Raw genomic sequence first — 65,031 nt, forward strand, 5'->3', positions numbered from 1 at the left:
GCACTTTGGGTGTATTGAAAAGTGCTTTATAAGTCTACGTGTAGCAAAGTTAATAAAAGCTACAGACAATTCATAACAGAAGCTGATCAGATTTCAGAGTTAGCCCCTAGAGGACAGTTTGCTCACGTTGGTCACATTGAATTGTCTACTTGTAATAATGAGACACACACAGAGGCTAGACCACACATACCCCACTAAGGTCAGTGCCATAATAGTTCATTAAGGGTTTGTAGATGGGAGCATTATGCCAACCAGAGCAGCATAATGAAGCCGAAAAGGAGCAGGATGACATCAGGAAATGTCAACCTACACACCCACCAACTTGAAGAATCACAGTATAAGAGAGAGGGAAATTCTGTGTGTGTGTGTGGGGGGGGGGGGGGGTGAAGGGTTTGGGATGATTCAGAATCTGTCTGGATTCTCTGGAGCAATCCCCAGCGGAAGATTCATAAAATAAATATTAAATGTTGTAATGCACTGGATCATTTGACCTCATCCTTCTATTCCAGACACAGGCGGTGACCACAAAATCCACTGACTGATTAAAATATTCAGAAGAAAAAGACGGCTGATAATGGGATTGTTTCTCTGAACCAACACTTAATTTGCTGGATAAATACTTCCTGTGCTTGTAGGGAAGCTAATGTCACAGGGAACTATATACACTGGTACCCAACCCAGCTGAAGCTACATCACTGCACAACCCTACACATTTGGAGAAGAGCGCTAAATGCCAATTACTAACATCAGCTTACAGATGACCGTGCTGGCTAACTTAACAGAACTGGGCAGTTAGCGTTCTCTGAGCTAGCGTGCCCCATCTCTATCTTCCCCGGTCTCTTCTGCTGACCAGTACATGAGAACGATGAGGAAGGTGAACATTCACATCACAAATGCACTGTAAAAACATGACTATATCTAGCATTGATCATCTAAACGTAGTCACGAGACAATGTTTGTCAGTGGTGACGAGAGCCAGGCTGTTTCCATGGCGATGGGGACAGGACCTGAGTCCCAGTTTAAGAAACGTGTCCTGGGGTGGACTTCTTGCTTCGGTTCTCTGCTCCGGCCGGGCTCAGATGGAGGAGAAGTGTTCATGGGAGGTGGATGGCCAGTGCGTGCTGGGGCTACTCTTGATCAGCATGCTGATCTGAGTGCTGGAATGGTTCCCGTTACTGGCCAGACACGGCTGCTGATACTTCGTATCAGAGCCAAGAAACCTCTGCATGTGCCACCGCCGCCATTTACGCTTAATTTCAGACTGCACCTGGATGTAAGAGAGAGTGGGGGGCGGGGGTATGATATGATACGAGAAATGTAAGAGACAATGAAAGCAAGAAACATAAAAGAACATAAAGGGGAAAGGAAGAAAATGGGGGGGGAGAAGGGGAAGGAAGAAGAGAGAGAGAGAGCGAGGCATATGCCATAGATAAACAGGATAGGGAAGAGAACAATAAAGATGAAGGTAGAAAATGAACAATCGCTCTCTCAGGAGTTATTTCATTCACTTTCATGTATTATCTGTTTAAAACAGTTTCCTAAATGATAGATTGATTACACAAAATGTGCTGAACTTGGGGTTTTCAAACAAAACAGCATCAAAACATCCACACGATAGCAGCCTAATGGGAAATCCAGGTGCTGTAAAGCTGAGTGCAAAATAAGCTAAAATGTTCAAGGGTTACTCCAGCTTAAACCATCAGATCTGTTCAGAGACAGCCAATCAATGTAATCTCAGGGGAGAGTCTAATATAAATATATACTGTTTGGTAGTGTGGTAGTAAAGATGACTTCATCCTATTTTAAATAACTGGCTAACACAACAACAGTAGGGTAAACTCCAGAATGCTGTGTGTATTACCTCTCCATTTAGGAAGCAGTATAGGACGGCAACACAGAAGCCCTGCAGAAATAAACAGCAGACAGCATTGATTATAAACCCGGATCAGACATCCAGACATGTGCAACACCGGCATGACCTCTCGACCTGAAGGCAGGAAACCTTTCAGTCTAATGGACAAAAGAGAAGTGGGAGACACATTTGCAGCTGCTACTGAATAACCTTTTTCTCCGTGGAATGACCACAGCGAAGTCCATTAGGAGTGTAAAAATGTATTGTGATATACTACTGGGCAATATATATCATTTATATCTGTATGCTGGTGTTGGTGAGTAAAACACCACCCTGGCCACTAGGGCCATTACACAATGAAACTGAACCCCCTGTCATTGTAGTGTGGGAGGTTTCATGGCTAAACTGGAGCAGCCTGGTGGCCAATCTTCATTAATTCCACATTGCACCAGTAAGACCATGTGCATCCAATGGTTCAAACACTGTGTCCTGAAGGCGGTGCCGTGTATCAGGACGACAATGCACCAATACACACAGCAAGACTGGTGAAGGATTGGTTTGATGAACATGAAAGTGAAGTTGAACATCTCCCATGGCCTGCACAGTCACCAGATCTAAATATTATTGAGCCACTTTGGGGTGTTTTGGAGGAGCGAGTCAGGAAACGTTTTCCTCCACCAGCATCACGTAGTGACCTGGCCACTATCCTGCAAGAAGAATGGCTTCAAATCCCTCTGACCACTGTGCAGGACTTGTGTATGTCATTCCCAAGACGAACTGACGCTGTATCGGCCGCAAAAGGGGGCCCTACACCACACTAATAAATTACTGTGGTCTAAAACCAGGTGTTTCACTTTCATTGTCCAACCCCTGTAAAGTTAGGTTATTTTCTGAATAACTGTAATAAAACTGTAGCAAATACAGAGGTATGGAAACTCCCTAGAACCCAGTAGTTGTGGCAACATGGCTAAAATACATGACTCATTTCCCAATACCCATTAATAAAACACATGGATACAAAATGCTAATAACGCCATATTTAAAACCAACCAATGATTGTTCCTGAATTTTATACACACTGTGTAACATTCAGACCAGATAAACTGGGCTTATTATGTTCACCCAGAGATGGATCATGCAGTGTTCTTTACGTTCTAACATTATCTACAATATGTGGTGTATGAAATATGTTTCTTTTTAAACATAACACCATAAAGATATCATCACATCAATCGATTCTAGGATCCAGTTTCAAACAGCTGGAATAATTCTCCTAATCAAAGCACACTGACCTTTAAGTTGCAATGCTTTAGGGGATTTTCAGTGACTTTTACCAGCCTAAGAGGTTACATACAACTATATTTATACCTTATGACACTGTCATATTTCACTGTCTCTCTCTCTTTCTATATATATGTATATATTTTATTGGATCCTAGAGGCCAAAAAGGATTGTTTGGGGATATGAGGCCATGCTTCTATCCTTTTATAACCTTTTCTGGCTCAAAAACAAACACGTACTGATGTGTGTGTGTGTGTGGGGGGGGGGGGGGATGTAGAGGTGGGAGGGGTGGTTGTGATGGTAGGCGTGGTGGTGGTGGTGGTAGGGGTGGGGGTGGTTGGTGGGGGTTAAGGGCAGACGCATTCATCACTGCGCCAGACATTTTCTCTACTCTCCTGGCCTTTAGAAAATCCAAAGCGGATAAACAATGATCAGAGAGGAATAAGAAGAGAGTTTGTGTGTTTGTGAGAGAGTTACGTTTTACCGATTCATACCTGAAAAGATCCCAAAATTAGGTCAAACACCAGCCGCACATAAGACTGAACATGAGTAGGCATGAAGACAAAGATGATGTAGTTTATTCCAAACAGAGGAATCAGCAGGAGAGTGGATTTTGCCAGTCTCCTAAAAAGCAAAAAGAAAAGGAGTACATGAGTAATTGAGCTTACAATTTCCTATCCACAGAGAGTCTCCACTCATAACATTGTGCAATCGAGGGTTAGGCTCAAGGACTAGGACTAGACTAAGGATCTATGACAACAAGAGGTCTTCAGTCTAGACCATAAACAAAAAGTAACGTTCATGGAACAACACGTGGTTGATAAAAACTCACGAGTACTGGTTTGATTCATTTCTGCCAATATCTCTGCAGTTGATTTTCTGCCGGAGAATCCGAATGATGCAGATGAAGAGAATGAAGTTCATCTGGAAAGACAAAGGAAATCCAGGATTGGTTAAAAACCACAGGGCTTGCATTTCATAGTAAAAGAGGATTCAAACAGGACAGAGTCAAACTCACCAGGTTTATAATCAGAATGGGAGTCTTTATGATCCACCAGAGATCATCCTCTATCATTTCCCAGCAACTGCGCAAAGAAAAAAGAACACACAGTAATGTGTTGATTAAAGGTATATGTTCAAAGATAATATGGAGCCGGAGAAAGGCGATTTAATCTAGTTTAATACTGCGGTACACCTTGATGACTCTGTGTGTGATTGGTGAGACCACTCTAGCTCTAAACGTTTAATCACTAAAGACTCTGTCAGTGTGAGTCACAAACTGAAACCTGGATCTGATACAATTTCTCTGCACGGAGCTATAAATTCTGCCTTCATTATCTCTGCAGTTATTTATAAGAATATGAAATGTTTCAAACTTATCACGTACCAAATGGAAGAGGAAACTTCAGGTCACTTGGTTGCAGTTAGATTTAACCCTTGTGTTTCAACCAAGCCCCAAAAGGAAACCACAAGAGAAGTCTATATAAAATGACTGTTGGAACAATTCCTTGCATCTGCATTTTTTTTTGACCTGTTCTTTGATGCGATTTGCTCTGAATTGTGTCAACGTTTCACGACAAACAGAGCAACAGAAACTGTCCAAATTGTCGAAGTTAAACACTGGAACACTGAAATTTTTAAAAGTTTTAAGAAAATGCAAGGTTTCTGTTCAGTAAAATTGACTTCTACGTCATTTCTTTGGAAGTTTTTATGCCCAAATTCATCAATGATATACTATAGTTGTATATAAAATATTTTAGAAAGTCATTGCAATGTGCCGTTGAGCCTGAAGTGTTTAAACTTAATTTAAATTTAATTATGTATTATCAATAAAGTGTATTAAAAAGATTGACATATTAGATAACACATGATGCCAAATGTTTAAAAGATAATGCCCAGACATTTGCTTTCAGCCTAAAAAAGTTCAGTTTAGTTTTAGGTGCATCTATAAAAACAGACATTTCTGAAGTCCATCCAATGGATCTATACCGTGTTCTATAAATAGACTATATCCTGACCTCTGTGGTGACACCTCATTTATTTTCCCTGTAAGAAAAGCCTTGAGATCTGTGGTAACAGCAGATCTGGTCAGTCGTGTCGGTCGGCCTCATGGGGTTTTCATGGTGAAAGAAAATAATCAATAGGAAACTGGTTTGTCACTGGATGTCACAACCACAAATGGAGACCCTGTGATATCAGAGTCCTCTAATTCATAAACATGCAAAAAAGCATTAGGTGGTGATTTGACAAAACGTGACTTTGTTTTGTTTATACTTAACTAATGAAAAAGCCCTCAGAGCGTATCAAAACAGGGCAAAATGGATAAATCCCCCTGGGATGTGCTTTCTAGAATAAATGTTTGCATACAATAAAGCAGATGTAAACAAGCTTGGTTTATAAGTAAACGTGACTGAGAAACAAACTTCACAAACACAGCCGTGACTCACCCAACGTCGTGTAAGTAAGCTTTTGTGATGGCCCATGTGATGATGAAGATTGCAGGGACTCCTGTTTTCATTGTAGACAAACACACACAAGCGAAAGTGTTATGGCTGCTGTTAATGGACAGAAAAATAAACCATCTCTGAGCTGTGTCATGACTCTAGAACTGCTAACAGTTTTTCTGTTAATTAGTGTGGGATCAATGGCGGCATGGTGGTGCAGCAGGTAGGTGTCGCAGTCACACGGCTCCAGGGACCTGGAGGTTGTGGGTTTGATTCCCGCGGTGACTGTCTGTGAGGAGTGTGGTGTGTTCTCCCTGTGTCTGTGTGGGTTTCCTCTGGGTGACTGTCTGTGAGGAGTGTGGTGTGTTCTCCCTGTGTCTGCGTGGGTTTCCTCCGGGTGACTGTCTGTGAGGAGTGTGGTGTGTTCTCTCTGTGTCTGCGTGGGTTTCCTCCGGGTGACTGTCTGTGAGGAGTGTGGTGTGTTCTCCCTGTGTCTGCGTGGGTTTCCTCCGGGTGACTGTCTGTGAGGAGTGTGGTGTGTTCTCCCTGTGTCTGCGTGGGTTTCCTCCGGGTGCTCCAGTTTCCTTCCACAGTCCAAAAACACACGTTGGTAGGTGGATTGGCGACTCAATAGTGTCCATAAGGTGTGAGTGTGTGAGTGAATGTGTGAGTTTGTGTGTTGTCCTGTGAAGGACTGGCCCAATGATTCCATGTAGGCTCTGGACCCACCACGACCCTGAACTGGATAAGGGTTACAGATAATGGATGGATGGATGGGTGGATAGTGTGTAATCAGTCTGACATAATTCATCATTTTATTTAAATTTCATAGTTTTATTGTTGTATTAATTTAACATAACAGAAAGAGTGGAAATCCCTGGAATATCAACCAATCCCAAATCACCAAACCAACTCAAGTTCCTGTCTTCATGATGCATCAGAAAGTGTGTTTATGTAGTCTTTAAAATTGAAATTCTCACTAGAAGATGGTGATGAAGATGTAGTGGATGTAAAATTTACAGTTTTGGCCAGTGTCCTTTTGTAAAGTTAAAAATAAAAAAAATACTTTAAGGACACTTGTAGTTCCATGTGTACTTCAGACACATAATACATTTTTTATCAATGTCCATAAAAACTCAGTTACATTTTACGGCAGATATAAACCTGTTAGACAGGTGTCACTCTGGCTGAGGTAAAAACCACTTTGACATCAGTTAGGAGTTTCTATGCCTGTTGAAATAAGCCTTTATAAAATTTTATTTGGGTTTACATTACCTATCACAAAAAGCAAATGTAGGTCACAGCCTTATAATTGCTGGCCTTCAATTAAGTCTTGCCCTAGATACTGAATAAACAATCTATCATCACATTTATGACATAATATTGATGAGAAATATGGCCTGTTTTTCCTGTTACTGTTCCAGTTCCACTGATCTTTTTGCTAAGCTTTGTTGATGGTTGATTTGTAGTCCTCAGTAATAGGACCGGGCCTCAGGAAAACATTATTCAATCAATATAGTTGGCTATTTAAATGATTAAGTGCACATTTCCTGAAGTTGAAAAGTCTCTGAAGCAGCCAGAACTCCCCCAAATGCCTTGGACATGCCACCATTTTAAAAACATTGTTGATGTTGACACCACATCAAGCATAAATCAGACATTTTATTGCGCCATGAGCTGTCACTTACCCCAGCCAATCAGAAGGAAGCACCAGAAGTACTTCCTGTGGGAAAAGAAGGAGACCGCAAGAAGAGCATGGAGGTATAGGCCTTCCACCAGGAGCCAGAAGAAACTGGCCATGACTCCGTACTGAAAGAACACCACCACCGCCTTACAGCCCACCTGGAATAAACACAAATAAAGTTTAGGGGTCAGCAGTGTTTACTGGCCGGCCTGACATGTGTACACAGCCACAACCGAGACTGTTCGCCTGTTTCCTGCGTGTTTACAGAGGGAAAGTCTTTAGAACGTACTGCTTCACTCGATCACTGTATATCCAGCACTGGAAGAAGGAAAGAACCTTACACAATTCTAGTGAAGATTCAAAGAAGAGGAAATGAAAGTCCTGTTACAGCAACCAACCTTGGCTTGGCTTTACTCAACATTTACTTTCTCGTTGGCCAAAATACAATCTTAAATCCAGCACAATAGGTTGTTGATTCATTGTGGCATAACTCTGATAACAGACATGCAAATGAGCCCCAAACAATCCACTAATACGTCAATGAAAATAAAAAATAAATAAATAAATAAAACGGTCTGACCATGGAAACAGTCACAAAAGGGCTGTCACACATCCAAAACATACAACACAATGTCGTGCATTTCATTTTTTTCAATATATGAGATAAAATAATATTTAAATATTCATTAAAATATCATTAAAACATTTATGTTACAAATGTACTTCCCCTTAATTACTTTATTTCCACATATATATATTTTTTTCTTCATTTGCATTTGAGCAATAGCGGTTATTTCAAAAGACTCTAACTTGGTGATAATCAGATTTGCATATCACAATGACCTCTACAAGGCCCTTGTTTTATAAGGAACTTTGTGTAGATATCTTTAATCAGTCCTGCCGTGTTGACCAGTCGCTGGAGTGTTTGCTCACAGTGACCGATGTGATGTGTTCTTCTAACCAGCAGCTGTGTCCAGATGACACCACAGCCACAAAATGTGTGTTTATACGGCAGAGTAACAACTAAAACAACTTAGAGGCCCTTCAAAGCATTATCCCATTTGTGCCAGAAGAGAGTTGCTCTTGTTGATGAACGGACAGCAGGGCAAACACTAGCAAGTTTATGCTTTGTTTGCTCCAACCTTTAGCGGAGGGAACCATTAGCTAGCTCTCCAAAGCTTCTGGAGGACTTGATGAACACAGTCTTGCCTAGCCACGGCCGCAGAGACCAATGATCAATTGATTAAGCAGCTTTTAAAGAGCAATGCTAGCTCTAACATAACTACATATGAATGGTTTAAATGGAAAGGAGTAGAAAGTAGCTTTAAACTTGAATAAGCTTTAATACAAGTGAAAGCACTGTACATCTACCAAGAAAGATGTTAAATCAGACACTGTGTAACCACACTTCCAAGCACGTGGTGGTCACTGACCAAAGGCTAGCTCTGTTCAGACGGATCAGCAGAAATTTTCCTTCCTTGTTGCACCATCCAGCTCTCACTGGAGTCTTTCATCTGCCACAAATCCGAGTAACGTTTGAACCTCTTCAAAAGACCACTGGGTCATTTTACAAGCAGCGGTTTTGAGTCAGATCAAAACAAATGTGACAGTTAGTTTGTGCTGAATGTCTCTGGCCAATCAGCACTCTGCTGCCTTTACACGGCACATATAGTTCCTGCTCAGCTCACTTGGAACCAGGAGTGAGCTGTGGAACCAGGTACCAAATGTGCCTAATGGAAAAGCAATATTTATATATCAGTCGGGTCGAGTAGAGCAGGGACCATGTAGTGGAAAAGCGGCATGAGTCTTTTTAAGTCATACTAGAGACAGGAGTCACAGGAGGCATAAAACAACATTGAGCAGCCACAAACACATTGAGCAGTGCATATATACAACACATAACACCAAAATAGCCTTATACACATCAAAACCCACTAAATAAACAAGAGAAAGGGAAGCTGTGTATCATGGAAGCCATAACATTAGCTATTTCCTTCTTCTTGTAAATATACAGGGCTCGGCACAAGCCGCTCAACATCCACGGTGAAGGATGCCACGTTACTACAACCACACCTCAGTGTCCTTAAACCAACATTAAATAAGTATCACTAACCAAACCGGGTACTGCTTTCTAGCAAAGGGCAAACAGGCAAATTTGTGCCATGTTTGCTCTACACCTCAGCAAAGAAAACCATTAGCAACCTCTTCAAAGGTTCTGGAGGATGTGATAAAAATGGTTTTGCTTAGCCATGGCCCCAGGATCAAGGATCATTTGATTAAGCAGCTCTCAAATAGCAAAAGCCAGCAGTAAAGCATTAAAACAACAGTGTCCCAGCAGGTGATTTAATACTGTTTGTTTCAGAGAACGAGAAAGAACACTTGAGCCAAACAGTCGTCAGTGATGACCTCAGTCAGTGCACTCACAGGTGATCTGGGGTTAGTGGAGTAACAGGTGGAAAAATACATTTTATGTCCAAAAATGTTAGGGATCTTTTTTACATGAGACTGCAGGTGCCATGGTCAATGCCAAGTGTCAGTTACTGTGGTATAAACTCTTTATTGTTCTCAATGATGATATTCAATGGCAAACTGGGACATCTCTGAGACACTAATCTCTATCCATCCATTCATTATCTGTAACCCTTATCCAATTCAGGGTCGCGGTGTGTCCAGAGTCTACCTGGAATCATTGGGCACAAGGCGGAATACACCCTGGAGGGGGCGCCAGTCCTTCACAGGGCAACACGCACACTCACACATTCACTCACACACTCACACCTACAGACAATTTTGAGTCGTCAATCCACCTACCAACGTGTGTTTCTCATTAATCAAAATTAATAGCCTAATATCATATTGTTGGTGGAATTAAAATTACTTTTAAAGTCACTATGAGGGTTTCCAGCAGAGGGATATTAACAGGGCTATGCTGTTTCTGGAGGTGTTCATGGGCACATAAGTATTTCAAAGAATGCACTATATATTTAATATGTTTTGGAATTACTACTACATATTACACTCCTATACTAATATCTTATTGCATTCACTACACCTAAATCCAGAACAAGATGCACTTAGTTTACTGAATCAAGGCCACAACTAGAAGCTGTAGCCAGCTAATAATAGCAAAGATGAGGTTTCCAGGAAAAAAAAGGGAATAACATGTCAGACGAACCAGACAAAGATTTACAACCACTTGGCATGTATTCAGCAACTCAAACACATAGACAGGCTCTCCATATAACTCTACCACATCACTATACACTCCATTTATATCTGAGGATCTGTCAGTAAATCAGATATGACGCAAAACAGAGTGCACACTGTGACTGCAAATCTTGTAGATAAAACAAGCAAGTGTGCAGTTTGTGGATCTACTGACACAGGGTAAGGTTAATACACAGCAATGTCAATTAGATTTCAGAGCAGAGATGAGAGCAGTCCAGCTTCTGACAGTGAGAGCTCCAAACAAACAAATAAATAAAGCTCAAACCCTGGGGACGGCTGCCCTCCGCCTCTGGGTGTGTGTTCACAGCCCCTAGTGCACTAGTGTGTGTGCGTGTGTTCACTGCTAAAGATTGGTTAAATGCGGAAGACACATTTTGTTGTACGTTGTACAATGACAAATAATCGCACATTGTTACATTATTAGTATTATTAAATGTTCAATGTTTGCCTCTAATACGAAGCAGTGCTTGCCCAGAGGATGTGTGCTAATCACACACACAGTATGTCCAAAAATATCTATACACCTGCACATTCATTTCCTCAATAATCAAAGTGTATTAATTGTCAGGTTGTCTCCACTCTACTGCAGCCTCTTCAGGGAAGTCTTTACACTAGTAATTTTCTTGAACAGCTCTGTAAGTACTTGATGGCATTCAGCCACTAGAATATTAATGAGGTGAGGAGTGGATGATTAAATCTGGATAACAAACTCCACGATTCAAAAGTGTCCATTGGTGTGAGTGTGTGAGTGAATGTGTGTGTGTGTGTTGCTCTGTGAAGGACTGGCGTCCCCTCCAGGGTGTATTCCCGCCTTGCGCCCAATGATTCCAGGTAGGCTCTGGACCCACCGCAACCCTGAACTGGATAAGGGTTACAGATAATGAATGAATGAATGAACAAACTCCACTCCAGCTAATCCCAAAGGGCCTGGATGGAGCGCTGTTGATCCAGAGAATGCATGTCCATGTCTCCGCAGTCCAGAACAACAGAATGTAACAGAAAACACAGAATTCAGGACGATTAAATATGAAAAAAAAATAATTTCCAGTTTTCATGAAGCTAGCACGAGGAGGAGGAGGCACTTACGGATTCTTGATTGCAGGAATGCTCCTCCACGTCCAGCAACACGTCCTTCATAATAATGGCCACAGCCTTCACAATGAAGGACAGGAACAGGTGAATGTGGATGTAGTTCCTTGTACAGTGAAGTTTCCTGGGCACAGAATAAAAGGCATGGATGTACAATAATATGCAAAAACCAAATATAAATAATTTCCAATATAGTTGGAGGTGACACTAGTGTAAACACCGTACACTAATTAGCAGCGGAAGGTGAGTAGTGATTATCAGTAGCTCTTCGTAGTGTCTACAAACATTTGTAATAATGAGAATGTTCTGTGGTTATGATAAAGACACAGCTTACAAATGCAGTGGGATATCAAGAGTGCGTATAGGCAGAGTGAGGCTAGCACATTTTGTTTGTACTTCAATCGATAGAGAATGCTTGGGGGGTGTTTTCCTGTTGTTTGAGTGAATGATGCATTAAAAGCCACAAAAGGAAGTCACATAAGATGGAGTGGGTTAAACACGAGCTTCTGCATGTCCGTACTTTCACTGTGTTGTTAATGATGATATAAGGCGATCAGCCATAACATTATTAACATAGCACATTTCCCAGTACTGCAGTGACACTGACGTGAAGTGGTGTGTTAGTGTGTGTTGTTCTGATGTGAGTGGATCATTGTTCATATTTTCATGTCAAATATAATTAATTTTGTTTTTGAATTTTAATGTAAAATATTAATTTAATATTGCTTTATTAAATAAAATGTAAAAAAAATAATAATAATACGGCGGCACGTTGGTGCAGCAGGTAGGTGTCGCAGTCACACAGCTCCAGGGGCCTGGAGGTTGTGGGTGCGATTCCCGCTCCGGGTGACTGTCTGTGAGGAGTGTGGTGTGTTCTCTCTGTATCTGCGTGGGTTTTCTCAGGGTGACTGTCTGTGAGGAGTTGGTGTGTTCTCCCTGTGTCTGCGTGGGTTTTCTCAGGGTGACTGTCTGTGAGGAGTTGGTGTGTTCTCCCTGTGTCTGCGTGGGTTTCCTCCGGGTGACTGTCTGTGAGGAGTTGGTGTGTTCTCCCTGTGTCTGCGTGGGTTTTCTCAGGGTGACTGTCTGTGAGGAGTTGGTGTGTTCTCCCTGTGTCTGCGTGGGTTTCCTCCGGGTGACTGTCTGTGAGGAGTTGGCGTGTTCTCCCTGTGTCTGCGTGGGTTTCCTCCGGGTGACTGTCTGTGAGGAGTTGGCGTGTTCTCCCTGTGTCTGCGTGGGTTTCCTCCGGGTGACTGTCTGTGAGGAGTATTGTGTGTTCTCCCTGTGTCTGCGTGGGTTTCCTCCGGGTGACTGTCTGTGAGGAGTGTGGTGTGTTCTCTCTGTGTCTGCGTGGGTTTCCTCCAGGTGACTGTCTGTGAGGAGTGTGGTGTGTTCTCCCTGAGTCTGCGTGGGTTTCACTGTGTTGTTAATGATGATATAAGGCGATCAGCCATAACATTATTAACATAGCACATTTCCCAGTACTGCAGTGACACTGACGTGAAGTGGTGTGTTAGTGTGTGTTGTTCTGATGTGAGTGGATCATTGTTCATATTTTCATGTCAAATATAATTAATTTTGTTTTTGAATTTTAATGTAAAATATTAATTTAATATTGCTTTATTAAATAAAATGTAAAAAAAATAATAATAATACGGCGGCACGTTGGTGCAGCAGGTAGGTGTCGCAGTCACACAGCTCCAGGGGCCTGGAGGTTGTGGGTGCGATTCCCGCTCCGGGTGACTGTCTGTGAGGAGTTGGTATGTTCTCCCTGTGTCTGCGTGGGTTTCCTCCGGGTGACTGTCTGTGAGGAGTGTGGTGTGTTCTCTCTGTGTCTGCGTGGGTTTTCTCCGGGTGACTGTCTGTGAGGAGTGTGGTGTGTTCTCTCTGTATCTGCGTGGGTTTTCTCAGGGTGACTGTCTGTGAGGAGTTGGTGTGTTCTCCCTGTGTCTGCGTGGGTTTTCTCAGGGTGACTGTCTGTGAGGAGTTGGTGTGTTCTCCCTGTGTCTGCGTGGGTTTCCTCCGGGTGACTGTCTGTGAGGAGTTGGCGTGTTCTCCCTGTGTCTGCGTGGGTTTCCTCCGGGTGACTGTCTGTGAGGAGTTGGCGTGTTCTCCCTGTGTCTGCGTGGGTTTCCTCCGGGTGACTGTCTGTGAGGAGTATTGTGTGTTCTCCCTGTGTCTGCGTGGGTTTCCTCCGGGTGACTGTCTGTGAGGAGTGTGGTGTGTTCTCTCTGTGTCTGCGTGGGTTTCCTCCAGGTGACTGTCTGTGAGGAGTGTGGTGTGTTCTCCCTGAGTCTGCGTGGGTTTCCTCCGGGTGACTGTCTGTGAGGAGTGTGGTGTGTTCTCTCTGTATCTGCGTGGGTTTCCTCCGGGTGACTGTCTGTGAGGAATTGGCGTGTTCTCCCTGTGTCTGCGTGGGTTTCCTCCGGGTGACTGTCTGTGAGGAGTGTGGTGTGTTCTCCCTGTGTCTGCGTGGGTTTCCTCCGGGTGACTGTCTGTGAGGAATTGGCGTGTTCTCCCTGTGTCTGCGTGGGTTTCCTCCGGGTGACTGTCTGTGAGGAGTGTGGTGTGTTCTCCCTGTGTCTGCGTGGGTTTCCTCCGGGTGACTGTCTGTGAGGAGTGTGGTGTGTTCTCTCTGTGTCTGCATGGGTTTCCTCCGGGTGACTGTCTGTGAGGAGTGTGGTGTGTTCTCTCTGTGTCTGCATGGGTTTCCTCCGGGTGACTGTCTGTGAGGAGTGTGGTGTGTTCTCCCCGTATCCGAGTGGGTTTCCTCTGGGTGCTCCGGTTTCCTCCCACAGTCCAAAAACTTGCCGACTCAAAAGTGTCCGTAGGTGTGAGTGTGTGAGTGAATGTGTGTGTGTGTGTGTCTGTGTTGCCCTGTGAAGGACTGGCGCCCCCTCCAGGGTGTATTCCCGCCTTGCGTCCAATGATTCCAGGTAGGCTCTGGACACAACGTGACCCTGAACTGGATACGGGTTACAGATAATGAATGAATAATAATAATAATAATAAAATGCTTAACCAGATTCTGCCATTATGATATGAACACTAAAAATATCCACTTGCACATCATTGTTGTCCAAATGAAAACATGTATCTTCAAAACTTTACAGAGATGGAAAAAACCTTCTTTCAATGGAAGTCAGATAAAACAATACTTTTCCCAGTCATTTGAAAGCATTTCCACTGGTACATTCATCATGGAGTTTTCACACAATGTGTATAAAGCTGCTGTGTACAAATCATGTAGTAAACTTAAAATCAACACAAATAGAGATACATGTTTTTTTCTGGACAGCCACAACATCTTTACAGAGCTCTGATGCACAGTGTGCCCTTACTGAAAGACATAACAATAAAAAAAAGAGACAGATAAAACAGCAATTACACAGAGAACAATAAAACATCCATGCGGCCATAACTGCTACTACCCCCATGGCATAATCAAATCCAGTTTCTGTAAAACATGATACTGTGGCTTACCTGAAAAAGCACAAAATAAAGATGGCAATTATGAGTGAGGTCAGAGACACAGTGTGGCCAATGGTGTAGCCGATCCTCACTGAATGTAGGAAGTCCATCTGAGAACAAACAACACCCCCGCAAATGCACACACACACACACAGACACACATAAAGAGTGAAGTTAAGAACCCAATATCAACATGTCTACAATACACATCCACTTTATTTACAGTCCACAACCCTCTACACATGTCCTCTAAGTATATAGTTTAATGGTAGTAATTGTACAAGTGGCAGTTAATCTGAAACACTTGTTTATGAGGATTCATTCGTGACAGTGACTGAATTATTTGTTTGTTTCATTTTATTGGACCAATTCTCAAGCAGGCCTCCAAGCAAACATCAGTGAGTGTGGACCTATATAGACTTAAGTATTGTTGCGTTACCTCAGATAACCGCAGACAGGGCTGGACGATACGGACAAAATTTATATTACGATATATTTCGTAATTTTGGCCGATACAATATAATTCCGGTATCGATATGAACAGTGTAAAAACGTTCAAGAACAAACAAGAAACATGACGTCATCATCAAACAAACCTCTGCGCTTTGTCAAAATTAATATTTTTAAACTAAATTTTAAACTGAAAATACACTAGGGCCAGGTGTGTGGTGTCTATAGTGTTTACTGATAGGAGACCCTCTCCTTTTATGAAATCCATTGCTCAGGTACTTGCATCAGCAACACACAGCAGCCATTTAACCTCCAATAACTACCCACAGTTGTACTAGTATAGTTGTTAATTATGTAATTTTCGTGCAGATGCAGATGGATAGGTTTCAACTTCCTTGCCAGGTAACCACACCAAGCTACACCAATAACATCCCATAATCAAACCTCCTTCCTTTAGAGTCATCGACCAGTAACATGATAAGAAATGTGAGTAATTCTGGATAAGATTGAGTGCCAAATGTCATAAATGTATGTGCAATTGTTAAAACCAGCTCTAGACTGAGAAGAATTAAAGCCACATTAAAACAACTTTTTGTCTTACCTGCTCTTCTTCTTCTGTTAAATTGACGTTATAACCACAGTTCTGGGCAAAAGAGGGAGGGTCTGTTTTTGCCCAGCCGTCCTTAGTGCATGCCCTAGATATGTTACCTGCAGAGAGAAGAGAATACGTTACAGCACTTTTCATACTTCTGCTACAAGTTTGTTTGATTCAGTAACATCTGTGTAAAAAGAAAAGTTTGAATATCCCTCAACAAACTATTCATCACTGGTTTTTCTAAGTAAAAAATAAACTAGATACTGTTTTTCACTTTATTTTTGTTTGTTGGGCCTAATGTATTGCAACCCACCCCCCCCCACACACACACACACACAAAATGTCACACACTTTTCCATTCAGGAACATGAATTTCTCACTTTCCTGAAGTAGAATAGAGTTTCTACACTTTATGGGACATTTCTTTTGATTTAATTTAATTTAGACATAAAAACTACAAAGAATATTAAGATGCTGCAGTGCTTTATACTCTTCTGTTTGATGCTTGGCATTGAAGGTTTTTGCACACCATGTGTATGCAGCAGAAACATACAGCTTGTATCCTTTGACTGAGCAAAACATAAAATGCTGTACAGAATGGCCTTAAGCCTTCAGTGACTCATTCCTCCAGCAGCCACAGCCACAAAGGTACAAATCACAGCCAGATGATAAGGGCCTTAATTAAATGTTAAATAAGCCACACGATTAATAAATAAAGCCCCACATGGGTCTGTCTCCCTTCAGACAGACATATATCTCCACTGTTAATGACAGCAGACAGATTCGGAGCATCTCTGCCTTGCCGTTATGCACTTCTTCTTCTCCTAAAGTTGTGAAACAAAACATCAGTATTCACCTTTGGCTTTACACATCTGAGTGAGTTATGTCTGTTTGGATGAGGTTTCGCAGGCGCTGCTGGGTTCAGATTCAGCAAAATGTTTGAGTGTTTTTAACTGTGGTTCCCAAGAGCAATCAGAGCTAGATAAAGGATTGTTAATGGTTCTGCGATCACAAATGCCGTCCAATTCCTCTCAGAGGTCAGTTCAGCTGATCCACATAGTGACCTTACGCTCATGTGCAGCTGCTCCAGATCAGCCCATCTCACTCATGCTTTTCCATGGAGATTATAAAAACGTCTGTGTCCATAATACATGCAACTTAAAGTCATAATAAGGGGTGTCCGAGTGTATTCTCAGTTAGACTCAGTTAAATGTGGGTCCTGTGTTTTAAATGCGATTCCCATGAGCAATCAGAGCTAGATAGAAACAGAGTGTGGCTGATTGAATTGGGACTGATTTACCGTCTCCATCTGTGGAGTAGCTCATCATCTCCACGGTAATCTTCTTCATTGCTGAGACCACACCCCCGTGACAGAGGAGTATAAAGAGTGGCTCTATTTTCTCTGGATTGACAGAACGCCTTTGGTTTTGTGATGTAGTAAGGTATGGGCTCCAGAATTTATCATTCAATATTGGTACCTGACATCAGTAACATTCCCATGGCTGAATGCCATCAAATTCTTACAGAAAGGTTCCAAAGCCCTCGCAAAAGAAAAGAGGATGTTACTGAAGAAAACTTACTAAATATCATTGATTTCAGAAGAAATGTCAGATATTAATATAGAGTGTGGTAATAAGGAAATGAGGCACATTAAAATAATGAAAATTGATGTGTTATTAAATTGTATTGCTATACTTTTTCTTCTTTTTCTTTCACAGCACATCACCGCAATCTGCATATTTGATTTGGCACAGATTTTAGGCCGGATGCACTTCCTGACACAACACTCCCATTTGTCCAGGTTAAGCATTGACTCTACAAACACACCAGCTCATGCTCCCCCAGTGGCTGGGGCACACACACACACACACACACACACACACACACAGAGAGGCAAAAAACCTGTCACTTATATATTCAGTACCTTAGATAGGGAATATAACTATCATATTTTATAAAAATTATTGATTTTTAAGTTTATTTCATACGCCACATTTCATCCCCAGGACTTGTATCCTGACTTATTTATTTATTTATTTATTTACACAGTTGCACAGTTCTATAACGATGTCTAACAAAAATTCACCTCTCGTTCTGGAGATTTGTACCTTAAATGACAGTAAGGTACCTGTATCATATCTTTTCTTGTGAGAGTGGACACACACACACACACACACACACTTGGCATAGGCTATAAATTGTTTATCAAAGGTGTAAATGGTTAGCATATCAATTCATCATTCTACTGGCACAGAGGTAGGATGTAAAATAATACTCCTTTCATGGGATTTGTCATGGGAACTACCTGTAACTTTAGAAGATTTCTATTGCAAAAATATAATGGCTTTAATTTTCCCCATGTGGCCCACAGTTCCAGCTTTATCTTATGTAGGTCTCCTAACTATGTAGTTACATTTTAATAACATGTTTTCTGCACATGAATAACTGCACAAATTAAGTTAATTATGAAAAATAATTTAATAAGCTGAATAATGAAACAGTAATGTAACCACTGCTGATGTACTGACGGTTACAGATGGATGACAGTAGTTCAGCGATTGTAAAATTACATGTTAACATACTTAAATTATTTTAACATACTTAATATTAGATAATATTAAACTCTACTGGGTTGGCACGGTGGCGCAGCAGGTAATGTCGCAGTCACACAGCTCCAGGGGCCTGGGGGTTGTGGGTTCAATTCCCGCTCCGGGTGACTGTCTTTGAGGAGTGTGGTGTGTTCTCCCTGTGTCTGCGTGGGTTACCTCCGGGTGACTGTCTGTGAGCAGTGTGGTGTGTTCTTCCTGTGTTCACGTGGGTGTCTTTCGGGTGACTGTCTGTGAGGAGTGTGATGTGTTCTCTCTGTGTCTGCGTGGATTTTCTCCAGGTGACTGTGTGTGAGGAGTGTGGTGTGTTCTCCCTGTGTCTGCATGGGTTTCCTCCGGGTAACTGTCTGTGAGGAGTGTGGTGTGTTCTCCCTGTGTCTGCGTGGGTTTCCTCCGGGTAACTGTCTGTGAGGAGTGTGGTGTGTTCTCCCTGTGTCCACGTGGGTTTCCTCCGGGTGACTGTCTGTGAGGAGTGTGGTGTGTTCTCCGTGTCCACATGGGTTTCCTCCAGGTGACTGTCTGTGAGGAGTGTGGTGTGTTCTCCCTGTGTCCACGTGGGTTTCCTCCGGGTGACTGTCTGTGAGGAGTGTGGTGTGTTCTCCCTGTGTCCACGTGGGTTTCCTCCAGGTGACTGTCTGTGAGGAGTGTGGTGTGTTCTCTCTGTGTCTGCGTGGGTTTCCTCCGGGTGACTGTCTGTGAGGAGTGTGGTGTGTTCTCCCTGTGTCCACATGGGTTTCCTCCGGGTGACTGTCTGTGAGGAGTGTGGTGTGTTCTCCCTGTGTCCACGTGGGTTTCCTCCGGGTGCTCTGGTTGCCTCCCACAGTCCAAAAACACACGTTGGTAGGTGGGTTGGCGACTCAAGAGTGTCCGTAGGTGTGAGTGTCTGAGTGAATGTGTGTGTGTGTGTCGGTGTTGCCCTGTGAGGACTGGCTTTAACCATTAATGTGGAAGTACGTGGTCAAAATTGGCAAAATTAAATATTTTTCGAAGGTATATTTGAAAGACAACTTTCAGGGCCGAAACAACTATAATTACAGAGCTCCAAAGAGGAAACATTTTGAAGTCCATTCAAGGAATCATATGTTCTTTTAATGTGTTACTTTTCTTTTTGAGATTCTTTATTGTTTTGAGTTACTGGTTTTAGCCCAAGATGAAATCCCCTGGGGTTAGGGGCAGCTGGGGAGGGAGCAGTGATTGCTCTGTACTCAGTTAGTTGTGGTGGTCGTTAGATGCTACAATTACAGAGAGGAACCATGAATAAAACATCTCCTTCTCCACCTCAGAAAAAATACTCCTTTAATTTGTAGAGCTCTCATTAGCCCTGAGGAACATGCTGCCGTTAATGAAAGAGAAGTGAGAGAAACGACATCACAGGGGAAAAAAAATCTACAGCTTTATGTACAGAAATTTACATTTATACATATATATTTTATGAAATGACGTGAAAGAAAATCACAGTTGCGCAATGCTTATGTAAAAAAACAGCTTAAGAATGTAGGGGGATATCTGTGGAGGTGAAGTAAGCTCTCAGACATGCAAAACAGCTCGTAACCTTTCACAGAAAGTCGTATGAATATATATGAGAGCAGTGTGGTGGCTTAGTGTAAGGTTTTTGAGAACATTTCTTGTGGTAATTGTCATTTCCGTACACACATAGAGGTAGCTCAGTAACTCGATAGGGAGTGTGTAAACAGAATAGGACTGAATTTCTTTAAAGACTGCTTAAAAAAGACAATTCCACTCTTCTAAATCAACCAAGTGGATGTTACTCCCATTGTGTTTGACCCTTTAAGAATGAGGCAAAAACAGGCTTATTACTCAGTGGAAACAATGCTAACAGAATGACGGTATCAGTGTTACTGATATATTTAGCTGTAAGAGTGGGTGAGCGTGAGAAATGCAAGCTTAGCTGCACCAAAATATCCTCAGTATTTAAGGGGTTAATAACATGCTTTCACAGTAATGTCATATAAGGGACATTATAAAAAATCATGGGCTTTTATTTTGTTTTTAAACTACCATTTTGTAGTCATGCATAAGGCTGTTGTGTTGAGAACCAAAATCCTTCACAACATACCACTAATATCCACATTTCTGTGAAATCGTAACCCTCCTGTTCTGCTAAATGATTGCAAAATTCTTTGATCACATTCAGGGAGAGCAATCATTCCACGAAAACATCACAGACTGGAGCAGCCGGTCTACTCGCTCAGATATGTGTGCATTACCGATGGACAAGACATTGTCTCCTTAATCTCCAGCAGCAGGGACTAGACAGGAGAAGATAAGCCACTGCTGCTGGGGTCCGCTCTGTGGATGGGGTTTGTTTTGAAACTGCGGCTCCACCAGAGGAATGCTTTCATCAGGACGAACAACCAGGGGGCAGAGGATTTTTGGTGTGGCGCACCAAGACACTCGCGGGAGCTAATCGGCCCAGAGCTGTGTAGTTTCAGAGCTTTTCACAATCTAGACACCCCTCCCCTGTCCAATCACAGAGGCACAGGCTGAGGGTTTCTTCTTTAGACTCACACTGGAGCTACGAGTCCAATAATGTAATGTGGCTGAGGAGAAGTGAAATATTATGTACTCAAATTGGCAGGGAGTCCATTTCAAATTACATCATTAAACAAATGGGCTTTTAAGTTTCTAAACAGACAGTTCTGAGCACAGTACTGTGCTGCACACTGTTTTCTATGAATAAGAAAATCATTATAAATCTACCTCTGTCTATTTTATATGAATGCCTTAAGGTGACCATGACCAATGCCAAGCATTGGCTGGAGTGGTTTGGAACCCCAAGGCATTCAAGTGGCATTCTACAATGTGTTGGAGTGCTGTTTGCAATACAGTATGAACAGGAAAGCCGGACTATTTGCACTCTCTCCTCCTACAATGTACACCTCAGCAACTGTAGAAAAAAATCATCTACAATATGAAAGTCAACAGTCTGAGTCCCAAAACAGATTCCTTTACTCTTAACAGAACGTGCTAATGGAAACGGCAGTGAGGTATGGGACCTCTGGTATGTTTTTACCACTTTATTAAGACTTATGAGCAAAACCCAGCCATAGTGACTGGGGAGATGAACAGCTTCTTGTCTGCTGTAAAGCTCCTGGGTAAAAAGTTCAGATCTGTCGGGCCCCTAAGGCCCCACCCTCACTGGATTTATGACATGTTCCTGGATCCGTGTGGCCACACATTTCGTAATGCTTGTTTACCTCTGTTCTCTCTTATAAAACCGGCAGTTCTCAGACTGGACGTGTCAAAACGTACGGTATCTCTCAATCCGATATGAAAATGAACAGTTTTAGCCTTGGAAGCTTACATCATGTGGAGAATATTCAATGTTTACTAGATTCTAGATTCACGAGACAGCAACTTTCAAAATGCATTTACTGTAATCATCAACAACAAAAATTGGCTTAACAAGATAGAATTAAACAACACACAACTAGATGAGTTCGACCATTGAGAAGCAGCCAAAACCGTGTGCTGTGACATCACAACATTCCCAACTTAAAAAGAAAAGGTAAAAAAAATATCCCCAAAATCTTCAAGCCACACCTTTCCAAATGGATAGTTTCTACATTTTTAATAAAAGCAATTCACCCATTTTGTTTAACACACACTAGTGAGACTGCCGTGTCTTCTGTTGTAAATCTATTTATCCCCAGCATCAGTAAAAGGAAACCAGAGGTCAAAATGTTTCCACACATACTTCTGGCTCTTCAGTTACCCCCGTTTCTTACGAGCAGACGTTGTAAATTAACAATAAAAGCCTCTATGTCAAGGAAATGTATTAGAGCTTATTATGCAATGTGCAGGTGCCAGGGCATCAATAACGTTGGGATTCTGGGAAAGACATTCCTGGCTGGTCAAAAAGACAAGCTCCGAGGAAAATAAGCCCATCAATACGATCACAGCAGAAATTCCCAATCTGTTTGTCGTAAATTCAGCCCGACTTTTTTATCTGCAAGGATCTACGCTTTCCCTTTGTTCCTCTCCTCCGATGACACACAGATCGTCATTAGTGTCCGGTAAAATACAGCTCTGTCTTCTGCAGAATGTAACACTGGGCACCGCTTCAAGTCTTTATCTGTGTTTCCCATCAAAATCCCAGAGGTGCAAATAGTCAGAAGTTCAGGAAGCTTAGCCATATGAGAAAACAATAACATAATGATTCCTTAAGGCATTTTAAAGATCAACAAAATGTATTGTCATATTTAGGTTCCCAAGCAAGGCTATATAGAACACACTGACCCACAAAATAGCAGTGACTAATCCAGGTATAGTCAAAAGAAATGCTGTTTAACTGAAGTCAAAATTTGTTTTACAAGATATAGAGGGAATGGGACTCCTACAACCACACAATATCATTTAGAACAACAACATTCATTTGCTCTGTGAGAATTCAAAAGACAGCTCAGCACCCTGGGTCTGAAAAGATATGGAGATGTAGGTGAAGTTGTACCTCGCTCTAAAGGTTCCATGACATATACAATATTTAAGTGTGAACAAACGTTTATTTACGTTTATATAATGACAGTCATGTTTGAGACCACTCCCTTCACCCCTTCAGTTTACTTCCACGCCATTAGCGCCCACACAGACCTTCTCCTCCAGTCACATCTGGCCAGTATCACCAGTCTCCACCATCTTTCCTCCACTGTGAATCCCACAGTGAAACAAGGCTGATAAATCTTTGACGCTTCACCCTCAATCACCTAAATCCCTCACTTCTTGTTTTGAATGCTCTCCAAGAAGAACTCTCTCAAGGGCTCAGGGGGCTTTTCCCGGGAAAGCTTGTCCCTTCCATCAACATGGAGCGATGTCTTGGAAGCCATTAGACAGATCTCCGAAGGGTTCGCCAGGTTGCTACCAAAGCTGTACATCATAGCTGTTATTTTGACAGAGGAAGGAAATCTGCTCCACTGTAAGAGTCACACTAACAAACCTAAAAATAATACTTGCACGGTATCTGAAGAGGCATTTGAATTCTACTCACGTAAAGAGTAAATACTCAATCAACACCATTTACATCACTTCACCAGGATGTAAACTTTTTCAGGAGGATATTATCCTAAAGAGATCCTTTATTTATTTGTACATTTAGGGCTGGACAAGAATTCAATATCAATATGTACTGCCGAACAATTATATTATTTTTAAATACATTTTTAATGTTATTTTTACAAATATTTATATTGATAAAGAGGTTTATGTTTGACGGTGATGTCAGGTTTCTTGCTTGTTCTTGGCCATTTTTCTGAGGCTTTCATATTGTTCAAATCAATATCAGAATCATATTTTATCACCCCAAATTAAGAAATATATCGTGATATAATTATTTCCCAGCCTTAATCATCCAGCCTTACATTTATTCATAGTTTGTGATTCTGATTAGGGTTGTGGTGAGTCTAGAGCCCATCCAGAATGATCAGGAACACACTATAAACCAGAACTGATTATATAAATGTAATATAACATATTCCTTAAGAAAGTATTAATCAAAGGAACATGAGCAAACAACATCAGAATTTCAAAAAACTGAGGTGGAAACTTATTCTGAACTATAAATAAAGTATAGGGTTTTGTGCAGGGGACTAAATTTAGATTCCCAGACCTGCCAACCAAATCGCCAGATTTGCGATGCCAATAAAAGTCCTTTGGTAAGACTCTTAACAGTTTTATCTTCCAAATAATTTAAATGTAAACAGCACAGGTCAATTCAGAGTCAACAAGATAAAATGATTTTCCGTGAACTCTTGATCTTTAAGAAAAGGAAACCTTGCACACCCCGTGAATTGTCAGATGTGTGATAACTGACAGTAATCTCCCTCTTATGATAATGAAATAGGTCTAATATCAAATGCGCTTCTGGAGTGAAGCCATTTAAAAATAGCTTAGTGCTGAAATGCCTTATGATTACAGCCTGATGACTCACCATATTTGCACACACATCACTCCACACCACAATTTATTAACTCTGAAGAAATCTTGTGTGAATCCCTGTAACTAACAGAGAAAGAATAAACGTACGCCAACACATGAAGGCTATAACTTTGATCCAACACAAGCGTCTGTAACCAATGCGTCTACAACACAAGCGTCTGGAACTGTGCTAATGGAGACACTTTACCAAAACCCACCACAGTTTAATGTTCCTAAATATGTGCCGCACTGTGTAAAAGTTAGAGATTGCTTTTCAAACTTTGCTTGGATATTAGGAATGACATCATCAATTGCATAAGGATATGCAAAGGAGGCAATGAGAGCACCAAAACGACCAATGAAAAAATACTTACGTTTTTATCTTTAAGTGTCAGAATTTAATTTAAAGTTCAGCTCAACCCCTTGGGTCTCAAAGGATATGGACTGGTCAATAAGTCCTTACTCAGAAAAGCATATAGACCAAAAAAACTGTATCTGAAAGGCAAAGAACTTGCGGTTGATCATTTAACTTTTAAAATCCTGTAATATTTACATCTGCAAACTGTGTTAGATCTTACTTTTATGGCTCTGGGTAAAAGAGCATCAAAGAAACTGTCCATCTGCCGATCTGGCGATAAAGAATTTGGAATTACGATTGGCCGTTAACATTAATGACCTTAACATTTTTGTTTTTTATATCATATTAATTATTAGTATTAATCAATTTATTATTACCCTTACATTTATGTCCTATAAAGGTAAAGCAATCCAATTCCAAGAGAGATCATTTTAACCTCTTACACATCTGCATTCCTGCACAAAGTCCTTCTAACATGAGGATAATGATAGGAAATTAACTGGAAATATAAAATGCAGTTAAAAGACACCGACATATACCCATACCCACACACACAAGCTGGCCCTCGGTCCAAATTTTAATGCATCTAACCTCACAGTAACAAACACATAATCTCATGCAAAACTCTCAGCCACTCAAACTATTCCACGTTACTACACCTTTGCATGACAAAGTGTATTTTTATATATGTGCATTTTGTCCAAACACACAAACACCTTTTTTCGAACGGAAGGGATTAGCATCAAATGAGAAATCTAAGCATACACCAAAAAGAAAGTGTCTTTCAACACACTCAAAAGAAAACCGATAAGCTCTAGCCTGTTTTTCTGTGAGTTGCTGTTTATTTTTCTTGTTATATCTGGGGTCTCCTGAGTAAGAAAAAAATGAAATGTGTCCTTCATTCACCTCTATTCAACCCTTAACTCCCTATAGTCAATCTTGTCGCACCAGGGTGTCTCCAGAGACGAACGCATCACTAAAAGACCAAGCTAGACCTCTGACAGCAGAGATATAGATCCCAAGAGTCTCATTCTGACTCCGGTCATCAATGCTCCTCTCATCCAGCTTTTCAAAGGATAATGTTGTTTTTAATGGAATTCATCTTTGTACTGAGCTACCTGTTACAAACAAACTAATTACACCACTGCCTCAGACAGCACTTGTTATTTACTGTTATTATTTACTGGAAATATTCTTCAACATCTTCTTCTGGGAAAATCTAATTAGTTACATTGAAACAGAAGCTCTTTAAACTAACGCTAATGTTACCTCTCTGGTGACTGATGTGGCTGAAGTATTTGGGGCAGGGGATGGTGACCAGCTGTCCAACTTTCGCTGACGGCCAACAAGCGACATTCCATTCACCACTGCATTCTGTAAAATAGGAGTTAGTTGCATGAATAAAAATGAAGGGATAAGAAGGTCAGCATAATCTTATTTACATGCTTCAGTGTTTTCTTCTCGTTATTCACCATAACAGCCAAAGTACATTATATTTACATAAACTAAAATTTAAAAAAATGGTTTGACAAGATGAAATATTGGTTTGAATTTCTGATATAATCCTTGTAGATCTTGGACACATATTATCTTTCTGAGAATCAACAATAAAAGGGAACCTAAGTGTTCACAAACCACTGTGGCATTTTGAAGGGTTATCACCACCTTTAAGTGATTAGAGACAAAACCAAGCAGAACAACCCTTTGTGGATTTACTGTAATTTTCTTCAGGTTTCTTTGTAGCAGCAGACAAAACAGTCAAGATCAAGAAGACATTGCATACCTAATAGTACAAGAAAAAACTCTGCATATTGCTCTAAGGCAGATTACTCTGGGGGACTATCTGTCAATTTGTTTTCTTTGAACTCAGTGTATGTTCGTGAAACACACACACACAAATAAATGCTTAAATTTCAAAACCGCCAACACCTGCCGTTGCTTTGACTATTATAAACATAATCAATAGAAGATTAGTTTTGTCTGGATTAGGGAATAGACAGCACTTCACTCTGATTAGCTGCCTGTGTGGAGGTAAGGTAGAACAACTCTTATTAATGTCAACAAACACAGATGCTCACTTTATTCACACACAGCCTTTTTCTGTCTACTTTATATTAGAAACACAAAGCCTATTCTAATGAATTAAGTCTTATCTAATATCTGTACAGGTGTATAAACATTTGAATACTATTTTTGTTGTTTCTGAGCTCAGTTTGATTCTAGATTCATTCATTCATTATCTGCAGCTCTGATCCAGTTCAGGGTCACGGTGGATCCAGAGTCTACCTGGAATCATTGGGCGCAAGGTGGGAATACACCCTGGAGGGGGCACCAGTCCTTCACAGGGAAACACACACTCACACATTCACTCACACAAACACACACCTATGGTCACTTTTGAGTCGCCAATCCACCTACCAACGTGTGTTTTTGGAGCATGGGAGGAAACCGGAGCACCAATGCAGACACAGGGAGAACACACCAAACTCCTCACAGACAGTCACCTGGGGGAAACCCACGCAGACACAGAGAGAACACACCACACTCCTCACAGACAGTCACCCGGAGGAAACCCACGCAGACACAGGGAGAACACACCACACTCCTCACAGTCACCCGGAGGAAACCCACACAGACACAGAGAGAACACACCAAACTCCTCACAGACAGTCACCCGGAGAGCGAATTGAACTCACAACCTCCAGGTCCCTGGAGCTGTGTGACATAAGTGTAATAGTTCCCTTGAGATCTGACTATATACACAAACTTCTCGGGTTAACAAAAAACGGAATTGGCAATGACAAGCCTGTTGTGTCAAATGTAACACAGATTAATGATTAGAGGCGTAAAAAAACATTCAGAGTGCTTTGGTGTGAAGTCACTCTTTGTAGAGAAGCTCACACACTAGGATTTCTTTATAGCGGTGGTGACAAAATCCAGACGTCACAATATTTACAACACCAATATATCTCATTTAACACAGAGGTTGGCCCCCTTTCTCTCCCATCATTCAGCACAATGCTAGCCAACATCAGCTAGCATACCACTATCAGTTAGTGTTCTCCTCCAAGCATGCAGTGCTGTATAATTATGTTTTCTGTTGTTGTGTGTGTTGGTTTAGTTTAGTTTTTATGGTGGCATTAAATCCTGTTTGCTACTTAAATAACTTCTTTCTCTTTAGACAATGCTGTTCAGCAGATTATACATCATGCTGGTTTAAGGGAATAGAGAAGCATTCATTAACAATCCGTGGAGGCATATGGGGGTTAAAGTCTGTATTTTTCTAATGATTTTTGTTGCTACAAATTATTAGAACACTGGATATTTGGGCTTAACGTAATATCTTTTCAAAGGCCCAAAATCCCATGTATGTCTGTTAATAACATGCATTCAACTTCAGTATAGACAACAAAACCATTAGTCATAGAGCCCATATATTCTAATGGTGAATGTGCTGTACATGTATGCAAGTGCCACTCATTCTAATTAACAAGCATAGTCTCTTGTCTTATCCCAAAGGCCAATATAAACAAGCACAAATCATCAGATTATAAAAACGCCCTTAGAAATCTCTTCCATCAGCAGATAAGAGGGGCTACCTCTGACCTCTGTTCGAGTCCATTCCAGAGGAGCTGAAATTTCTGTCTTTGATTGTAATGTCTGCAAAACCACAATGAGTTTTAACCACTTTTGATGAATCTGATTCAAATTCTAGTAAATAAAAAAAATGCCATGGCCCAAAAATATAAAAACATGACGATATATTAATGCAGGAATATTGCATTTTAAGTTCGACAAATGTAATAAGCTCATAATCTTCAGGGTTCTACCTTCCACTCTGGAGCGTGAACTCAGCACAGCGTGTGTTGATGAGGATTGCAGTGACTCATCATTGACATTAAAGTAGATTCTTGCTGATTAAAAAAAATGTTTTCATGAAGTTTCTTCAAACACGTTTGGTACTTTGAACTAGCTGCCTGTTATTTTAAAGCACTTTCGGTGCAGCTATTCTTCTTTTCTTTGAAAACACAATAGCGCAAGCACATCCTGTCGAGGGCAGCTGGCACATTTGAAATGAATAACAGAAATTAAAGGTGGTTTGAACAATTATAATAAGCCTATAATTATATACTCCCCAAAACCTGGTCATAACATCTCTATTATCAGCATGGCCCTTTTTTTTAGGTTTGAACCACACTCCTCACAGTCACCCGGAGGAAACCCATGCAGACACAGGGAGAACACACCACACTCCTCACAGACAGTTACCCGGAGGAAACCCATGCAGACACAGGGCGAACACACCACACTCCTCACAGACAGTCACCCAGAGGAAACCCACGCAGACACAGAGAGAACACACCACACTCCTCACAGACAGTCACCCGGAGGAAACCCATGCAAAAACAGGGAGAACACACCACACTCCTCACAGACAGTCACCCGGAGGAAACCCACGCAGACACAGGGAGAACACACCACACTCCTCACAGACAGTTACCCGGAGGAACCCCACGCAGACACAGGGAGAACACACCACACTCCTCACAGACAGTCACCCGGAGGAAACCCACACAGACACAGGAAGAACACACCACACTCCTCACAGACAGTCACCCGGAGGAAACCCACACAGACACAGGGAGAACACACCACACTCCTCACAGACAGTCACCTGGAGGAAACCCACGCAGACACAGGGAGAACACACCACACTCCTCATAGACAGTCACCGCGGGAATCAAACCCACAACTTCCAGGTCTAACAATGGCAGGCAAACACAGCAATCACAGCCCATTTTCCCAGTGGCTATTATTATGTGCATAAAAAGATAAACAGACCTGATGTGACATTTTCCAACTTGGCCAAACACTCATCCTTCTCCATCTCCAGGTCATTCATAATGTCACATATCTGGGCCGATAACTGTTGGTGGAACAGACAATTCAAGTTAGATTTTTTATTTATTTTTGTGCATTCACTGAAGCAAACTGGACATTTCCTCTTCTTTCACAGCATTTTTATTGACATTCACAAATAAAGGTTACAGACAACACCTTTGTGAGTGACGGAGGAAAGAATTCCCTGATGAACGCTGAATGGAAAAAAACATTCAGTTCCTTTATAACAAGCAAAGAACTGCACACTGCTGCTGCTTGGGGCCTGTTGAATACCCTTTTTCTTGGATGTCAAATAGCCTTTTGACGCTCTGAAACACATTGTACCCTATATGTCCAACCGTATGTGAACATACTGCTAACTGGTGAGCTACTTTAAGGGGCACTCTTTGCTAACACAGATATTCAGGATGTAGAAGCACCACAGAAAATGACAGACACACTGGAGCAGCTGTGCATGAGCCTTGGGTCCCTATGGTCAATGCCAAGTGTCGGCTAAAGGGGTATAAAGTCCCCAGCACTGACCATGGAACAGTGGGTTTGCATTCTCTGGGGTGGCCTAGCATCACATTCTCACAGCAATTTTCTGTATCTAGTGCCTTTTTTAGTAAATAAGAGGCTGTCACACATGAAACCCCTCCTGAAACCCTTAAATTCAGTGTATTAAAAAACGTTAAATGAGCAGGTGTCCATAAATTTTTGCCAATATTGTGTCTCTGTCAGGACACAGAGGGGGGAAAGTATTTGAAAATGCATGTGATGTAAAGAGGTTAAATTCTCAAAAAGTTGTAACCGAAAAAACTGGAGTTATGGGCTCTTTTTATGACAACGCTACACATAGATTCTACATCATGACCCTTTTGTTTCATTAAAATTCCCATTTTATTACATCTCAGGGACTAAGTATGACTCCTGACACTTTGTATTAAAAATATAAAAATACTGGACATCTGTGCATTGTTTAAAAACCTCCCAATGACATGTGACAGTGCAATTCATCTCCTCCCCACCTCCTTCCTTCTGAGGCTGAGGGTCCAATTTTCCTTAAGGCGTAATCTCCATTATTAGACTATGTGCTCTTATAGAAACCTCCAAAGAGCTCTAGAGGACGAGGGAATTTATGGCCGTTACTTTGGCAGATGGAGGTGTTCAGCAGCGGAATAAATCTCTTGCTCCAGCTGTGATTGTTAGCCTCAAACTAGACCCATGTGGCTAGAGAAGTGAGCTCCTACTGGTCTAGACTTTGGATATCAGGTGCAGGTTGGGTCACTGAGATACAAGTTTCAGGTACAGCCCTTAAGAGAAATGTGCAATTACAGTGGCGTTGCCTAAGACTGTATGCCTTCATTTAGATTAGATATGAATATAGCATGTCAACATCTGTGCTCATTTGGGAGAAAAAGGCAAAGATACTGCCATTATCAAGCTTTAACGCTTCTCAGACAGACATCGATGAACAAGAAATGGGCAAAATGTCCTTCAACACGTACCGAAGCGCTAATGAAAGCTATAGGAGCCATTTATAAAAAATGTCTCATGCGTCACAGTGTTTTGGAACAGCACTGTGATCAAGGACAACCCTGACTCTGGACTTAACCAACCAACAATGAAAGTGGTTGCTATGGTGTCTCATCCACAGTTGGGAATTAATGCATCACTGCTTTGAACAGAGCTCAAGATAACAGCGAGTTTATCCCGTACGTGGAAGGAACCCCTGCATGGTAACACCGCAGCACCAGTGCTCAGCAATGTTGGACGCTTACATGCAACACGAAAGATGCTACTGAGGTCTCTAGAGTTGTTTCTTATGTAACTGACTCAAGACAGGAAGTGATGATGATGCAGAGAGATAAATGATACAGGAATGTAGCATAAGATTCAACAGAAACAAACTACATAATAGGTGAAATAACAGGAAGTACACAATTACATCACTCAGACCCTCACTAAAATCCTCAGGTCTGACTTTAATCTATAAAGCATTGAATTCACTTCTGAGGATGTTAAATCTCTCCTGAATTGAACATTATTTGCAGTGGTATTGATATTTAAGGTATCGATTATAGGTCTATGCTTGACTTGTGGGGATATTTAATAGATATTTAATCCTATGTCTGCCATTTATCACCTATAGTGTTGATTAAACACCTTCAGAATGGAATTAATCTTGACAGTATTAATGAACACCTACTAGTAGCACATCATATTAATATTTAATATTGAATTAACATATGTCATGTTTGAATTTACATCTTTAAGGTCTCTATTGGTTTGGACAGAGATGTAAAAACAAGTGTTCATTCAGCGCTGAGGTTTCTAATGCTCAAACACTTAATGTGTTAATCTGTTATACTTTAAATATAATATAAATACACAGTTCAGCATGAGTCGATGATATCTGAGACAAACCTCAAGGCTGAGCAACCACATAGTGTTTCATATGTATCTAAATAGACTTTAAAAGAAGGTCGTGAGCACTGTAATGACACTGTAGCCTTTAGATGGGATTAATAATAATTTTTCATTTTATACTTATTATGAGTTTGTTTTTCCTTAAGAAACAAGCTTTCAGACAACTATCAACAGCTGCTGTTGAACGTTCTTCAGCACATTTGCAAATAATATGAAATACTCTATATACAATAAAGTATTAAATTAAATCAATAAATAATAATTATTGCTTCTGTAATTAATTGCAGTTAAGCTGCAAAGATGTTTCCAACTTTCATATTGAGTTAGGTGTGCATTTAAAATGCTATTACGTTGGAATTTATGAGGTTAGACACTAAATGAATCACTCTGAACCTTTACAGCAGTCCAGTTACTTTTTAAAATCATACCTTCAGGACAAAATATTTAGCAAGAGATGTCTCATGAAGTCAAAGCAAGTTCAGGTGGTTTCACTGAAGATAAACCAAAGACCTTCTAATGCATTCAGTTGTACCCTTTCCAAAGAAAAGCACTGTAAGAATGAAAATGCCACACATGAGCATGAGGGGGGGAGCCCTCAGAATTGGGCTTCTGGTTCAGTCTGCATTCTCTGGAATGATGAAACACCTTTCAATACTGTAGGGATGAGTCTGAGTGACAGAACTAATGATCCAACCAGAGTGCATAACCTCTAATGCTCTAAAGCTAATGCTCTCTTGTGACTGGGTGGTATTGAAACCACCACTCACTGCCCCGAAAGCCTTGCTCAGCAAAGGGTGACTCTGTATTCAAACGTTTCATATCAGAAGAGTTTCGTTCATAGACTAAAGTTTCAGTAGCAGGCTACGCAAAATTTAAGTGCCTGTTTTTCATTGTTATTTAATGCACGTCCATTATATTTTACACGTTTTAAATGTGCACTCTTTATCTGTTAAATTGCAAATATTGGACAGAAATCTGAATACAAAATGTGTGCAAAGGTTATGGCATTTTTAATTTTCCATTTAATACAGATATCACAGGGAATACATAGGAAAACAATGAAATCTGCAGGAAAAATATAAACAATCCCAGTAAACAATTAGCCGTTGATTCAACGTTGAAATAACGTAATGACTGCCGTCTAATCAACGTTCTCTTAAGGTTGAAAATGAAAGTTGAAAAGACGTCCAAACACAGACATTGAAAAGACGACTGTTAGACGTATTTTGGACGTCCATTGACGTTATTAATTGGTCCCGAAATAAATTACTTGTATAAAACGCGTTTTGGACGTCCACTGACGTTATAGATTGGTCACCACTTAACTAACTTATTAAGATGGAATTTGGACGTCCACTGACGTTTAAAATATGTCCTTGACGGACAGACTACTTTTAGACCTATTTTGAACGTCCAGGGACGTTCCTTGTTTACTGGGATGTCTCTTAACACCGCCAAAACAACGTTCCGGAAAAGTACAAATAGTTAATATAACTTCAAAGTGCTTTTGAAATCCAGTTGTGTTCCCTAAGTGTACTCTACATTTTCTTTTCTAAATGTGGAACATTTTTCATATGAGAACTGCCTGGAGTGGATAAGAGGTTTATAAAATCATTAAAACTTAAACATCTATCATTTAAAAAGAATGGGGTACAATGGTATTCTCTCATTAAATGTGCTAAGTCACTCCTGTGAGGACACCACCACAAACACAGTGAAAGATACCAAGAGTGACAGTCAAACGAGTGAATGAGCCGAGCATGTCTGTACCCGGGGGTGTCCCGGCTGCAAGAACGAACACAGGTGCCGAGAGATGTCTGTAAACGTGCACAGGAGTGAACAATCATTAACTGTTGCCTAATAAAGTCTCAGTCTGAAGAGTGTGTGGATGGAACTCACAGGTCTGAGAGAAGTCAAAAACACGAGGAAGATCCGTTGGAACGCGTTCATTTCTTTCGGTTTCTGCCTCTTTCCCAATTCTCTTCTGTGCTTCTTTTGTTCTTTCTTCTTCTTGCCTTATCCCAAGTGAAACGCTGTCACCACTGAACAGGAGGAAACTTGACTACAGCCTAAAACGTAAACGCGAGGTTATTTCCAAAGAGTGGTTTTCCCTCGGAACTGGAGTCCACGCTCAGTCAGAACGGTAGAACGCGAGATAAAGGCACGCGATCTCTTTACGCTTATCTACTAGAGATCCCTCAGAAATGACGCTTGGTGAAATCGCCCCTCGAGCGTAACGCCCACAGCTTCCACGCCGTTCACACGCAAAGAGCTCGAGGCTCCAGAGAGCAGCCAATGAGAGTCAGGTGAGTAAACAGGTGAATGGAATAGACATAAGAGCCATAAGATTTAGAGTAACCGTTTCCGACGCACTGTAGCTATTACACGTTTTTCAGAGGCTTAAAGTTGCTCCAGGTAACTTTTGTAAATCTGCGTTTGTGCCGACCCCTCTGGTGGATATATGTCATTGATCAAACTGTGAAACATGGGTTGTGCTCTCTCCCCCACCCAAACTATCTGATGATTGCAAGTGCATTCACGTTCGAGGAGCATTCACTGAGGAATTATTGCCCAGCTGAACATTTCTGAGCCTGATGTCATCCAAAGAACTCCCACCAAATGTGATTCAGAGTCTCTCAAGAAAGAATGGGTTCAAAGCACAAGCACAACCATGGATAATTTAACACAGGTGGTGGATTTTTATTTTGTATTTTTTTGGTAATGGGAGACAACAAGAACACCTGGAGAAACCACACAAACACAGGGAGAACATACCCAACTCCTCACAAACATTGACCTGAGGAGATGATTGAGCTTTTTGAGACTTTTCGAAATGGTTAAGAGGACTTCCTTCCATTCTCTTGCATTAGCATTTACATTGATTGGACTATGTCAACTGATATTTGTCCAATCGTATCCATGGATACACTGATCAAGTATAAACCTAGTTCCAAAAATATTGGGACAGAAGGTAAAGGGCAAATAAAAACATTCATTCATTCATTCATTCATTATCTGTAACCGCTTATCCAGTTCAGGGTCGCGGTGGGTCCAGAGCCTACCTGGAATCATTGGGCGCAAGGCGGGAATACACCCTGGAGGGGGCGCCAGTACTTCACAGGGGAACACAGACACACACATTCACTCACACCTACGGACACTTTGGAGTCGCCAATCCACCTACCAACGTGTGTTTTTGGACTGTGGGAGGAAACCGGAGCACCCAGAGGAAACCCACACAGACACAGGGAGAATACCAAATAAAAACAAACAAACAGAAAAAGAGTTTGTAAATCCACCTCGGTGTATATTGAAAGGAAAAGCAAGGCAAGTACCAAGGCAAAATATTTCATATTTCTCCTTATGATTATTAAATGCTGAAAAGTGAGTTGATACAGCAGTAAACATGCTCTTGTTCCAAGTTTCTGAAAACGGTTGTAACCAATATATTTGTAATGAGAGTTTAAAAAAATACTTTTTGAATAATTAACAAGAATTTATTCATCACTGAATTCTTATTACTAGCATTTCATACACGGTCCCAACTTTTTGTACACACTGCTTGAAAACATAGATACCGGACAAGTACATGCCTCAAAAATGATGGGAAATATTGATAGATATCATGCCAAAGAAAAACAGTATGCAAACCAACACACCAAAGCAAACATTCCATTCCAAAAGCGCCCGATTCGTTGGTGTCAACAGTAACCAACAGTGGGCGGAGCCTTGTGTGAAAAAAACGTTTCCAATGCAGGGTTTTTGCATTATCTTAGGCCCTGCTTCAGGTGCCTTGGTACCATTGTGTCCAGAGTGATAACACTCTGAATGGTTGTTATCTTGTAAAGTAGGAATACTCAAGAATGTTTTAAGATATTTGAGTATTCCTGAGTATTCTTGTTTGACAAGTAAACAAACTCTCAAGAGCTTCAAAAACACTATTAAATGTTTATACATGTTTACATTACATGCCCCAATGACGATGTGTTTGCAGGATAAATTCCAAAGATAATAGTCAACAAACCGATTGTCATTGGAACATGTAACACAGATATGCACCATTAAGTAACATAATGTAATCAGAATTTATCATAATATGACTCTGATTCAAATAGATAGTCATTGGGTTATTAAATATTTAAAGGGTTTTCATTAAAAGCAGCTAAAAACAGATATAGTAAGTAACAAGTACAATTTTTAAAAACATTTAGCTGTTTTTGCTGTGAATAACTGTATTGTTTAAATGTTATTAGTTTTAATTTCTTTGGTATTGATTTTTCATTAAATAATAATCATTTTCAAATATTTATTAATAAATTCCAATAACTGCTCAGTATTTACTAAGTCTGTGTTATGTCAATATGTATTCTGCTCCGGTAAACACATTACAATGGTAAGAGACGTCACCAAATACTCATTAATTCATCTTCTCTAACCGCTCCATCCTGAGCAAAGCAGAAACTCACCCTGGACAGGGCACCACTCCAAGTATCCTTCCCAGGACCCCAGGATGGTATAGCTGTGGGGAAGGTACACTATGTGTTTTGTGCCACCATACACATGATTATAAATAGATATTAAGTTGGAAATGCTGTCTGCCTTTCTTCTCTTGCATCAATGCACAGCAAAAAAAAAATAACTCATAAAATCTAGAGTAACTCTAATATAAAGTAGCATTCAAATGCAACATGCCACATGACGTCACGTATGAAAGCAATAAAATATAAGAAATGTAAGTATTCATAACTTTCCTGCCTTGAAGGATGAATTTGCATTAAAATGAATCTACGGCAATAATATGAAAGAAAATCAATCTGCATACCTTTACACTTGTGTTATTAGAGCTCTGAGCAGATCATACGACAGTCCACGCTGCATTAGTGAAGGAAATCACATTTCTTTCTGTAAAGTAGTACTGTTGGGGACATTTCTTGAGAAGACTTTGATAGTGTGTTTTCCTTCACCGTTGAAGCCTTTCGTGGGAAACATCACACAGGTTCATGGGTAATATGAGAGTTATATGGCATATATCTTGACTACATTTTTAATTTTCTAGATTGAGATGAAGTTTGCCCACAGAATAAAACATGAGGATTTTAAAAATGTGTTTTAATCCTTCCTACAGAGGTCACACTTAATCGTTCAGACTTTCAAACACCATTTCTTTAAAAGGAAGTCATGAACAGTAGCTAACAACATAAGGGCATGTGATTTTCCTGGTTCTACAATGTTTTCCATTAAACTCAGAATCCAGAATCCAAAGAGAGGTCACTGCACATATGTACTTTCCTTTCGAACTTGACCTTTGGCTGTTCACGTCCACCAAAACATTCACATTTGTCCATGTTTACTTAGGTTAAGTAAACCCCCCAAACACACACAAACAAACACATAGATTTAGTCAGTAATTCATCCATTATCTGTAACCGCTTATCCAATTTAGGGTCGCGGGGGGTCCAGAGCCTACCTGGAATCATCGGGCGCAAGGCGGGAATACACCCTGGAGGGTGTATTCACAGGGCAACACAGACACACACACACACACACACATTCACACCTACGGACACTTTCAAGTCGCCAATCCACCTGCAACATGTGTTTTTGGACTGTGGGAGGAAACTGGAGCACCCGGAGGAAACCCACGCGGACACGGGGAGAACACACCAACTCCTCACAGACAGTCACCCGGAGCTGGAATCGAACCCACAACCTCCAGGTCCCTGGAGCTGTGTGACTGCGACACTACCTGCTGCACCACCGTGCCGCCCAGTCAGTAATCTATAATGTTAATATGAAATCCTCAAATATGCAATCCCTCTGGAGCCCCTCTCTAATATTACATACCCAGCCTGGTGTTGTCTGTTAACTCGATTGAATTCAATTCAATTCAAAACAAAGACAACAAAGAGACATCTAACTATTAAAAAGTAGAAACTTGAGATGATATTGCTCTATTTCTGCTCCATAGATGGGGATTTATTTATTTTTGCTGTACATTTAACTGATTGTAAATTTGTAAGAGCACTAACGCATGAAAGTAAACGCAAACCTAAAGTGCTACAAAACTAAACAACTCAAGCTACAAACAAGATTCTGTGGTAATTCAAAGAATGAATGAACATTTACAGACATGTTAAGCCCCCTCTAACCAACCATTCCACCTTAAAAGACACATGTTATGAAAAACTGATCATACAGAACTCTAGTGGCATGTATGTTTTATGGCCACTCCCCCTCTACCATTTGTTGTTCATTTCATGTGAGGTGCACTTTCTACTACTACTACTACTAGTATTAATAGTACTATCACTACTTCTACTGATAATATTAATAATAACATATTTTACTCACAATACAATTCATAACTTTGATTTATTTCTTATTTTATCATTCCTATAGCAGTCCTTTTAATTCAACCAAAGCACAGATTCCCTGAAAGTCATTTAGATGTAAAATGGCCAGTCTAATCCTCTCACACTGATTATAACCTTAATGGATCTTGAGAATTCACTTCATGTGCCACTGGTTTTATTGACTTTTCAGTAACTCTGAGAGAATCCTGCTCTATGTATGTGCATGTGTATTAAGCCTATATATATATATATATATATATATATATATATATATATATATATATATATAGCCCTCCAAAACCTTCAGAACAAAGGTGAGACTTCCTGCTTCACAGCAATCTCAGTTGATTAAAGCTGATGCTGTGCTTTGAAAGAAAGCTCAATCCGCACTGTGTGGTTACAGACAGCGAAACTAATTCCTGCCACAAATCTGTCAACAACAAAGTACAGGGATGTTCTGAACTGAGTGTATGGTGCAAACAACAACCTGCATCAAACCTCAACCATTTCAGCTTTTTTCCACCAAAAGAATTCAGTAAACACTGCTCATTAGAATGTTTGAGAACACTTGGCTTTCAAAAATAAATAAAAGATAAATAAATGTTTTAAAAGACCATTTCAGTCAAAACACTTTGAATTCGACCATTGATGCCTGTTGATTTTCTGATTTAAAAACAAGAAGAAACTTTCCTGATGATATAACTTGAGTATGGACGTAAATCTGGAACTACAAATGTATAAGTCCTCTGAGTTCAGTGCTAACAACCACCGTGTTAGTATCTACTGACTAGTAAATCAATGGCTAGCATTCAGTATTTAATGTATGTGTGCAGTTTTTAAATGTTGTCATTTAGCACCCTTAAATATAGCAAATGACCAAAACATGACCAAAAAGCTCAACATGCTGGGAAGACAACACTAATGGCTCAGACAGCTGGGCCACTCAGGAAGTAAATGAAGTTGAGGGTTGATGCTAAATATGGCAAAAATGTTAGCTTACTGTCGAATGCTAGGCTAACAAAACCTCAGCAGACATGATGTCATAACTGGAAAGTTTTTGGTTGCTGATGACACCAACATTATCTGATAAGGACTGCTACAGACTAATTTCAACTATAAATACTGAATTAAACATTATCAATTCATGGTTTAAATTGAATAAGTTTTCTGTGAACATCAAGAAAATCTGTTACACGCTCTTTGCTTCAAGAAACAAAAAAGGTATTAATAGCCTACCATCAGTGAACATATCCAACAACAATATATCCCGTGTCCTCTGTACAAAGTTACTTGATGTAATTATAGATGATTAACGTAGCTGGAAAGATCATATTGCAGTGATATCACAAAAAATAGCTAAAACTATTGGACGAATTAAACATGTATTACCCCCGTATGTACTTCTCAATCTTTATTATACAATGATCTATCTGTATCAGTCATGCTGTAATATTATCTGAGCTAGCACTTACAAAAGTAATCTCACAGGTCTTCATAATCTACAAAAGCGAGTCAGATTGATCACTTCCTCCTCATATTACGCTTTTTCTCACCCGCTATTTTTAACTTAAAGATTCTAAATGTATATGACATCAACCTTTTTCAAATCTGTGAATGCATTTTCTTATTCAAGCAAAACAACCTTTCTGACTGTTTCCAAAACGCATTTCAATATAACTCCGAAATCCATCAACACTTCACCAGAGCCTCTGACTAAACCAATTCACAATTTCACACAGAAGACCTCGTAAATGGAACTGTTTAACACCCAACTTGAGGACTTGTAACAATTTTGACTCCTTCAAAACATTAGCTAAACTTCATTTCTTGTTACACCCATCTATTTTGTGAATCCACATTACACCAACTATCTCTGTGGTATGACTCTTTACACTGAATCTCTGTTATTTTTTTGCTGTATGTTTTCTCTTCTTCTTCTATTACTATTCTTTTAAAATTTATAATTTAAGTTAAACTAAAGTGGGAAAGGGCCTAGTACAAGCGCTTTGAGTTTTTTTGTATTTTCCCTGCACTATTTTGTTTGTTAGTGTATGTTTAATATTTTTTTCTGTACTCCAATATTCAAATTTATTGTGCAAAAAAAAAAGAAGAAATAAATCACTGGCTTTTCAAAGTCAACTGAATAGCAATTTCTAAAAAACCCACTGAACAAAACCACACAATAAAACTGAACACATGACATGGACAACAGATTTGCTAACGCTAGTTCCAACCCCATATCTTGTTCCTCATCACCCACTGAAGACCAATCTGACAGCAAATGTGCTTCAGGAAAATACCATGTACAATATCAGCCATCAAGGTTCCACCGGCCGTGTTCTCAGCTTATATATTCTAAGAAGGCCAATGACATATGAAGGAAATGTGTAATCTGTTCTGTGTCTGTGCTGTAGGCTCACTTGATCTGTCAGGAATGGCCAAACCGTTTACACCACTGACCCTTCTGACCACGGTCAAACGAGCATTAGATCTCGTTAAGTGTCCATTCAGACGTTACCAATGGGAGGGTCAGGCACAATGCTCCTGGCTTAGGGTTACAAATGTGTCGTTAGCTGGTGTAATAAGTAAGCCAATTCTGAGCTTTCTGCGCATAAGGGAATGGTCCAAAAAAAAAAAAGGTCCAAGGAGCTTCGGCCAAACAGAGAAATAACCACCATCAGTTCCACTTTCCCTATATGTGCATATTGTATTTAGTTCTAAAACTACAGACTTTTGCCCTGTGGCTTTGTAACTTTGGTCCTCTTTTCACGCTACTCTACAATAGTCAGCACTGATGTGTCTGGTCCACCAGTGCAACACACAAACACACCACAGCCAATCTTTTGGCTGATTGTTTTGAGAACACAAAATTGTTTGTGCCACTACTTGCCTGCCACTACTTTATGTTTTAGCTCAACACACTTGAAGGAGAACACGCCAATTACACTGTGCAATAAGCGATTATGCAGTTGTGGATTGTGTACATAGGATAACTCATAGTTGATCACTTATGTTATGCTCTTAAATCTGTTTACTGCTTCCTTAAATAATGTTCTCTTAATTCTTTTTTGTTTTAACTCCTTTTTTCTCTTAATTGCACCAAATTTTATTTATTTATGTATAAATAAAATGTACAATGACAATAAAGGTTTCATCGTCAATTCTGTCATTTTTAACGGTGCTGGTTTAAGTGGAACAGGGCAAGTCAGAGACAGAAAAATGTGACACATATCAGTGCCAGAATGACAATAAAAACTGTACAAGTGTCCTACAAGCAAAACATGACACCCACTGCTATTAAGAAAGGGTGAGCCTAATGTTAAGTCAAGGCAGTTCTTACCTAATTGCGTTTTACACTATTGTTCAGTCAACCAGACGCATCAGATGAAACAGGACACAAATAAAGGTCAGAGAACTTGCGTGTAGCCGCAGAGCACAAAATATGTTAATTAGTCACTTGACTACTTGGCTGTAAAAGCCACAGCAGTCAATGTAAGTTTTTACAACAGTCAGAGATGATAGATAATAAGTAAATTACATGTTAGCAAGGCTTTGTATCATCAGTGTACGCCTAAAAACACCAACCTGACACCAAATCAGTCATGTCTTAGGATAAAGGGGAAATTGCCATTAATATGTGATCAAAACTTCATTATTTTCAAAAAAGACAACTTTACGTGTGAAGGAAATCACAATATGTATTGTGAAGGTTTTATAATTCAAAAGGTTTAATTCTATGTAATTTTAGAACATGAGCTGTTTATTCAGTGTAGTAGGTACTCTTTTTAAAAATAAATAAATAAATAAAACACAAATGGTTTTTTGCATCACTTAAAGCAGAATTATGACTCTGACGCTGACTGTGATGCTGCGCAGCATGTTACCTGCTTGGCTGGCAGCTGCTGGTGATTTAGTGTGGAGCGAAGCTGAGGGATGGGCCACAGCAGGACTCTTTCCCAGGAGCTTCAGTTAACAAACAGCAGCTCTTCAGAGGCATTCACTCACTAAAAACCTCTTAGATCAACATTACGACAGGCCTGCCTTGTTCACACATGCAATTCATGTCCAGTGATTCGTGTAGAGAAAACATGTTGACCTTTTAAAGGCCCATAACATGGATACTTTGGCTGGATGTTTTTTTTTAAATAATAGTTAAATGTTTATCAAAATCATTATTACATTTTCAAAATGGACCATATAGGTGTATAAGGTGCAGGATCGTTTACTTATACCCATCTCTCCATCTGCCTCCACCATTTTACTTCCACTGCTATTTTAAAGGATGGTCAACCCACAGTCAGTAAGAATGTATGTCACTTATATTATTATAGGAAATTAAGGACATGGGCGGCACAGTGGCGCAGCAGGTAGGTGTCGCAGTCACACAGCTCCAGAGACCTGGAGGTTGTGGGTTCGATTCCTGCTCTAGGTGACTGTCTGTGAGGAGTGTGGTGTGTTCTCCCTGTGTCTGTGTGGGTTTCCTCCGGGTGACTGTCTGTGAGAAGAGTGGTGTGTTCTCCCTGTGCGTGGGTTTCCTCCGGGTGACTGTCTGTGAGGAGTGTGGTGTGTTCTTCCTGTGTCTGTGTGGGTTTCCTCCGGGTGACTGTCTGTGAGAAGAGTGGTGTGTTCTCCCTGTGTCTGTGTGGGTTTCCTCCGGGTGACTGTCTGTGAGTAGTGTGGTGTGTTCTCCCTGTGTCTGCGTGGGTATCCTCCGGGTGACTGTCTGTGAGGAGTTGGTGTGTTCTCCCTGTGTCTGCGTGGGTTTCCTCCGGGTGACTGTCTGTGAGTAGTGTGGTGTGTTCTCCCTGTGTCTGCGTGGGTATCCTCCGGGTGACTGTTTGTGAGGAGTTGGTGTGTTCTCCCTGTGTCTGCGTGGGTTTCCTCCAGGTGACTGTCTGTGAGTTGGTGTGTTCTCCCTGTGTCTGCGTGGGTTTCCTCCGGGTGACTGTCTGTGAGGAGTGTGGTGTGTTCTCCCTGTGTCTGCGTGGGTTTCCTCCGGGTGACTGTCTGTGAGGAGTGTGGTGTGTTCTCCCTGTGTCTGCGTGGGTATCCTCCGGGTGACTGTCTGTGAGGAGTGTGGTGTGTTCTCCCTGTGTCTGCGTGGGTTTCCTCCGGGTGACTGTCTGTGAGGAGTGTGGTGTGTTCTCCCTGTGTCTGCGTGGGTATCCTCCGGGTGACTGTCTGTGAGGAGTGTGGTGTGTTCTCCCTGTGTCTGCGTGGGTTTCCTCCGGGTGACTGTCTGTGAGTAGTGTGGTGTGTTCTCCCTGTGTCTGCGTGGGTATCCTCTGGGTGACTGTTTGTGAGGAGTTGGTGTGTTCTCCCTGTGTCTGCGTGGGTTTCCTCCAGGTGACTGTCTGTGAGTTGGTGTGTTCTCCCTGTGTGTGCGTGGGTTTCCTCCGGGTGACTGTCTGTGAGGAGTGTGTTGTGTTCTCCCTGTGTCTGCGTGGGTTTCCTCCGGGTGACTGTCTGTGAGGAGTGTGGTGTGTTCTCCCTGTGTTTCCTCCGGGGTGCTCTGGTTTCCTCCCACGGTCCAAAAACACACGTTGGTAGGTGGATTGGTGACTCAAAAGTGTCAGTGAGTGTATGAGTGAATGTGTTTGTGTGTGTGTGTGCTGCCCTGTGAAGGACTGGCGCCTCCTCCAGGGTGTATTCCCATTTAAAAAATGAAATGGTCCTGGTGCCTGAGTGATACATTATATATGTCCAAAACAGTGTAGACATCTGATTACAAGCGAATTAACCCATTTTATGATGCACTCCTGAACAGCGATGTTCAGTAGTGTACATGAATACCGTATACAACATTCATTAAAAAAAAAAACATGACGTGAAATGGGATGTTCATGAGCAGCTGAATGTAAGTTTAAGATCACCATGCTCAATGCCAAGTATGGGCTATAACTGTATAACCCCCCACCACCACCACCACAACTTTATATCAAAGACAATTAAAGTAGAAGCATTGCATGATAGTTTCCCCAAATGTTTCATCAACATGCGGTCTACTCTGAAGAACCATTGCACATCTCACAAAACTTTGTGTTTGATAAGCATTCTGTGGGGAAATGTAAATACTGACCCAAAAAAAAAAAGGAAGTGCTGGAGCGGATTACAAAAGCCAAAATTCTGTCATGCTGATGAAGGAAGGAAACCACTTCAAGACAGTGTCATGTCCAAGAGTCAAAAACAGAAATCAAGCTGAATCAACATGAAGCTGAGCTTGCTGTGTTTAACGGGGACAGATTGCATTAGCTTTGTGTCCAAGGCTGAAATCTGAAGCAGCACTCAGCCCTCTTAAAGCAGCATTTATAAAATGGATCCTCAGTGCTAGCATGCTAAGGAGCCTATTCCTGAACCGCTTAAGTGTCAGAGGAACTGCCCATACTGCAATTTCACACATAGTAAGTGTGTAAACTCATTGTGCAGTGTTAAAAAGCACCAGACAAGACACACTGACCAACATAACCCACACAGCGCATAGGAATACTAACACCAGCAGTAAGTCCGAATATTTTAATTAGCACCTAGCTAACATCTACTGCTTAAAGCACTTTAGTCAGTAAAATTAAAATTCCTAACACTGTCAATATAACAGTGTAGCAATCTCTATTACAGCATTATTTTCTAATGAAAGGGAAGAGCAAAGTTTGTGTGAAATGTGTCTATTGTCTTTTCACCAGCACTTTTTCACTTTTTATTTTGAATTTATTGGAAGCCTAAAGACAGTACTTTGCAAACATTAGAGGCCGCCACATATATATTTCTAGTTTATTTTCTGTTAAATATGTCTTTAGATTTTTACATTTTGAATACTTTGTATTTGGACAGGGAATTAATACAGAAAATTAAACAGGATTTTTTCTGTCTCTATTAGTCAACGTATGGAACATATGCTGTAGAAAGTACTTTAAAATCCCGTTCGAAAATCATTATGGGCTTTTGGCCTTTTCAGAAAATAGGACCTGAGGAAATCCTCCATTTTATTGTTGATTTCTGCAGCTCTGATGCTCAGTAGCAAGAATATCTATTCAGCAACTCTGAGGAAATGGCAGGAAAGTGTCATATTAGATAAAGAGTGAACGGTTTGACAACTCAACGTCCATCCAACACACAGCTATTCACCAATCTTCTCTGGCAAATGTAATCTCAAAGTGTGGCAGTCAGTAGACACTACGACACTGATCGCTCTCCTTTTTATGAAGTGGCAGCCAGAAATATTGGAGGTCTTAGAAAATTGCAATATTATAATCTGACATTCAGTAATTTATAAGTACTGTCTAATACATACAGTGCAATATTTACATTTCCATACCATGTAACATATATTGTGTATTGCTTCCTGTTAAAATGTCCTTTAAGTATAAGTTATTAATTTTTCAGGAGATATTCCTAAGAAGGAATATGAATGAGTGGAAAGGATAAAAAAGGGACCTAGCAGAAGACGTTTTTGTTGTTTTTGCAGGTTTCAATATCTGCAGGATTTCATCATTCTGGAGAGTCTTGGTGGTTCTTATTCCTTTGTTTGATGGTCATCATCAGAATACACAAAACTGAGTCTTGATCGGTTTTCTCGTTCCAGTCAAGGTGTGAAGAAATGGCAGACGATGATGAAGCTTTTTATGGTACGTTATAGATGCTACATCAACTTACATTAATTTAGAAATCCATGAAATATTAAAAACCCTTTCAGAATCCACGTTTGAAACGTAAGCAAAGTGATTAAGGCTGGTTTAATGTGAAGATCGTAGGCTCTGATTTCTTTACAGTGGTGTTGATAGGAGCCAGATCCACCAACATTTGTTTAACTTTGGGGCTGTTTTTGTTTGACCACACCTTGCAAGTATCCATCATGACTGTACTTTTTTAAAAAAGTAGTTAAGGTTTTATGTCCAAACATGATCACATAACAAATGTAATGCATTATTTCAGTCATCAAGCAGTGTGTTTTGTTATAGGTTACCGTGAGGTCAACTTTAGAGGCATAAAAGACTTCAGACGTGTGGTTTCTGTTACCAACACGCAAGCAAGGTTTCTCTGGAACTGAGCAGTTGATATCAAACCTCACTGTATGACTGTAAACGTTTTAACTGTGATTATGCAATTTAAAAAAAAATCGAAGAAACTCCTCTTTACTGGTCCAGCGATGGTTATTTTTGTGTGTGTGAGGCTTATATTATGCAAAACACAATCTAATCATAATAAAAATATGTTTTTCTATTTCTCTTCTGACTTGCAGATGATGTCCTCCGATGGTGGCGCATCTTCCTCTTCATCGTCTGGCTTTTGGACATCGGCCTCATATTCACCATCACACATTTGGAAATAGCTTTAATTAGAAGAATTAAGAAATTCAGAATGAGAATGGCTCAAATGAATGTGCAGCAGAGTAATAACAACGTTTAAAACTCACTGGAGTGAATCGGGGCAGATTCAATATAAAACAATCTGAGAAAGTTTAAAAGAAATAGAGTTATTGGAGTTACAAGCCCTGCAAGACTTGGTTGACCAGCATAACTCTCTTTATCATCAAGTCCACGTCTTTCCATCCATCCTTCCACAGTTACGGAGTCTGAAAGGAGGTGCAGTTATCGAGGAACTATTACTTTGCTTCATGTTACATTTATTTACATATTCATCATTTAATATTCACCAATAAAATGCAATAAAGCGGCTTTGCTTAAAAATATTTCACCTTAATATTGACTGAAGATCTGTGATTTTAAAAACCAGATAAAAAAGCAATAAGACCTTTTGGATGACAAGGAACAACGTGTCCTTTTATACAAAGGGTAACTCAACAAATAATGAGGTGCTTCATTAGGTAACCTGGAGTTTCCCGGGTGCCAACTTGTGGCTGAAAACAAGTTTAAATATTAGTAGTAGCTTTCAAAAGACACTGGCATCTAATCATGTCATGACCATATCATTAGAATATTCCCAGAATTAGATAAAAAGTGGTTTCAGTTCCTGTCATCATTCTTACAGTAACCAAAGAAAAAATAAAGTCATGAGCAGATGTGCTCTGATGAAATGAGAGGTTTTAAAACACCTGAAAACTAACCAAAGAAACGAAAACATGGCACTGTTTCTACTGCTCAGTTCTTTAGACTTTAACAAGTAACAGCTACTGATCATTTGAAGGGAATTTAACTGTTGTTTTCAAAGTCCAATACAGAGAGGCGCCTTCTTAATGTCTCTCTCTACAAATGTCTCTCTTCCTGACAATAACTCTTGTGTTTTCTCTTGTAGAGCTCGTATAGATGTGAGGGCTTTAGCAGGCAACACAGAAATAATGAGTAATCTGATTCATTTATTCCTGGAAATAACTCAGTGCAGTTTGAGAGAATTTAATGTTATTTTTATAGGTATACACCATTTGTAAAATCGATACCGAATAAAATTGGAAAGCTGTCGAAGTCTGAGGTTCCTGTGCCCGAAGCCAAGCATGGGCCAGACGGGTTTTAAGCCAAAGAAAAAAAAGTATGTCTTGGCTATACTTTGGGAAAGGAGAAAAGTTGTGTAAATGTGACTTTAAACGTGACCCCAGAATTTATGAGCCAAAGCACGCAGAGCAGAGCCACATTCCTGAGGGTTACGGCAGACATGACAAGGCAGCTCACGTAACCTCCGCTTTAGAGTAAAAGAGGGCACTGATCAAAGAGTGCATTCTGAAAACAGGGTGATTTGATGGTAACAGAGCGTCAAGATTAGACTGAGGTGAATTTCCTGACACTCGTTTTGTAGCAAGAAAAACCGCTTTTCAACAAGTTTGTCTCCGTCTCTGTTCAGTGATTTCATGCGATATGCAAAAGTGCCACAATAAAGGCTCCTACACAAACAACAAACCTGACATTTAGTCTGCAGGAAGCTCACGCTATCGTGCTCATGTGGTCTCTCTCTATCTGTCTTCCTGTGTGTGTGGATGTGTAATAATAAAAAAAATATATATATAATTTGTTGTATTGTTTTAATGTTACTTTATTCAAAGCTTGTAAAATCATTAGTTTCAAGAACACAAAAAAAACATTGGTTATATTTAAAATACATGCTTAAGTTTATATAGAGGCTACCTCCTGTATGTTACACTCACTGTAAACTCATAGATTTAATACTGTAGTGTATCACTATAAAATATGAGAGAAATATCAAGTGTTATCAATTTACATTCATTCATTAATAAAAAAAAACCCAAACAAAAAAAATGTATAAAAAACACAAGAGTAAAAAATATTATTATTTAAATTTCCCTTTTTAATTTTTTTTTACATTTTACATTTATTACATTTTAGATTGCATTATTATTAAATGTAGTACTACAGCATGGTACCAGTGGTGTAGAAGTCTAATAGTAGAAATACATTTATGGAAATTATGGAGGGTGTTACCCAGCCTTAGACATTTATGCATTAATAGTGTTATCTATTTTAACTGGGAAGTCATCTCATAACTCAGAGGGTCCCGTGGAGGAATTTTGGACCAGACATGTCAGCTCTGGACTATCTGTGTATCACAGGACATGATAGCAGTGATATTTTTAAAAATTCCTTTCATATTTGTCATTGAGAAAACCAGCTGCATTCCTAATATGAGCATTTTCTGAACAATATCAGAATTCTGTGTCATTTCCATAAATAAATAATTTGTTAAAATCACTTTTATTCAACGTTTAATTCCATGTGTTATTAACGTTTTTGTGTAAATGTGATTTTAGTTGCATTTCCATTGAACTAAATCTATACATACGCTCCGTTATAGTACTTCATAAACTAAAAAGGGAGTGAGCTTTGACTCCTAGCATCAACATAACTGCCTGTAGTTTTTCATCTGTCTGACACTGGAGGAATTCCTGCCAACTCCTCTTCACATAGCTGTTTCTGCTACGCAACACGGGTGCAGATTTAAAGAGGAATTTCTCATCTGAATAGGTCCCATCTGTAAGTCTGGACTCTCGCTAGGCCACTGTAAGCATCCAGATTGCCTCTTTATAAGTAAGGATTAAATCTTTCACTTTACAGTATTTCATTCATTCATTCATTGTCTGTGACCCTTATCCAGCTCAGGGTCACGGTTGGTCCAGAGCCTACCTGGAATCATTGGAACACACCCTGGAGGGGGCGCCAGTCCTTCAAAGGGCAACACAGACACACACACACCCACACACACCTAAGGACATTTTTGAGTCACCAATCCACCTACTAACGTGTGTTTTTGGACTGTGGGAGGAAACCCACACAGACACAGGGAGAACACACCGCACTCCTCACAGACAGTCACCCGGAGGAAACCCACGCAGACACAGGGAGAACACATCACACTCCTCACAGACAGTCACCCGGAGGAAACCCATGCAGACACAGAGAGAACACACCACACTCCTCACAGACAGTCACCCGGAAGAAACCCACGCAGACACAGAGAGAACACACCACACTCCTCACAGACAGTCACCCGGAAGAAACCCACGCAGACACAGAGAGAACACATCACACTCCTCACAGACAGTCACCCGGAAGAAACCCACGCAGACACAGAGAGAACACATCACACTCCTCACAGACAGTCACCCGGAGCAGGACTCGAACCCACAACCTCCAGGCCCCTGGAGCTGTGTGACTGCGACACTACCTGCATACACCGACCCATGACTTCTAAGCAGAAGGATGTATATATTTGCACTCATATGAATGATACCACATTACTGATATATCTGTGATGCTTGTGCAAAGTAAGCATTGCAGTTGACGCTAAAACAAGGCTTGTCTGGTCTTACTATACTATTGAATAAAGCATGAAATACTCATTGTTATTATTGTTTTTGTAGAATAATTCAGCCAACAAACAGTTCTCGGCTGGTTCAACCCTTTTTACTGAAATATTCTGAGAGCTGACCATATTTATTTGTCCAACTGTGCTGATTCCACTAGGGAAATGCCTCTAATTCATGTTTAATTGCTCCACAAATAAATAACCTGGGTAGAGAACATGAGTTTCTTGATTTCTCCGAGCGTGTTTCTGATCGCCACAGTAAGCAACAAAACCGAGGGAATAAATTCAGTGTGGGAAAAGGAGAAAAAAATGCAGAAAATCAGACTGAAGAGAAAAAAAAAACATGTTCTCATGACAGGAATAGTCTTGACAGATTATCAACATTGTATAGGATTGGCTGTTACACATATACAAGCAATCAGTCTTGTGTGGCCACATCTCATTTCAGGGATTTCCCAGTGGCACTCACTAAACTGTCAAGGGCTTTGGCTAAGTGGCCGAAAACGGTGGTTTTCAAAGCGACCGAAAACACTTAGCAGCACGCCACTGTACAAAATCCAGATTCATGTTGGATGCACACTAGGGCTCTGACATCGGGCTTCATTTATTTAATTTCAGTCACAACATGCATCAAGTAGTTGATTTTTCTGGTTATATATCTCCAGATAAATGCTAAAGAAAACACATTTCTAAAACAAACGTTTGCATATGCTTCAGACACCGGCTTCTAAGTGAACTCATGTAAGTGTGGATTTCTTTGAAACCTGAAAACTAGTCGATTAAAAGGCATAGGATATAGAGATTTGTCTAACGCTATTAACACTTTGTGTGTAGCTGTCTTTTCCCTTCACTCTTTAGAACTAATACATTCTATTTGATGGATGTTATGACTAGATAATGAAGGCGTGGTCTCAGTGTTCAGTTTTGTGAAAACAGACAAGATTAATATAAATGGCAGACATTCTTGATCATCTTTTATCTAAATCTTCAGGGGGAAAACACTACTTCATAAGGTTCTGTCATGTGTTGCTTTAATTTTGTCAGTGACACAGTAGCTGTATTTTATGTTTGTAGTGATGCGGAACCTGTGTTTTATGTTTAAAGTGATGTAAGCTGATCTGCTGCTACTTGTCCATGGTGTTTACAGGGGCCCTGTCCAGGAACAGAGGCTGAGTTCGCTGTCTCCACATCATGAGTAACAATCGAACCATGAACAAAACACAGGCCAATGCCAGGAGGACAGCTGTGAATAAAAAAACACAGAAATTAGTAAAAGATCTGAATGGGTGAAGTATACATTTTTTTTTAATATGTTGAAATTCTGTGGTTCCCAAACCTACGCAAACAACTTTACTGCTGCAGACCGTATGATTCATTATCAGACTGAAACTGTTTATTTGTTTCTCTAAATTTAAAGCTTAGTATTTAATCCATAGATGTGCAGAGCTGTTACACTCAAGTTTAACTTACTTTTACTGATGTAACATAATGATGTGTGTTCAACTCTTTATGCTTCTAATGTGGAGACATTATATTGTATTTTTCAGCGCATAAAACTGTCCTTTACAGACCTCGTGACTGACCAAGCCTCAAAGATAAAGACAAAACTATCTACAACCTGTGTTTCACTCTTCCTCACCTGTAAAGACTGCATTCCTGCCAGGAGCTGCTGCATCATAGTGTCGGCTCAAGCTCCCCACGAGAGCGTAGATGATGACCACGTAGATGGTGAGAATGTAGCGTACATGCTTCTCCAGCACAAAGTTTTCAACCGCAAACCTGTACACAGGAATGTAATCAACGTAAATGAGCAATCAAGATGTATGACAGAAATTATGTGATACATTTACATTTATTTCTATAAACTGCAGCGCACATGAGATAAGGAATTTAATTGCTCTATAGTGCCTGGATGAACCAGTTTATATTCCATGGATCGGGTCTCCCACACAGGGAGCAGCCATGTTTAAAGCAGTACAGAATCTGACACATACAGGCCACTAGATGTCATGTTCTGGTAGAATGGCTGCTTCATAATTTTAGAACAAGAAGAAGAAAAAGAAAGATTGATTTCTCCTTTAAAGGCTAAACACCAGCTCTATGAAAGTGTCAAACAAATAAATACAGTGGAATTTGAGTTCCTAACTTGTGTTTATTGATAGTTATTTCTTACTAATTCAAGGAATAAGGTTTAAAAGACCCCCCCCCCCCCAAACGGTGTTGGGAAACTCTAATAGGCGTCTTGCCTGTGACGTAGATGGTGGACAACAACTCTAGAAGTTGCACTTAATTTAAAGCAAAATGACGAAAAGGTGTGTTGTTTTTGGCTGCAATCATTCAATGTACAGTGGGACATCTGTGAACAAATGGCCCAAAGATCCCAAAATATCCAGAAAATGGACTAAACTTGTCAACTTTAAACGGGCACTTTGGAAAGGACCATCTGCTCACTCCGTTATCTGTAGCTCATTTCACTGGCGCTTTTCCAACAATATGGGCATGTAAGGACACCAACGAAAGGTGTTCAAGAGCCTCTGTAACATGGAGGTAAACAGGGTGAGGACACTCACTTCGCCTGTTTTAGTTGGTGTTAGTTAACGTTAGCTTGACTCGCTAAACTCGGTGTCTCAGATTATACTCGGCTACGTAGCTGCATTACGGAGGTTTATAGTGTCGGATGAATTCGAGTTCGACTTCGATCACATTTACAAGAATAACGGTACCTCTACATTTGAGTTTAGCTTATTGCTAGGCTATTGTCATGAATAATGTTGGTTATTTAGCTAGATACTGTCATAACAGTCAGTCATAACGGTGTTTTACCGCGGCGTTGTTCAGCTGTTGTCCACCAGTGACGTCACGGTCGCGTTCGAGAATTTCCGTAGCGAGCTCGGGTTTTTCCGTCAATTTAATAAAATTGTCAGTTTTAAAGCAAATTAAGCTGCTATTTTCATTTTAATTCATACTTATATCTGTCAGTAACTACAATAATGTGAAATATTTATGGAGGTCCATTAAGTGGTGCTTAGCCTTAAAAAAAAAAAAAACGAGAGCCACCAACCACACAATCACTTCCAGAAGCAGAAGGCTCAGAGAGGTGGTGGCAGCATTTGTTAGTGACACTGATGAGATGTTCAGCACGACGGCGAAGTTCAGGAGTGTGGCTATTGTTGTCCATGTGGCATAGGCAGCAATGCCATTCTGAACCTGAAACACACACATGTGCATCATTGGTTATCATATATTAAATATCCAGATGTTTTTACACACCTCTTCTAAGGGATTAGAAGTGATTTCCCTATTTAAGAGTGAAAAGACACAAGCATTTAACTGTGCTCCCTCATCAAAAAAATGAGACTCTGGAGCAGCAGCAAATGAGCCATTGGAGTCAATGTTAGTGATATACACTAATCTCTACACTAATACTCTAATACAGTGACATACACTCTTCCAACACTGGGCTGTGTAGCAGTGGAACTGTTCTCTGTGGAGTGATGAAGCCTCATCCAATCACATTTGAGATTAAGTGATGTTAGTGATCCAGAACTAATCACGCAACATCAGCACTTGGCCTCACTGATGTTTATGCAGCTGAATGCAATGAGAGCCTCACAGCGATGTTATAATATCTAGAAAAGTGGAGGATTTCCCTGCAGCATAGAGACAGTGTAGAATACAAAGTTGCCTGGCCACCACTAAAGCTTATATCATCTGCTCGAACACTGAAGCCAAAAATGAAGCTCATCAAACATTGGCATGAGTCGAAGCAAATAAAACAGAAGCCATTTGTCATTTCTAACACGTTTGCGTTTACACGAGCAGGAAGTGGGTGGCTGTAACACACCAGCACACGGATGCACCACAGGTCAGCGGGGTGGTTCTGTTTGAGCCAGAGTCCATAATCTCTCAGGCCAACACAGGAGAAGAAAATCATGAGGTAGTTAGTGAAGGCAATCAGAGCAAGCACTATTAGTGCTGGGACCATTAGCCTGCAGAAGAAAGAGAGAATATTACAAATAATAACAAAAAAGTGTATGGAGCTCACAACGTAACGTGGACTGAAACTTACTCTCGGTCCCACAGGACAAGCCAAGTGCTGTTCAGAACCATGTTAATCACCCAGAAGATGAAAAACCCATATGGAAGAACTGAGGGACTACAGTACATCCATCCAGTTGAAGTCCTGTAAAGAACATCACATAATTATTCACACTCGACTGACAAATATTTATTCAAGTAAAAAGACAAAAGTATTTTTTTACTTGGCTCTGTTTTCAAGAAGCACCAGGAATTTAAAATATATTGATGACTTTGAGCTTAGGCCTTTGCCAAACACATGTTGACCGACTAAAGCCCCAGCCCAACTCTGGCTGCTGGCTGATGGATGGTTAAATCGAAGAACAAGTAATCCTCCAGGTGCAGGACACATAACTACTGACTGGAGACAATATCGAATTCATCATTCGTTTGTTATGTAAAGAAACAATCACCAGTAAAATTGAAACCAGAACTGGACATTTTCAACAGGCAAACAGACCTCAATCACTGGCAAATATGTGGCTATTACATGAAATATGACTTTTTTTACCCTCAAAAATGAACAAACACTGTTTATGAAACTGGTTGTTTGTAAACAGCAACTCACCAGGTGCAGAAATAAAAAACCTTCATAGGCTAATATATATAGAGAGAGTACAGAAACTGATACCTCCAGGCCAATGGGTGTCAGTGTAATGGCTGCTTCATAATGAGAAGGGTCACTAGAAAACTGGCAGATTACTCCTTTAAGCTGCACTTTTTTTGTATAAACACATTTGTATTTGTAAGTACCGTCTACAGAGCCAGGTGAGAATATAAACGTTCATGAGGAGAAGCCAAGTGTAGAGGAATCCCCAAATAGAGAAGGTCCATCCAGCAGGGGTGATCTCTGTCTCATACAGTGCTGATACGTTGCCAGTACTGTGCAAAAACAGACCTAAAAACCACACAACAGTTAACAACAGACATTAAGACCATAGTCACACAACAGAGCTTTCTGATTTCTTTAGATCTGTTCTGCAGTCTGCTAAATTATGACGTGAAATGAAAGAAAATTTGCAAATGAAACAATTGTTACATCCAACCACAGCTTTCTGACAGACACTGAAACAACTTTTATGAAACTAATGACTCATAAGATCAAAGGAGACTGTGTCTCTCAAAAGAAAAGAACTAGTGCTCCCTAGTGGCCCAACTGCATAGTCATTGGTTCTTTTAATCAGACCCTAGAGTGTGATTGGTGGTGATGCCTCAACGTGGGAGACCAAAGATGCATTGGGAATTGCTACCTATTACAGGAGTATTGCACAAATGTATTGTGTGTAATATAGCATGTTTTTTTCTAGTGCTGTTTACAAACTCATTGATAGACCTGACTGTACAATGCACTATAAAAGACAAGATAATTTAATATTGCGGTGAATTACATTTATGTGTATTGTGAATCTGTTTATGCAACAGAAAGAATATCCAGAAATTTAATGTAGTGTGTGAAAAGTCTTATTGGTTGTTCCAGGATTGCTCCCTTGTCTGATTGAACTGTTATTGCTATCATTCATTCATCCTCTGTAACCGCTTATCCAGTTCAGGGTCGCGGGGGGTCCAGAGCCTACCTGGAATCATTGGGCGCAAAGTGGGAATACACCCTGGAGGGGGCGCCAGTCCTTCACAGGGCAACACACACACACACACATTCACTCACACCTACGGACACTTTTGAGTCGCCAATCCACCTACCAATGTGTGTTTTTGGACCGTGGGAGGAAACCCACACGGACACGGTGAGAACACACCAACCCCTCACAGACAGTCACCCGGAGGAAACCCACGGAGACACAGGGAGAACACACCACACTTCTCACAGACAGTCACCGCCCTATTTTTATTATTATTATATTCTTTATTTAAATATATTATTCTATTATTTTTGTGCAGAAGCTTTAGTTTTAACTGCCATATTCTGTACTATATAAAGAAGCAGAGTTTAAAAAGAAGCTGTGGCTGGCTTTAAATTCCTCCGAGTTTTGACCCCACTCCACTTTAGGCACTTACTGACACTTCAATAATGGAAGTCGTGGATTAGATACTGTGCGTACAAGACTTTAAACACGGAGCGCACAATAACACAAGTCCACACTACACCGTGGATACAGACAAACCCGCGTCTTCTGAGCCTTACCTTTACCAGCGCCAGCCAGAGCATTGACGGCCAAAGTCACGATATAAACCAGCACAGACAGAGCAATGGCTACAATACGACCGACGTTATGGTCTCCCATATCTCAGATAACTAAATTTCGCTGAACTGTATAGTCTTTTATACACATAAACCCAACAGTTACTCTAGTGCTACAGCCCCGAGATCTTTTTCAAAACTTGTGAGTCTCGCAGCTGTACTCGAAATTCTGAATAAAATAAATCGCTCAGCCGAAGTTTTAATCCCTCCGCTGTGTTATATTCTTTAGAAATATACATACACCTCTGTTTAACCCCTTTTTCCCTATTACCTTCCTCTCATAATTTAATATACGTCGACTCCCTCCACGCTGCTTGGGTTACAAAACCATGTTTTCAGACCAGCTCCGCTCACGACGCTAGGATTGGCTCATAGTGTTGCGTCACATTGGTCAAAGGCGTGTGAAAACGCAGTAGGGGCGGGGACTGTCGTAAAACGGGTGTGAACACAAATCAGGTGCTGCACAAAAAAGGCGAACGGATGCCATCTGCTGTCTTATTCTTTCATTTGTTTATACATTTCAAAATTAAATCAGGCCCGTCATTAAAGATTAACGATTAGGGGGGCTAAGCTTTAACTAGGGGTCTGGGGTAATCATTTTATAGCAGCAACGAGGTACAGATTAAGCAAACTTTTCAACTAGTGCATCAGTGGCTTTTCAGTTTTGTTAATTAAAGGCTAAGCACCACTTAATGGACCTCCATGAATATTCCACATTATTGTAGTTACTGACAGATATAAGTATGAATTAAAATGAAAATAGCAGCTTAATTTGCTTTAAAACTGACAATTTTATTAAACTGACGGAAAAACCCGAGCTCGCTACGGAAATTCTCGAACGCGACCAGTGACGTCACTGGTGGACAACAGCTGAACAACGCCGCGGTAAAACACCGTTATGACTGACTGTTATGACAGTATCTAGCTAAATGACCAACATTATTCATGAGAATAGCCTAGCAATAAGCTAAACTCAAATGTAGAGGTACCGTTATTCTTGTAAATGTGATCGAAGTCGAACTCGAATTCATCCGACACTAGAAACCTCCGTAATGCAGCTACGTAGCCGAGTATAATCTGAGACACCGAGTTTAGCGAGTCAAGCTAACGTTAACTAACACCAACTAAAACAGGCGAAGTGAGTGTCCTTACCCTGTTTACCTCCATGTTACAGAGGCTCTTGAACACCTTTCGTTGGTGTCCTTACATGCCCATATTGTTGGAAAAGCGCCAGTGAAATGAGCTACAGATAACGGAGTGAGCGGAGGGTCCTTTCCAAAGTGCCCGTTTAAAGTGGACAAATTTAGTCCATTTTCTGGATATTTTGGGATCTTTGGGTCATTTGTTCACAGATGTCCCACTGTACATTGAATGATTGCAGCCAAAAACAACACACCTTTTCCTCATTTTGCATTAAATTAAGTGCAGCTTCTAGAGTTGTTGTCCACCATCTACGTCACAGGCAAGACGCCTATTAGAGTTTCCCAACACCGTTGGGGGGGGGACCAACGGTCTTTTAAACCTTATTCCTTCAATTAGTAAGAAATAACATGTTTTCTGACTATCAATAAACACAAGTTAGGAACTCAACCACTGTATTTATTTGTTTGATACTTTCATATCGCTGGTGCTTAGCCTTTAAAGATTGTAACAGGCATTTAGTTTTCTTTATTTTTGTCTTGAAATGACACTCAACGTCAGGAAACTCACTACACCTTCTCCCAGCACACACCGTGTGGGTTGCACTAGTATGCACTTGTAAATGCTTTTCAACTGTAGTATATCAGATAAAACATTTTTTTGTCAGATATTTATAAGCCAACTGCCAGCAGGTAATAAAATTACTGTATTACCACTTAAAAATAACGTTTCATTTATTACAATAAGATCTGAAGTAAAAAAAAAATTATTGGTCTACAAATCTAAAAGACAGTCTCTTATGTCTCGTATGTCCAGTCAAAATGTCATTGCTTATTTAGGACTCATTTGCCTTACGTTCTAGGTTTTACAAGGTTTCCTCCGGGTGACTGTCTGTGAGGAGTGTGGTGTGTTCTTCCGGTGTCTGTGTGGGTTTCCTCTGGGTGACTGTGAGGAGTGTGGTGTGTTCTCTCTGTGTCTGCGTGGGTTTCCTCCGGGTGACTGTCTGTGAGGAGTGAAGTGTGTTCTCTCTGTGTCTGTGTGGGTTTCCTCCGGGTGACTGTCTGTGAGGAGTGTGGTGTGTTCTTCCTGTGTCTGTGTGGGTTTCCTCCGGGTGACTGTCTGTGAGGAGTGTGGTGTGTTCTTCCGGTGTCTGTGTGGGTTTCCTCTGGGTGACTGTGAGGAGTGTGGTGTGTTCTCCCTGTGTCTGCGTGGGTTTCCTCCGGGTGACTGTCTGTGAGGAGTGTGGTGTGTTCTCCCTGTGTCTGCGTGGGTTTCCTCCGGGTGACTGTCTGTGAGGAGTGTGGTGTGTTCTCTCTCTGTCTGCGTGGGTTTCCTCCGGGTGACTGTCTGTGAGGAGTGTGGTGTGTTCTCCCTGTGTCTGCGTGGGTTTCCTCCGGGTGACTGTCTGTGTGGAGTATGGTGTGTTCTCTCTGTGTCTGCGTGGGTTTCCTCCGGGTGACTGTCTGTGAGGTGTGTGGTGTGTTCTCCCTGTGTCTGCATGGGTTTCCTCCGGGTGACTGTCTGTGAGGAGTGTGGTGTGTTCTCTCTGTGTCTGCATGGGTTTCCTTAGTGCAGTTCTGTTTTCTAAAGGTACATTACATTCTACAGAAAGAGGTGCATATTTGTAATCTTTAATTATATAACTGCTTATCCAATCCTGCAGTGGTACTGTACCGCCCTCATTATAGAACTGTGTAAAATAAAAGAACAAAAGTCTTGGAGATGCAATGGGGCGTATCATATCAAAACAATTATTTTTTTTAAATCTACAGTTAGAATAACATGCAATTATGTTTCCTAACTATAGTTACAGAATATGCACTCTTGAGGGTACCCGCACAGTGACAGTTTTATTGACAATGTGGCGACAAAAGAATGCTCAACTCAGCGAAATGGTTATTGTGAAGTTGGGATGGATACAAAAATAATTCCCTGTCACTTAACATTGACATGAGTTCAGTTAAATCCATTATTAAGAAACGGAAGGGATATGGCACATGGGCCAAGAGCAGATTGTTTGTCAGACATCAGACAGTTCACATTACCACAAACATACCATCCCTACCATGAAGCATGATGCTGTGGATGTATAGGGTTAATAAAATGGAGCAAAACTCAGGGAAATTCTGGAGGACCATCTGATTCAGTCAACAGAAGAATTACAGACTTGGAGAAGGTTTATTTTCCTGCAAGACAATGACCCGAAGCATACAGTAAAAGCTACACAGAAACAAGATGAAAGATGAATGAAAGAATTATACTAATATCCTTTATTATAGACATTTTACTTCTGCAGTGTATTTATGTTTCTGCTTTAAAGAGAAGATTTCAGTTACAAATCACACCTTTATCATTTGTAATTTTTAATGAAGTTCAGACAATTAGTAAAAGCTTTTACAATGTATTAAATAGAGGACAGAAAACAGGTTTGAAAAAATTTTGTTGTGAAATATTAATCGCTTCCATTATTAACTCTTCATACGCAGAAACATACAGGGCCTTCACTGTTGACATTTGCATGTTGGTGAGTAGAGAACCAAAAGGTATGGATACACATTTAAAAACCTATTTCCCTCGGGTTTTCATATTCCACATACTCAACGTCTTGTATGGAGATGGCAGCTGTTGTTAGTGCTTCCTTTGCTCTCTCACACCTCTGCTTGATCTGCATTATCTTCAGCTCTAAGTGGGTTATCAGGAAGATGAGCATAACATCCAAGACCCAGATCAAGAGCAAGAAATATCGAAACCATCCTTCAAAATAAAAAATAAATAACTAAATCAAAAGCAATAATATTGTCTCCAAAAATTATGGTCTTAAAGTTTCTTTGCATGCTGTGGAATAGGCCACATATTTATGACCCAGCGCACTGGTCATACACTGAAGTATTTTCTGAAAAACCTCCTTCTACATTGTTCAGTACTAACAGGGAGGAAGCTCTTCTGTCATATTTGTCCTTTGAAATCGTAATATATTGTTTACATACCTAGGTCAGATTTCAACTCCCCCTAAGAAAATGTAAATATAAAAACAATTAATTAAAATTTAGACATGTATTCAACTTTATAGATAACACTGATTTGCAATTATGCCAAATGTAGTTTTAGAGTATTTCCATGTCTTTAGACCATTAGTGTACTTAAATTTGTGTCCATTGTAGCATGAGATGCCAGCAACTCATTAGCTTTTTGCCTCTGCAGCTTGCACATAAGAGAGAGCATGGGTGTAAGTTCATCAACACTTCAGCAATTTCCCCTTCATTAAAATAAGTTTAAGGCTATTTATATATCCATGGCTGATGGTCACATATGGGTATTAAGGTGGTGCAAGAAACAACTCTGTGAAATGGTTAAGATGTACAAAGTCTCAGTCTTGTTTACTTCTGTGGTGCAAAGCTCTCAGAAGTGAGACATTTGAATTCAGGCTAATTAAAGAATCAAACAACACAAACCATGGTGAAACAAAACGTTTTCAATCCACTGGATCGTCAAGTTTTAATACATGAGCTAACATTAATGTTAAAGACCTAAATAAATTTTAACTTCCCTTAAAAGTCATTTTAATTTAATGTATAATATGATGTTACGTAACATTAATATGAGTAATCTAAGTTAGCTTTTCTGAACTTGGCTGAGAAATATCAGTCAGGGAACTGAGCAGCGCTTATATATAATTAAACATATTCAGTTTCTTCGTACGCCTGACAAATTCTTTGCAGTGTTTCTATAAACTACATTTCATATTTACATTTTAAACTTCTTTCTGGCTAACACGGATTTTAGCGTTAGCGTTAGCTCAAGGCACAGCTATTTCCTCCTTTATAAAAAATGATACACCAACTACTTCGAATGACTAAATCAGTTTCCTCAACCTATGTGTTTGCCTTAAACTGTCAGAAAATTACCTTTTCAATCAGTTCTCAAACATTGCCTCTGTTAATGAACCCAAAAGGATTTACTCAGGAATTATGCATATAAATATATACACACACAAAAGCTATGAATGCATGCTTCATTCATTCATTGTCTGTAACCGTCCATAGGTGACTATGTGTTGCAGTGTGATGGACTAACACTCTGTCCAGGGTTTGTTCCCGCCTTCCGCTCAGTGATTCCGGGTAGGCCCCATTCATATCAGTCTTAGATCATTCATTCATTCATTCTCTGTAACCCTTATCCAGTTCAGGGTCGCGGTGGGTCCAGAGCCTACCTGGAATCATTGGGCGTAAGGCGGGAATACACCCTGGAGGGGGCGCCTTCACAGGGCAACACACACACACACACTTTTGAGTCACCAGTCCACCTACCAACGTGTGTTTTTGGGCTGTGGGAGGAACACAGGGAGAACACACCACACTCCTCACAGACAGTCACCCGGAGGAAACCCATGCAGACACAGGGAGAACACACCACACTCCTCACAGACAGTCACCCGGAGGAAACCCATGCAGACACAGGGAGAACACACCACACTCCTCACAGACAGTCACCCTGGAGGAAACCCACACAGACACAGGGAGAACACACCACACTCCTCACAGACAGTCACCTGGAGGAAACCCACGCAGACACAGAGAGAACACACCACACTCCTCACAGACAGTCACCCTGGAGGAAACCCACACAGACACAGGGAGAACACACCACACTCCTCACAGACAGTCACCTGGAGGAAACCCACGCAGACACAGAGAGAACACACCACGCTGAGGTGTATAGGCTTTTATACACTTAAACCCAATAGTTACTCTAATGCTTCAGCCTCGAGATGTTTTTTCAAAACGTGTGAGTCTCGCAGCTGTACTCGAAATTCTGATTAATATAAATCCCTATATTATCCCTCCGCTGTGTTATATTCTTTAGAAATATAAATACACCTCTGTTTAACCCCCTATTTCCCTATAACTTTCCTCTCATAATATAATTTACGTCGACTCCCTCCACGCTGTTTGGGTTACAAAACCATGTTTTCAGACCAGCTCCGCTCACGACGCTAGGATTGGCTCATAGTGTTGCGTCACATGCGTGTGAAAACCCAGTATCAGCCAATTGTAACTTAGGGGCGGGGACTGTCGTAAAACGGGTGTGAACACAAATTACGCGCTTCACGAATAAGGCGAACGGCTGCCATCTGCTGTCTCTTTCTTTCTTTCTTTCAAAAATTCTTTCTTTATTCTTTCTCTCTTTCATACTGTCTTCTTTCTGTCTTTCTTGTTTTCCGTCGGTTATTCATTTATCTTTCCCGGTTTTCTTGTTCCTTTCTTTTATTAATCTGTTGTTTCTGTTTTTATTGTTCAAAGTACTGACAAATGCGTAAATGTTAATCCACAAATTAAACTCAAGTCACAAATATATTTCACTATTCACAAATAAATATCTCTCAACACTTTATGAATACATTTAAAATTTAAGACTGTGACTTTACAAATATATTGCAATGTAAATGTAAGAAAATTATTTTTTGCATAAAATTATGATATATATATGGAACCCAAACACATGCATTTAATAATTTAATTGTGTTTGTACAAGTTGCAGACTGTGAGACACTGTCTAGGAAGTATTCATTTGTGAACAGTGAAACATATCTGTGACTTGTGTTTAATTGGTGGATTAACATTTACACTTTTGTCAAGTATTTTGAGACTAATCTCTCTCCATTTCAGTGTCCAGCAGCACACCCAAAACACTGAACAAAATTAAAGCTGCATGGCGGCTAATGGAGAAGCATTTAACACATTGAACTATACGCAGATAAATCGCTTTCCGCTCAGAACCACGGACACATAAACATGCTAATTAAACATAAGCTGAGGACCTTCAAAAACCATAGAATACTGTAAATACAATAACACTCAATAGAATAGAGTATAGTCTAAAAACACAATGCTAAGCTTCTGAGAAAAAGAGCAGTTAAATAATGTAAATCTGTTAGTAATTGATTTTAATTTCTTTTTGGTTTAGGAGAAAATGATGCCACATTTCTGTGTGGATTTGATGGCATTCAGGCACTGGTCAGCTACTGATATTGAGTGATTGGTACTGGATCATAAAAGAAACTACAACTCATTCCAAATGTACTGAATAGAGCTACATCACTCCAAGGAACACACTTCCACTGCTCCACAGGCCAATCCTGCCCCACAGGGCCACAAGCCAAGTGCCAGTTAGAGACTGCAATAAACTATTACAGAAGGTCTATATTGAATTGTTCTGAAGTGAAAAAGAGAATGAATGGAGGAAACTGATTATTATTAGGGCATCAATAAAATATACACTTTATCTGTGCTGATTCATTAACACTGCTTTTGATTGGTTTATTCATTTTTGAAAGATGCCCTCGATACATCTTGGATTTCGGACATTGTGCTGAGCTTCCTGCTAACGTACAATCAGAAGAATAACTTGACTATGACCTGCAGTACTTGCTGATGTGTAGTTAACCATAAACTGCACAGGAAGTGGTTTTGAAGGTGTTATTTTAACACTATAGAGATGCCCTGTGAGAATTTGTCGAATCTATTTTATACAGAGTCATGCTTTACTTCCTGAAACTGGAAGTCTGGAGTCTTAAATCGTAGTTTATTGAAATGTTGCGGGATCTCTGGTGTTTCACTCTTAGTGTTACAGACACACAAGTTCACTTTTCACCAGAAAATGACGCAATGCACAAACGTTGCCAAGACAACGTAATTTTAATCTCATGGTTGCTGTTTTTCTGCTGACATTCATAATAATACATTTAGAGTTGTCTAAAACAGTTTGCTAACTTTAAATTATTAAAAAAAACAATACGGATAGCAAAGAAATACTGACATAATTGTACAACTGTTAAATGACTGAGACGTTAAAAGAAAGGAAGACCAACTGAGAAACACAAAGGGAATATCATTCATTCATTCACTGAATGCAACGCTTATCCAGTTCAGGGTCGCAGTGGGTCCAGGGCCTACCTGGAATCATTGGGTGTAAGGCGGAATACACCCTGGAGGGGGCGCCAGTCCTTCACAGGACAACACACACACACACACACACACACTCACAATCACTCACACACTCACACCTACAGACACATTTGAGTCGCCAATCCACCTACCAACGTGTGTTTTTGGACCGTGGGAGGAAACCAGAGCACCCGGAGGAAACCCACGCAGACACAGGGAGAACACACCACACTCCTCACAGACAGTCACCTGGAGG

At 40.5% G+C, this 65,031-nt stretch overlaps 2 protein-coding genes across 2 annotated transcripts; both read right to left on the bottom strand.

The window, feature by feature from the left end:
• Nucleotides 1-434: 434 nt before the first annotated feature.
• LOC136675657 (vasoactive intestinal polypeptide receptor-like) lies at nt 435-34,462 on the bottom strand. The gene is made up of 13 exons (XM_066652342.1): nt 34,198-34,462; nt 29,830-29,914; nt 26,257-26,361; nt 16,099-16,205; nt 15,060-15,157; nt 11,577-11,703; nt 7,267-7,420; nt 5,582-5,642; nt 4,153-4,219; nt 3,967-4,058; nt 3,629-3,758; nt 1,862-1,903; nt 435-1,267 (listed from the first exon to the last, which is right to left on the bottom strand). The coding sequence occupies exons 1-13, from the start codon at nt 34,246-34,248 to the stop codon at nt 1,076-1,078; spliced, it is 1,311 nt and encodes a 436-aa protein (XP_066508439.1). The 5' UTR covers nt 34,249-34,462; the 3' UTR covers nt 435-1,075.
• Nucleotides 34,463-48,651: 14,189 nt separating this feature from the next.
• LOC136675701 (uncharacterized) lies at nt 48,652-57,001 on the bottom strand. Its single transcript, XM_066652408.1, has 7 exons — nt 56,635-57,001; nt 55,248-55,392; nt 54,487-54,600; nt 54,262-54,406; nt 53,479-53,624; nt 52,057-52,196; nt 48,652-51,660 (listed from the first exon to the last, which is right to left on the bottom strand). Exons 1-7 carry the CDS (start codon nt 56,732-56,734, stop codon nt 51,542-51,544), a joined length of 909 nt encoding a protein of 302 aa, XP_066508505.1. The 5' UTR covers nt 56,735-57,001; the 3' UTR covers nt 48,652-51,541.
• Nucleotides 57,002-65,031: the final 8,030 nt, after the last annotated feature.

Source organism: Hoplias malabaricus, chromosome X1 (genome assembly GCF_029633855.1).
Source record: "Hoplias malabaricus isolate fHopMal1 chromosome X1, fHopMal1.hap1, whole genome shotgun sequence".
In the NCBI taxonomy this organism is placed as follows: domain Eukaryota; kingdom Metazoa; phylum Chordata; class Actinopteri; order Characiformes; family Erythrinidae; genus Hoplias; species Hoplias malabaricus.

Bases quoted from the DNA above. Each gene is read 5' to 3' on its own strand.
- LOC136675657 (XM_066652342.1), bottom strand. From the start codon at position 34,248: ATGAACGCGTTCCAACGGATCTTCCTCGTGTTTTTGACTTCTCTCAGA. The intron at 16,206-26,256 runs GTAACATTAGCG...TTCTCTCTGCAG, and splicing joins CCACATCAGTCACCAGAGAG to GTAACATATCTAGGGCATGC. The intron at 4,220-5,581 runs GTGAGTCACGGC...TTCTTTGCGCAG, and splicing joins GCTTACTTACACGACGTTGG to TTGCTGGGAAATGATAGAGG.
- LOC136675701 (XM_066652408.1), bottom strand. From the start codon at position 56,734: ATGGGAGACCATAACGTCGGTCGTATTGTAGCCATTGCTCTGTCTGTG. The intron at 53,625-54,261 runs GTGTGTTACAGC...TGTGTGTTTCAG, and splicing joins TGTGGTGCATCCGTGTGCTG to GTTCAGAATGGCATTGCTGC. The intron at 52,197-53,478 runs GTTGGTGGCTCT...TCCTGTGTACAG, and splicing joins CTTCTGGAAGTGATTGTGTG to GTTTGCGGTTGAAAACTTTG.